At 39.7% G+C, this 72,089-nt stretch overlaps 1 protein-coding gene across 1 annotated transcript; it reads right to left on the bottom strand.

Annotated features, from left to right (window-relative positions):
• Positions 1-44,465: 44,465 nt before the first annotated feature.
• On the bottom strand, positions 44,466-45,188 carry LOC149208403 (uncharacterized). The gene has a single exon (XM_089398329.1). It carries the CDS (start codon positions 45,186-45,188, stop codon positions 44,466-44,468), a length of 723 nt encoding a protein of 240 aa, XP_089254455.1.
• Positions 45,189-72,089: the final 26,901 nt, after the last annotated feature.

Below are 72,089 nucleotides of genomic sequence, written 5' to 3'. Positions count from 1 at the left end.
GGAACAGAAGAAAAACCTAAGCTTATTAAATTATCCAAAGCATTACCTCCAGCTGAAAAGTTGAAATACATAAGTTTGTTTAAAGAATTTCAAGATGTCTTTTCCTGGAGTTATGAAGACCTCAAGTCTTATGACACCAACATTATTCAACATAAAATACCCATCAAAGAAGATCAGAAACCCTTCAAACAAAAGCTTAGGAGAATTAATTAAGTTCTTATGCCATTGATTGAAAAAGAAGTAAAAAGGTGTATGAAGCACAAATCATAGCACCTATTAGATATTCAGATTGGGTCTCTAATTTAGTCACCACTAAAATGAAAACAGGAGAAATTAGACTCTGTGTTGACTTTAGAAACTTGAACAAAGTATCACTAAAGGATAACTATCCCCTCCCTAAAATGGACCACATTCTCCAGAGGGTAGTAGGGTCATCCAGAATCTCATTACTTGATGGCTTTTCTGGATACAACCAAATCTTAGTTCAACCAAAGGATCAAGCAAAGACTGCATTTACCACTCCCTCGGGTACTTTCATGTATTTAAAGATGCCCTTTGGATTAATGAATGCTGGAGCAACATTCCAAAGAGCAATGGACATAGATTTTGCAAAAGAAATCCATGACTTTTTAGTTGTTTACCAAGATGATATCATAGTGTTTTCCAAATCAATAATGAACATCTAGATCATTTGAAAAGAGTTTTTATTAAATGTAGAAAATTTGGCATTTCTTTGAATCCCAAAAAGACACTCTTTGGACTAGAAGAAGGTAAACTCTTAGTACACATAATTTCAAAATAGGGCATTAGAATTGATCCAGTTATAATAGAGGCAATCCTAAACATCAGTCACCCTAGGAATATTAAAGAATTGCAATCATTCTTAGGTAAAATAAATTTTCTTAGAAGATTCATTTCTGACTTAGCATAACTAATCAAAGAATTGAATAACATGTTAAAGAAAGATTCAACACTTAAGTGGACAGTAGAGGCTAAGTAGTCTTTTGGGGCAATCAAAGAAGCCCTTACTAAAACACCTGTCCTCATAAGTCCTGATTTCAAAAAAGATTTCATAATTTTTTCTTTTTCTTTAGAACACACTATTGCAACAGTCTTGTTGCAAAGGAATGATCAGGTTTATGAGCAACCTATTGCATTTTTCAGAAAATCTTTAACAGATGCTACACTAAAGTATAATATAATGGAAAAACAAGCTCTTGCTTTAGTAAAAGCCATAAAGGATTTTAGAGTGTACATTTTATACTCACACATTATTGCATATGTTCCAAATTTAGTAGTAAAGGACATTCTAACACAGAATGGGCTTGATCAAAAGAGAGGAAAATGGATTGCAACTATTTTGGAATATGATATCGAAATAAAGCCCACAAAACTAATCAAAGGACAACGTTTAGCTAAACCCATGGCTGAATCGAACTGTCAGGCCTGAGATATAAATTTCATTGGTGCTCTAGATGATCAGGTAGAGATGGCAACTCCACAGATAAGTGAAGCTTTTTTAGATTCACCTTGGTATACAGATATCATATTTGTTTTATCAAATTTACAAGCTCCTCCTAGTTTATCTAGAACTAAAAGTAGATTCTTGAAAATGAAATCAATTAAATATTGTATCATAGACAATGCTTTATTTTGGAAAGATAATGGTGGCATTTTGTTAAATTGTTTATTAAAGTTGAAGCTGACAAAGCCATGCAAGAATTTCATGCAGGAGATTGTAGAGGACACCTATACTGGAAAACAATTGCTGATAAGATTTTAAGGGCAGGTTTTTACTGGCCCACCCTTTTTGCAGATGTCATAAAATATGTGACCTCCTATCACAATTGCCAAATATTTGTAGGCAAGAAGAAACTCTTACCATTACCCCTCAAACCCATCTCCACAGAAATTCCATTTCAGCAATGGGATCTAGACTTCATTGGTGAAATTCACCCATCCTCCTCAGCCCAACATAAATGGATTTTGGCAGCCACTGATTACTTTACTAAATGGATAGAAGCCATCCCTTCTAGACAAGCCACTGATTTTGTCATCATCTCATTCCTTGAAAACAATATCCTTTCAAGATTTGGATGCCCACAAAAGCTCATTACTGATAATGCAGTTGCTTTCAAATCTAAGAAGATGGTAGAATTTTGTAACAGATATCACATTACCCTTGGCCATTCCACTGCCTATTACCCTCAAGGCAATGGGCTTGCAGAATCCTCAAACAAAATCCTTGTTAATATCATCAAGAAACTGTTAGAAGACAATAAGAAGACCTGGAACAAAAAGTTGGTTAATGCCTTATGGGCAGACAGACTCACTACAAAAAAGTCCATTGGTACATCTCCTTATCAACTAGTATATGGAATGGATGTTGTTTTTCCATCCTCTTTAGGAGTACCAGTGATGAAAATGATTCAAGAACTGTAGGTAGAATCCAATGATATCCAAAGGAGGATAAATCAAACAATACATTTGCAGCAAACCAAGGAAGAAGTCTATGTCAAATCCCAAGTGATCCAAGATAAAATCAAAAAGATTTTTGACAAGAAAACCAAAGCTGATGATTTTTACATAGGTGACAAAGTACTCAAATGGGATTCCAGAAGAAATTAAAAGGGTAAACATGGTAAATTTGATTTCCTATGGCAAGGCCCTTATATCATTTATGGTTACAGAGGTAACAATGCATTTTTCTTGAAGCAATTAGATGGAACAGATCTACCAGGTGGACCAATCAATGGTAGAATGCTGAAGCATTACTTGTCCCCAGATTAAAATTAGTTCATTTATTTACTTTTCTCATTGTACATAACATTGCAAAGTTTAGATTGCATTGTATGATTATCTTTTGAGGTTGAAGCCCGAAGAGAAGGCCCTAAGATTTGAAAGGTGTAGCATCAAATGTATGAATAAAGAAGATCATAGAAAAGCAATTACAAGGCAAGCATAGTAAAAGTTTCAAAGGCTACTGATCTTAAAGTTCTTGACATTTCACCAGGAAATATCATCCCCATGTGGAGCCACTGTTACGGTCCTATAATAATAGGATTCATAATTTTGAATTGACTATGATTAAGTCTTGTAATATTGTACATACTTTTGCTTTCTGCAAAAAAATTTCCCATATTAGAAATAAAAAATGTAAAGAGGGTAAGTCCTAAAAGAAAAATCAAAGGACTAAAAGAAAATGATCAAAAAAAAAATAACATATGAACCCCACCAAAAAGAGATAAAAAAATAGATTCTGAAAGTGATGCAAATTCAAATGCCACTACTTTTTACTTTGCCTTGCAAAATAAGATTGTGTGCAGCTTGTAAAAAATGCCACAATCCATGATGGTCAAATAGTTTAATCTTGATTCATTAATGCTTTAAATTTCATGCTAATAGATAGAGAATAAAGATCTAGCCAAACCATTTAATCTTGGCAGATCAGTATTTAGGTAGAGAACAATAATTAGCTCATCAATTTAATCTAAGCCATTGGAAGTTATAAGATTAGAATTAGTTAGTTTGCTTATCAAAGAAAAAGAAATAAAGGGTCAGCAAGCTCAAATGCACCCAATAAATGAAGAGAAAATGTTAGGGAAAATAAAGGGTAGGTAAAAGAGGTTTTGGAATGCATAAGGTTGCTAGCTCAAATGCACCTTCATCATGTTTAATCCTATGTTTCATGTGCAAGAGGAATTATCAAAGAAAGAGGACATTCACAAAAGTTGTATATTACTTTGGGTATTTATCCTAAAAGTTTTATATAATTTTAGGCCTGAATACTAAAGCTCATTCACTAATTTCCTCTCATTTCACTAAACCCCTTTCATGTCTAAATTATTAATTTCCCTTCATTACCCCTTCATTACTTTTCATTCCCTAATATTTTTCCCCTTCTTGATTCCAAAGGACCCTTCCCTCTTCATTTCCCCTTGTAAAAATATCCCTTCCCATTCATTTTTCCTTTTCCCTTATTTCATCTCATTTTCCTTTGTAAAGCCACTAAAACCCCCTTATCCTAAGTTTAAAAAGTTAAAATGTATCGGGCCCCATTGCAAAACCCTCTCTGATACCCTTTTAACTCATCCCAAATGTTTTTCTAAACACCTGCTCTCGTATTCCCCAAACCCTATATATTATTCTAACCTATAGTCCCGCTTTATATATTTCACCTTCCCACTATATTATACCCCCAATCCCTAAAAACCTTAGCATATGGGTTATAACCCTCCACCGTATAACCCATGGTCCCCACTTCTATTTTAATACCCATTGCATCACTTATCCCTCGGCCCCGCCAATCAACACCCTCACTCATCCCTCGCAACTCCGCCACATGATAACCCTCTGATCACCCACCACGAGATCCAACAACCTGCATCCCATAGCACGTGCTCCGAAGAATGATCTTTAACATATCAAAAGCACGTGAGATTCACAGTTTTTCCTGCCCGCCTCTTTCTACGTGGTAGCCACACGTTATATTGCGTCCTCAAAAAAAATACCACCTACCACTCAAAAGCGATGCGATGAACCATAATACCACCTCCTCACATAAGATGAAACCGCCTGCTATTCAAACTTAACCCCACGCCGAAAAGTTAACCAGTGTTGCTTAAAAACCAAAAAGCCACATTCAAATGACATCAAGGCAATAGAAAAGCTCATAAAAAAGAAGAATGAAGACATTGCTGCATTGAAGAAGCAGCTAAAATTGCATCCGTCTGAACATCCACAAACCAAGAAAGTTCTAGAGAATCAAATCCAAAAAGATGAGATGATGGACCTCATTCTCCAGTTAAATTCTCAATTAAAATAAATGGAAAATGAGATGGATAAGTTAGTGCAGGAGAAACAGGCCAACATGGAAACAGTTACTGTCACTACTATTCCTATAGTTACTACAGTAGTTCCTTCTACTTTGGCAGCTTCAGTGGCCACAACAACTCCAGTAGCTACATCACTTCCCACTGCATCAACAACTACATCAGCAATAGGTTCAACAACAACAACAGCTCATCCTAGTGATGAAGCAAGTAAATTAATCAAATCTATGCAGGATATGTCCATCCAAACCAATGAAATAAATAGACTTAAGGAACAAATAAAAGGTCTAGAGGATGAAAATGAGTTGGCACAAATCATGCAAAAAAAATGAAACACAGAAGTCAAACAAATTGACTGAGAGAATACATAAGTTAGAGAAAGAGTTGACATTGAAAGAACCACTTGCCCAAGCAAAGCAATAGCTATGGGCCAATATCATTAACTCTGTTAATGATATTTGGCCTTCTATACAGGTGATATTTGAGCAAAATGATTTGGTCAAAGAGGTTGGTGAGGCAATTCAAAGGGTAAGAGCCAAACTTGGGAATAAGCCAGAAGAAGCCTCAAGAATTGAGACCATACTAGAGGTAAAGAAGGTAATCACCAAGAGGAACCTGATGACACAACTTGAGGAAAAATGCCAAACAATGGAGCTAGCAATAGCCAGGTTTATGGTGAAATTTGATGCTTTGAGGCAGAAAGGTCTGCCTAATCCATTGGTGATTAATGACAGGTTGATGGCACATGAAGACCATGATAAGAAAATTAGAGAAGTGGCAAAGGAACAAGCCAACAATTCCTCCATGAAAGGGATTCCTACAGTAAAATTGCTTTATTAGACTTTTGAGAACCTCTTTTACCTACAGCATGAGGTAAAACATCTCTTTATAAACAAACCTACTTTTGCAAAATACACAAAAACTGATGAAATCTATAGAAGAATGGTAAATATTAAATTACCAGATGCAGAGTCTTGGGAAAAGTTGAATGATTTACTATGAAGATGAAAGGTAAAACAGAGCAGTCAAGGCAGTAAAGAGTAAAAGAGTTTAAGGATGAAAGAGTATCAGTGAAAAGGCAGTATAAGAGACAGTCAGAGAAAAAGAAAACAACAAGAGAGAAAAAGCAGCATAATATCAAAGAAAACCCAACAGCAAATAATAAAAGAGGGATAGCTTGCGTCAATTACATATCTATCTCTATCTTCTTGCATGAAGATATTTATTTTTCCTTGAATAATGCCTAAAACAGCTTAGGATATCTTGTAATAGTTTTTTGTATAAATACTTCATAATTTGAAGTATTAGGTGTGGATTGCTGAACATTTCTATAGTTATATTGACCTAAAACCTGAGGGTTTATTGTAACATTTTCAAGTCAACGCACTGGACTGAGTGATAAAGGCACTGCATTACAGGATTCATGTGTTGGGGCACTTCAGTGATGTATCTTTCATTTGTTAAATTGTTATTTTATTAAGTATTTCACATACATACATGTTTTCCAATTTGAATGAAATAACTGGAATGTTACTACATAATTTGTGTAAGTACACTTTGTCTTGAACAATTATTCATTTTGATGTTTTATTCTAATATCCAGAGTAGGGAATTCTTCATTGCTCCCTAGTTTCAATTGACCTCTTTCATTTCTCTCATTATCCGGTTTGAGGAATCCTTAACTCCTCCTTGACCTCGATTGAAAAACCACTTCACCATCTAGCCTAAAAGATCTGAATTTACTCAACTACCTTGCACTGTGAACACTATATTTAAAACTTGATTCAGTCCTATTTTCTTGACATTTGGACTCCATGGCCCAATGGTAAAGAGACATTCATCTATCCATCTAAATAAGTGATTCCACCACCAAATCAAATCAAAACCCAACCAAGCTTAAATAACTAGCCTAAAATCAATTAATCCAACAAAGTTAAATCATTAAGAGAGAGCCCTCCCTGAGCATTAGGAAGGCTAGATCCTGATCTCAAAAGTAGGTTTGTGGTTACCTCTATTATTTCTTTAAACACAACATGACAACCCTAGGGAAATTTTAGTGATAACATTCCCCAAGGGGGAGCGTTCTATAACAGCCCTGGTGGAAAGTTTCATGTAATAAAAGTTAATAGAGGAAAAATAAGACCATGGGTAACGGACACTTATTCCAAGCTGAATGTTGGGCAAATATATCCTAGTGGGCATCATTGAATGTGTTTTTTGGCTAAGGAAAATTGGAAAAGGCTAAGGCAAAGGCATTAAAAGGCAAAAAGGCATTTTGGCACATTTATTTATGAAAATAAAGGAAATTAGGAGAAATGTAAGGTGAAAGGTCATAGGTTGCATCTGAGGAGGAAAATGAAGGAAAATAATGGAAAATGAAGAAAATAGAGGCCTCATGAATAAAAAGGCTTCTTAGGATCAGTTCATGGCTTTTGTCAATTCAAATTTGGAGCTCTCTCACTATTCTCTCTCTCTCACTCACTTTCTTGGTGACTTAGAGTTTTCTTGGAGCACTCTATATTGGAGCAAGGAAAGGAAAGGAAAATCAAGAAAGGATCAAGGAAAGGAAAGAAGGAACAAACATCTTCAATAGGAATACTTGCAGGTAACCTTTTTCATGTGTGATTTCCTAGCTAGTTTGGACATGCATGACTTTGCATGTTGGTGTATGGTTCTCTTACTGTCGGTGGCATGGTTTTACTCATTTATGATAGTGGATTTTAGTGTAGCCTAGAGTTTTTTCGGATGCCATGGTATGTTCGGATGTTTATTTTGGTTTTTGATCTTTGTTTTACCAGATGTATTTCATAATCCAAGGCGAAGGTGGTCTCAGGGTTCATTCCCAAAGGCCTAGGAATCCCTTGACTGGTTTTGACGGATACACGGTAAAGCCTGAGGGATAAGTCTTGTTTTAGGGCCTAGTGATTCGGGTTTGGATTGCGGTAAATCTTGAGAGACAAGGAGATGGAAAATTCCTCAAGGATAGTGATGGATTCTGGATGGCTTTCCAAATTTTGTTTAGTTGTGATCAGAGCACCCATTTTGGTGTGATCACGATTTGGTGAGGGTGGAGGTGGTTTAACCTCTAGATTTCCTTGGTTGTTCTTAGATTGGTATTTCTATGAGATCCCACATTCATGCTTGGAATATGGCACAGGGATGACTGGATGTGTTGGACACCTAATCCTCAATGGGTTAGTGTGGAAACAGAATAGACAAAAGGAAGTCCAAGAGACCTTGGGATGTGGAACCCAACGGTCAAATCATGTACTATAAATGTATATCTCTTGTTAATAAAAATGTATTCTCATGTTTTATCCTTTAGATTATGTTGCTACCCATGTGTGTTTAACATGGTATCAGAGCCATGATGTGTGGTCTGTGTAGTTTTCTTCCTCACAGTTTATGCCTTAGGTAGAAAAAGAAAAATAAAATAAAATTGGCATGTTGTTATTCCCTACGCAACTGGTCTGAGCTGCCTTGAATAGTTCTGGCCTAGTCTTCATTACCTGTAATTTTCCTGACTACCTAACGCGCCTGACAACCTAAAACATTGAAGGATGGTCGTTGCATCCATTTATGATTGAGCGTTTCACTTTCCTGATATATTTGTGGTTGTCATTAAATAATAGGACCATTTATTTTATTAGCTGAGTGCATCAGATCTACAACTAGGCAATGTATTCCTACCTGTGGCCTATCAAAGTTTGTGTACTGGTGTCACTGGTATAACAGTGTTGCGATTTACCATTATTCTCTAACATGGTATTATTTTCTTCAGAAGAATGTCAGTTTGTCATGGATTTTTTCTGCCAATTTTATAACTTCCCTCGCTTCTCTGACATATTCCTACTACGCTGCTCGAATTGTGCTAAGACTGTGAATTTGGACTATTGGACTTCCATATACGCCGTTGGCCTCCATACGCTACCCTCTCCACGCTGCTGGCCTCATAGACGTTTTAGATTCTCCTATAACTCCTATTTTCCTGCCACATACTCTGTCCTGAATCCTCTGGCCACATTACTTCTCTGTGCTGAATTAGAGACTGTGCATTCCAAAAACTTTCGAATATATTGGTCTTGTTTTAAATTAAGCATTGAAAGTTAATAAATTACAATGTCAACTTGAACGCACAAAGGCAGGACAAAGATCCAACCATTCTGGGTTTCCGCTATTGTTGAAGCTTCCTTGTAAGCATTGATGGTGACTACCCAACATTTAATAGTATTTTAGAGGCTTTAACGGTGTTTCCAGAGTGATACTGGTGCACGCGCAACATCTGGGCAATTGTTTGTCTTGTGGCTCCCATTGTGGCGATTTGTGTAAATTGTTTCATTTCAATTGACAGTTTTCATTTGAAGCATCAAACATGGATTTATGCAGCCCTCCTTTGTTAAGCATAGTACATTGAATCATCTATGCAAGATTCTTTGGAAGTCGTTGAACGAGTAGTTCGTTCATTAAGATGAGACTAGCCGAGTATGTAAACCATGCAGTTGAATGTGTGAGACTGTATTTTGAGCAAATGACTTGGATACAATGAGCTGTGAGTGTGTTGTTGGGAAAAGTATCCAATACGGAATGACCCTATCCCACTCTAAGGGTGATAGATCCTTAGCAACAATCAAAGCAAAGCTATCTAAGATTACTTCTTTATGAGATGCAAAAGGGGGAAGAAAGAGATCCACTCACTGATGTCTTTCGCCAATGGTTGATCCAATCTTCTCTCCTTGCTGCTTGTTCCCAGCTCCTTGTCCTCTCACGGGCCCAGCTACACCAAGATCCTGCAAACAAGACGAGAAAGAGAAACTACAAGAAGCATGCATTCATAATTGATTCAAGGATTAGAATAAATCAAATACGCAAGTACAACAATACATCATTGAAACACATGCGAATAGAAGAACCTCAAATGCTTTATTAATGGAAGAAAGTAAGGTTCAGGTGGTGATACAACCATAAGAGGCCCAATCCAGCATCACCTTCCCGATGGAAAGAAATCTCCTCTTCACCTCCTTCAAGCAATCACCCAATAGTTCCAACTGTAAACCAACAGCAATTCTTTGCACAAAATTCCGGCCTCCAGATCTCATGGGATGAGATCCTTATATAGAGTTTTGGAGAGAAGATGAGTCAGCTTGATGTGTGACTAGTGTCCTCTTCAACTCCAGTTCTTCTTTAGTTCTTGAGTCCACTTGGAGATCCTAGCTTCCACTTGGAGTTTTAGAACCTCTTACTCATCACTAGGCGAATCCTTTGATCCAAGTGTCATTTTGGAAGCTTCCTGGGCACTGACACATTGAGGAAAGATACCTCCACATGTCAAAACTCGCTTAGCGCAGGTAACCTTTGTTGAATTTGACATTCAGCGCAGGTAGACCATGGAGCAGTTGACATTTAGCGCAGATGCTCAGTGGAGCAGTTGACATGATCCAGAATTGACTTGTTTTTGAGTGTTTTTCAGTGGAGAACTGATTTGAATTGCTGTGGTTTTCTGACCTTGTTCCTCTAGGGGTAGGAACAACATGTTTAGGGACTTTGGATCCCTTAGGTTATGGACATTTCATGCTTCATGCTGTAAGGCACAAAAATGTCTATAACAGTTGCCCCCTAAAGTATGAGGTCGTTTATCAGGTGAAATGCTTTATCAGGAGGATCCGAAGTTCATTCAATCGCCGGGAGGTGACCTGTAATAAGATACAATACAATACATTATTTTTCATACTGCTTTCATGATCTAGCTGAGGCGGGCATTTCCCATGCTCAGCTTTATAAATACATTTTCTGTACATAGAACAGACGATCGTCTGATGGTAGACTGATAATTCTCTGCTGAAATTATCATCCTTTGAGTAGGATGATCATCTGCTGCACATGTCAATGTCTTTATTTCCTGAATATATATCGCAGCCCAGATGGATGAAACTAGATCCGGGGTCTTCAAACTCGTCCGATCTTCACTCTAAGTACAAATCCATCCATGTGAGAATTTCTTGGAGTTGAACATGGACAGACATCGCTTGATTACCAGTCAATAATGTAAACTGTTAACAAGCGCGAGAGGAATCACCGATAATGATGATGACCCTCAAGGTACTGCAGTACAATTCACGTGGTGTGAATAGAGGACTCAGCGTCGAACACCACGCAAAATCTCCCGGTCGAAGGTCATTGATGTATACCTGTCGCCGGAAGTGAGAAACTTGCCATTGAGGCATGCAAGCTTCAAAGTACTGGGGGGGGTGTTCCTAGATCAAATTCTTGGATAATGAGTTGATGTCGACAAGAAGCGATCCGTCAAAGGAGGGCCTTAATGAATCCCACATCAGTGACACAGAACGGAGCTAATGATTGTGATGAAGGTGAAAATGATCTGTGAAATATGATTCAGGGTGGCGGTCATGAAAAGGATAAAAGATGATGTATGGCAGTGGATGGGACATGGTTGACTTTTTCTGAACGACATCTCTTGAACATATAACGACACTGATGTGATGGATCGGTAGCATTACCCCAAATGTGGATGGTATGGCGAGACCATGGTGATGAGACCGGTGAATGAAACAACCCAACCCGATGTGGTTCGGAGGCAAAAGTGTCATGTTCAAGAGCGACTTGCTACCATTACAGCTTTGAGATTCTCCCAATTTTTCCCCAGTCATTTCTGACCAGTACCTCTTTATTTTTGTCAAGCTTGAGGAGGATAACATATGCTTGTTCTATAACCTGCCCTTCGGGCAAGCCCATCGCTATGTTTTAACGAGCCTAGCAATAGGGAAACTCGTTCTCGTCTAAAGACAAGTTTGTCGCTATTTAATGTTTTTAACGAGTCTAGCGACAAAGACAACTTGGTCCTTTTTATTTTTAGAGAGTCTAAAAAGGTACGTAAAGTCAACTCCAGAGGTCCTTTTTCGTCATCTAATCCCTTAAGTCTGAAAAAGTATAAAACAATACAGAAGGGATGAATGTTCGATAGTTTTATCGAGCCGAACTAGACAAGCGCTCGATCTTTTTGTGCAATAATCCCTCAGGTCCAAAAAGATTAAAATCTAGAGGAGGGATAGCTCTTCCGGTCCTTTTAACAAGCTGGAAGGCCAAAACTCGGCAAACTTTTCATATTTTACGAGTCAGTGAAAAGAGCTCAAAGAAGACTCGTATTTTGAGGAACGAGTGATAAACAGGGATAGCAGCAAATTCCAGGTACAGGTTGGAATTTTCCAATCACGGCAATGTCACAAGGATGGCTAGGTGAAATCACTCTTCGCAGCTGTTCCTCAAAATAGGTAAACAATCAAGTGGAGGTGAATGATCGGCCAAATGAAAAGTGGAGGTGACGGTGCAAACACGACCAAGGCTTCTATGGCTGATGAATTTACGGTCTCAAATGGTTATTTACCGGTTCATTTTTTCTGGATGAGCTTGAACTCTGGGGGAATCTTGCTCACATGCTTATGTTTATTTTTTAACGAGCATGAATTCCGCGTTAAAACTGCTCAGTTTTGCGTTTATTTTTTAACGAGCATGAACTTTGCCAAAACTGCTCGTTTTTGCGTTTATTTTTTAACGAGCATGAACTTTGCCAAAACTGCTCGTTTTATACCAGTCATAAGATAAGAAATGTCTCCTGGAGATTCTATTTTTTATGGAGCTTCATCTCATTTAAGCTTTGCTCCATATCCTTTCTTTATGCAAGTTTGGTTACGACTAATCCAAAAAGCAGATAAATAATCGCTCCTCGCTTGCACTCCAAAAGGTTTGCATGCCCCCAGGTATAAAGTACAATTTCAAGGTTATCCCTCCAGTTTCCACATCTGCTTTTCTTTGGGTGTTCACAGCTACTTGTCTCCTTGCTAGTCTAGTTTTACTGGGACTATACGAGATCACAAGAGAGCAGCTACTTGGTTTTTTCTCGATAGTCTAACTTTTATGGATCTTTGCAAGATCGCAAGAGAACAGCTACTTGCGACAAGAGAACAGCTACTTGCGACAAGAGAAGAACACTCCTCAAAGATAAAACATTTGTTTTACCACAGGCATACCTCTTTCAGGTCACCCGAAGATTGTTCTGTTAATCTTTCAAACGAAACATTTCTTCAGCATTGTCTACAAAAATAGACAAAGGTGAGTGGCGCTGCCTTAAACACATAACTTTGACAAAAGAATATTTTTCCAGAACAACCCCTCTTCCATCAACACCTTCTTATTCATGAGAGCTTGGCTTTTTGCCGGCTCTTCCTTACGAAGAGGAAGGAGGGGACGAGGTACGGACTAGTCCTATTCTCCCGCGGAAATTCTACCTTATACCCAGGGTTTTCTCTGCCCAAAGCAAACCAGGATGCATGCCCCCTGGGTTCCAGCCCTATTTTCCCGAATCACTCGCACTCATCAGGAAGAAGAACCGGGGGTGGAGACCTTTCTTGATTGAATAGACCATTCAGGGTTGGTATGTGACTATTTGCGATGCGTGATCCTGGAAATGAAAGTTGGTCTACGAGCTTGACCATTCTTCCTTCGTGTGGAAAACACATTACTCTAAGGAGTGAGGAGACTATTGCTCCCATGCAATATATATAGTCCCGTCCAAGGAGTAGGTTATAATCCAAGGGTCCTTGGACGACCATCACGTTCATTTGAACGGCCTTCCCTTTCAATGTAATGGGCACATTGGGGAGGATCCCTAATGGTCGACTGGTTTCTTTATCAAAACCCGAGAGATTTCTTATCTCAGGCAAAAGCGCCGGGGAACCCAGTGCTTTCCAAGCAATAGAGGAAAGGACACTCACATATGCCCCTTCATCAATGATAGTTCCAGCCATTACCATTCTGTATATTTGGACTATAATTCTGAATGGTATACTGGCTGGTAACCGGGGTCTGCCTAGTTGGTTCCAATCAAAGGACACAACCAGGTTGCTTGGTGGTGGGACCGAATACACGGCCGGATATGACCCTGACGATGTTCCTTCCTGCGATAAAGGAATGGGCGCATTGCCCTGATGCTCATCAGAGTCGGTGTTGATGAAAAGAACCTGGATGGTGTCATCCTTATTCTCTTCAGTGAAGGTGCCAGCTGAAGATGAATCTTCAGTGACGGTGTCATTTGAAGATGAAACTTTTGAAGGGAGAACCGGGTCAACTACCGTTTCGACCTTTGGACTCTCGTCCGGTCTGGATTCAGTAGGTTCGTTTTCAGTGACTGACGCTTCAGCTGACCACTTGGGCGGGCCAGCTGTATTTTCAACCAACGAAGGACTTGGCGCGAGTTTTTTGTATCCAGGAGGACGTCGTAACGATGAAACCGGTCGATCTTCCAAAACTCTCTTTGCTTCGTCTAAGAAGGGACAATGATGGATGGCGTGATCGCCTTCACACAGTCTGCAGGGGAATCTCGTTCCCCCTCTTTGTCTAGAACCTTCACTTTCGCTGGTTGACAGTAAGCATTCAACATGGCTATCAGAGGTTGATGCTTCTGAACTGTGCAAACGAGGGGACCAGTCCCTTAGTATCCGGGGAATACAGGGACAATCTCGGTGGAAGTGGTCTCCTCTACATATGACACATGGCGATTTAAGCCTGGTCCGTGCTGTGTGTGGATTTTTGTCAGATGTCTTTTGCTTGCCCCCAGTCGCCTTAGGCTCCTTCTTCTTCTTTTCTTTCTTCTTCTTCTCCTTCTTCTCCATGGGAGCTTGGCTTTTGCCGGCTCTACCTTGCGAAGAGGAAGGAATGGAGGAAGATTTATAAGAAGTAGATGGCTGGAGGGCAGCTCTAGACTGATCTAACTGTTGACTCAACTGTTCAGGAACTGTGGTGTTCTGAACTACACTGGTTGAGAATAGCCAAACTGGCAGGCCAATTGTCAGTCCTGGAAGCGACAATGTGGCCATGTGGGGCGCACCAACTTCTCCCCAAGAGGAGAAAGGACTAGGATTTCCATCATGGGGAATTCCTTGGTTGGTGTGTTCGATGTTCTCAACCCAAAGATCAACGCAGGAATGGGAGGTGATTATGTTCCATTTTAAAATAAATTTTATACAACGACGCTTTAGACACAACTTGCTTTTTCACTTTTAAAGAGTCGAGAAAAAGCTAAAGATGACTCTAGTCTCCTTCGATGTTTTAACGAGCCCGAAGTGACAAATGCTCGGATGGACTTTTTCAGTTATAGAGTTTGAAAAAGGCCAAAAGAAACTGCTCTGGAGTTCTAGGCAGAGGGTGTGCCAAACCTTTCGCAAAACCACAGAATACGTTTTACGGTACGAGTGGTCGATCTTCGTGAATGCTGTGTTCACTGCATTGCGATCAGTAGGGTGGCCGACACGGTTTCCTATGGATAAAGGCTTTATTCCTATAGGGGTCTCCCAATATATACGCGACGGTACGTGGGAGCACAAGTCCGTATTGATACTTATCGCTTCACCGTGGAGGAATCACCCAACCACTCGATGCTAAGATATCACGTTTAACGACGCCGGAACACGTCTCTAGCTTAGACCTCTATGTGTTTTCGTTATGTTTCAAAGTGTTGTTATGTAAATTCAATTCATTTTAGGTTGATATTGCTTAGCAGTTTGCCTTTATGGATCACCACGTGATGTATGGTACAACTCCTAAATGCAGTCTAAGAATGATAAGCAAGCTTTTTCAATTCTTTCAACTTATGAAAATCTTAACTACTGAGGGAAAAGAAAGACATCAACTTTTCACACAGATCATAGAGCACACACTGATGCACTTTTCCTAAATCGACATGCAAGCTGTCAAAATGCACATGCACAATGCAGGTATTTCTTTTCTTCTTTCTTAATGTTGATGTATTACAAAAAGAAAGCTGTTGTATAATTTCGAATTCAATTTCAAGTGAAAGCAAACAAGCTTTTGTCCAAAATCAAAAGAACACCTTAATATTTACTTGTTTCAACACTAGAAATACTTAAATTCGAACCATATGACGAAAGCAAAAGCTCAATCAGCTATGAACAACAAATAAACTAACTCTTAGGATCAAAACGACACTTTATCACAGGTCTAGATCTAAGAGGCCACAGCAAGACTAGTTCACTTTCGTTATGGGAAACTGTAAATGAAGTAAGAAATACAAAAAGAACAATCACAGTTTCTTTATACAACCGAGGCGGAATAACGGCAAAGAAAGGTAGTTTCAGATAGGTACAATGGTTGATAACAGGCTGCAAAAACAATACTGAAAACTGGGCAACAGAAAGCAGGGAACCCCAGTTGCACAAGGCAAAATTGGTTCAGCGCAGGCTCTGCACTGTCAGTTTGACATTTAGCGCAGGTAGCCCCTTCGGGACCTGCGTTGAAACGCAGACTGCCTTCACTGCAGTGGCGCTGAAGAGAAAACTCTCGTTTCTCTCAGGTTCTGGGTCACAGATTGCTCAAAAATCAACTGTTTTAGGCCAAATCAGAGGCTATCAATCAAGTACACACTAGAGGATGATTAAAGGAAGATGAAGACTATCACAAAGAGCTATTTAGAGTCCTTGTGGATCAGCTCTTCAAATCATAAACATGCCCAGAAACTGAGCTAGAGTAGCTGCCCTCTACTTTGCATCTGAAAGATTCAAATGCAGTTCGATTCGGTACTCCCTTTGTTTAGGAAATGAATAGCAAGAAACACAAGCTACCAACAAGATACGATCCCCAGCGGAGTTGCCAGTTTGTTGTTGGGAAAAGTATCCAATACGGAATGACCCTATCCCACTCTAAGGGTGATAGATCCTTAGCAACAATCAAAGCAAAGCTATCTAAGATTACTTCTTTATGAGATGCAAAAGGGGAAGAAAGAGATCCACTCACTGATGTCTTTCGCCAATGGTTGATCCAATCTTCTCTCCTTGCTGCTTGCTCCCAGCTTCTTGTCCTCTCACGGGCCCAGCTACACCAAGATCCTGCAAACAAGACGAGAAAGAGAAACTACAAGAAGCATGCATTCATAATTGATTCAAGGATTAGAATAAATCAAATACGCAAGTACAACAATACATCATTGAAACACATGCGAATAGAAGAACCTCAAATGCTTTATTAATGGAAGAAAGTAAGGTTCAGGTGGTGATACAACAATAAGAGGACCAATCCAGCATCACCTTCCCGAAGGAAAGAAATCTCCTCTTCACCTCCTTCAAGCAATCACATAGTTCCAACTGTAAACCAACAGCAATTCTTTGCACAAAATTCCGGCCTCCAGATCTCATGGGATGAGATCCTTATATAGAGTTTTGGAGAGAAGATGAGTCAGCTTGATGTGTGACTAGTGTCCTCTTCAACTCCAGTTCTTCTTTAGTTCTTGAGTCCACTTGGAGATCCTCGCTTCCACTTGGAGTTTTAGAACCTCTTACTCATCACTAGGCGAATCCTTTGATCCAAGTGTCATTTTGGAAGCTTCCTAGGCACTGACACATTGAGGAAAGATACCTCCACATGTCAAAACTCGCTCAGCGTAGGTAGCCTTTGTTGAAGTTGACATTCAGCGTAGGTAGACCATGGAGCAATTGACATTCAGCGCAGATGCTCAGTGGAGCAGTTGACATGATCCAGAATTGACTTGTTTTTGAGTGTTTTTCAGTGGAGAACTGATTTGAATTGCTGTGGTTTGCTGACCTTGTTCCTCTAGGGGTAGGAACAACATGTTTAGGGACTTTGGATCCCTTAGATTATGGACATTTCATGCTTCATGCTGTAAGGCACAAAAATGTCTATAACAGAGTGTTCTGTTGTGCGATGGTGAATGCTGCATGACATTAAAGACTGCGTAGGTTGGTGTGTGCGCTCTTGCAAATGGGTATATATATCATATGTGTTGAATTTGAAACCTGAAGTGTGTTGAATTTGAAACTTGTGGTGCGGTGAATTTGAATGTGTTGAATGTGTTTGAGCACCCATACATTTAAGCGTTGTCCTTGCTTTTGAATGTCTTTGCATTATTATGTATGTGATGTCCATTTACATTGAATATATGCGTTGTATTACATTTAACACTTAAACGCAACTCCATACAGCTGAAAGGAATGAGTTCTTGTGATATTTCAAGGGGTTCAAGCCATATAATTATCAACTAGACATACTTATTGTTGGCTCGAGTTTATGAGCAGAAAGGAATCGAGCTGCCTCCATCTGATGACTGAGCGAAGTAACATCTGCTGAGACAAATTTCTGTCAATAGAAATCAAGTTTTGGGCTCAAGAAGTCATGCTTCCTACTAATAGTTGAGGCCATTTGTCATTTCTAATTGTTGGGCTTGCATTTCCTCTACAAAAAGCCGCATTCTAGTTTCTGCCCCTCTCAATTTCGTGTGACTTGGATGTGGAGCCGATGAAGAAGGAAACTTAGAAGGATACCATTGTTGGGGAGACGTATTACTTGCCTGAAGGTTCTCGTCACCTCAGCTTGTACATGAATGTCAATTAAACCTTGGTGAGTCTGTGTGTTGCTACTATATGTGATGGGGACCCACCTTTGTGCATAGAAAGATAACGTGGGGACTATGAATTGTTAGTTGTTTGCCTAATGGTTACTACGAGGGTCCACACTATTCTTCCTTTTACTGCTGCACGTGCTTAGTGAAACTTTATACGGCACCTGGACATATTTAATCCCTTCTAGAAGGTGTATCAACTGTTGGTGTAATTCTTTAATTGGAGCTGGAACGAGCTGGGTATGTGTGCATCTTTCAGAACTGAGTACACATGGGAGCTGAGTTAATTCCTCCTCTTAGCTGGAAAATATCTTCAAAGAAGTTACTGCTGAAATTAATTTCATGAAAGTCTTATATTCTGGGTAGTGCCCACTATGAAGATTGTAATCTTGAGCCTCATTAACAACACTACAGTACTAGGTTCCATCTATCTTTATTTTTCTGTATAAACTTATGTCTAATCGAAAAAATGACTGTTCATTTTCAAAAAAAATCAACATTGGGCATGAGTGATTCTGAACATCATTGTGTAAATTCTGAACATGTATTTCAGTGAAAAGTGAAGAAGTTTGTGGTTGCTACACTTGTTATTAGTATTATTTATGCTTGTTGGGTCTAAAGTTGAGCCAACAACAAGGAATGCACCTACAGCATTTGATACACAAACTATTTGATAAAATACTACAGTGGACCAAATCATACAAACTCAGGACTCTTTGTGGTTTTCTCTTAGTTATTCCGGTTGGGTTTCTTACAGCAAACTATTTTTTTCTTTGAAGAAAGTGGCAATATCAGAGAATATTGAATTGTACCCTAGTCAAAGTATTTATATATGAGCATTCAAGTCCTGTCCATGACATGGTGTTATAATTGTTGAAGTTTTGATAGCCATCATTTCTGCTTTGAAAGTGAAGGAGTATTTGAAGGATCCAAGCAAGTTTGCAGTTGCTACTGCCCCAATTGTGGCATTGTATTTAAAACTCATTATAGTTTCTGTCTACATATATATGCATTGATTCCTTGATTCATTTTCTGCACATTTATAAAGGATATTGCTGTGTACTGCGAGTGGGTATTACTTTTCTGCATTAAGTAGTAGTTGTGATCAGTTTTTAAGGTGTAAATCAGACATTGAAGAAAAAATGGCCAGAATCAGTGAAGTATTAGAGTTCCTTAAAACTCTAATATTGTCTACTAATCATGATACATTAAAAGTCAGAAAAGTTTCTCTCACAGACATTCAGGTCTATCTACAAAATGCACATGAGAAAATTGATTTTTGCAGCTCGAAACTCAGCTACAACAAGAAGAATTAAAACAGAGGAGTCATTATGAACCTGTTTCTGTTCAGAAGATTGAAATAGACTCCCATAAATCAGTAGTTGTACATGCAGATGCGGAAGTTCAGCTTGCACTTCCCAAGCCCATCATCAGCCCTTGGGAAGAGCTTGTCCATAACAAGCACAGAACCAGTCTTGGATATGACAAGGACTTGTCCTTTCATATTCTAGACTACTCCAAATCAATCCAATTTCAAAGTGCTGGATTCATTCATGACAAGTTCACCTACTCCTCATGACAGTTTACCGTTAGCTGTTCCAGATTATGCCCCTCTTCCACAGCAGTAACAACAACAGCAGATTGTGAAATGCCAACACTGTGATGGAGTTGGCCATTTGAAAGATCATTGTTTTGATCTTCATCCATGTAAGCACTGCCATAAAACCACTCATTCTTCAAACGAATGCTTCAGAAACAAACGTCCTGCAAGAACAAAGATTCATCTTGGATGGATCGCTTCTTGGCAATGGGCATCAACAGCCAAGAAGATATTCCAATCACATGTCAAAACTTGTTCCAGAGTATTGAACAGTCTTGCAGTTGAGTTTTCTCCATCATCTCACCTTGTATCTGACAGGGGGGGAAATAATGGTCATCTACAAGCTTCAAAGCCACATCAAGCGAGCCTGAGCCATAACTTGCCACACCAGATTCAGAGTTGTAGCCAGAGACAAAGATTCCCCTAAGCATGCCTTCAGTTGGTAATCTGGGACACTTCCTCTAGCATAAGACTTCAACTTCTCGCTAGTTTTGGAAGAGTTCCAGGAATTGCATTAAGCATTCCAGAGTTGTTGGTCATCCTTAAACCATCACAGGTTGAGACTTCCCTTTTGAGGTTAACGTTCTCCCTTTTATGCAGGGTGAGACCTCCCTTTCATGGTTAAAGGTTTCCCTCTTCAAAACAATAGGAGCACTTCCTCTAGCAGAAGACTTCAGCTTCTTGCCAGTTTTGGAAGAGTTCTGGGAACTACACTAAGAATTCTAGTGTTGGTGGTCATCCTTAAACCACCACCCTTTATACCAACATTTCAAAGAGCACATTCAGCCTAGTGCTGCCATGCATTTTTTCACATTTGTATTAAATCTCTCTTCTTGGACTCATACATAACCCTTCGGATTAAGGGGGGTAATGTTGGACACCTAATCCTCAATGGGTTAGTGTGGAAGCGGAATAGACAAAAGGAAGTCCAAGAGACCTTGGGATGTGGAACCCAACGGTCAAATCATGTACTATAAATGTATATCTCTTGTTAATAAAAATGTATTCTCATGTTTTATCCTTCATATTATGTTGCTACCCATGTGTGTTTAACAGGATGAAAGAGAGATTTGGTTCAGCCATGTCTATGGTCGAGTGGTACGTGGAAGTCCAGAACCTTGCCAGAGTTTCCTATGAGTAATAAAAGCTAAGTTCTCTTAATTTTTCACTGATTTATATGTGTATTTAATGGATGTCATATCTCTTATATTTATATGGTTTTATGTTGGTTATAAGCATGGTTGAATGATTAGTTCATGTCATGGTTATTTCATATATTTACTTGTAACTATTAAATGGATGGATGCAAGACCTCATTGATGATGTAGTAGTTCAATGGAGAAGGAGGTCATCTTTATGGTTATGTTTCATAAGTTGTTTCAATCATTTATTCTTTGTCTTGTATCCTAGACTTGTAGGTTGCATTGATGCCAAGTTCTTGACATAATGTTAGTCATGGTTGGGGATGCTCAGGCCTAGTCTTGAGGGTGATTTTTGATTAATCAGCATTGTTATTATGTTTTTAATGAATTATGGAAGTTACAACAAGTTCTGGGCAGAGGCTAGGATTCTGGGCTAGAAAGGTGGCTTAAATCCCGGGGTCGTTGGCACATAACTGATAATTCTGGTCCACAGTCACTAGTAGGCAGGCCTGTGAGACTGACTTTAGGTTCTTGGTCACTCCCTTGCCTATAGCGTGAGAGTGACTATGGCCTAAGAGCTACAGAAGAGCAGTGGGACCTAGGGACAAGTTGTCTGAGTGGCTGACTTGTCTCCTTAGGGTTTTGTTGATGATGTTGGATGATTGTATGTGATGTTCTATTGATTCCACTTCTTTAAGGTTACATAGGAGGTCGAATCTAATTGTAGTAGCATCTCTCCTCATGTTTACCCTAGTTGGAATGGTTACTTCGGGTAGACCTAGGAGGGGGTGTTACATTCCTTTTCAAAAGAGGTTAGCCTCACAACCATTATCCGTGTGCTTATTAATACTTATCTCTCAATAGTGATTCTCTTGTGCATGCAATTCACATTTATTTTCCTAGAAATTTAACACAACAACCGTTACCTCTATGCATATAAACACATTTTATTTTTCCAAGAACACTAACACAATAGATTAGCTTCTTATGTACCTAAATACATATTCTCTTCAAGAAAACTAACATCACGGCTATTTCTTTGTGCAACTCAACAAATATTATTTTCTAAAAGAAATCATAATAGTTATTATTTATGAGCACAAATTCATTTCCAATAAACTAATACAATAGTTATTATTTATGTGCACATGTTATTTTCCAAGAAACTATATAATATTTATTATCTATGTGCACATATTCTTTTCCAAGAAAACTATTAGTCTCTACAATCTTTTCAAGGAATTACTTTCAAGAACTAACTTTTATGTAAAAGATACAGATGCATTCTTTTCCAAAATATTAGCACATTAATTTAGATTTTATCATGTAATATTTCCAAGAGAATGAAATGGATAATATTTTACGCACATAATTCATATGAAATTGCTTTCAAAAAATTAATAACGTGATTCCTTTATCTTTTTTATGCAAAGTTCACATGCATTCTTTTTTTCAAAAAAACAAAAAACTAACTTATCTCTTACGCACAAATTTGTATGCAATTTTTTTCCAAATAACAAACTAACTTAACTTGCACAAAATGTGTATGCAATTTATTTCAAAGGAAATCATGGTTACTTATATTTTATAGTTGTATGGCCGATGAGCCCCATCAAAACTGACTCTTATTTTCTAAGGAGCATTATCCAAAAGATGCGTTGGGGATGTCATGTCTATCACTTTCATTCCCAACTTAACTCTAACAAATGTTCCTCCTAAGATTTTCATAATAGATCTAATCCTTCTATTCCCAACCCAATATCAATAGCACAAACTTAAAAAAAAACATAATCACCATATATTTAGTTCCTCAATAAAGGCGGAGCACACCATCACTCCTTTCCACACTAATTTTCTTATCATCGCATCACAGGGTAGATGAATACAATACAAAATGGTAGCATTAAAATAATATTAAGTGAGTGGTCACATGCTTCAGTTCATTCCCTATTGTAACTATTTGGGAAATGAAAAACCTGACATTAAATGTAGTTAAATCAATGGTTTATGAGAATTGGATACCCTCACATGGAAGAGGAAATTTAGCGGAACAATATAAATCATTCTTTGGAAGTGGTTCTGGTTACAACCATTTGTAATTGTTTCTTAATATCATTTATTTAATTTAATTTAACTCCCTCCCAAATAATTTAGCTTCAAACAAATCATAGGTAGTTTTAATCTATTTTCAAAACCCTAACATGTTCTTAATGGTTAATTTTTGTTAACATGTAATTTAATAATATTCGACAATGAGTTTTATAGAAGCTTTTAGGGTGGGGATATTGAAAAATCCTCCCCTTAAAGATAACATTGTCCTCGATGCTCATCATTAACTTTTAATCATAACATCCATCTCCAAACAATCCAAAAAGGTGATCCTTCCCCTTCAAAATGAAGGATTTTAGTTCCAGGAAATATCAATAAGCAGAAACAATAACATTTTATCAATGGTAATAAGCATTTAGAATTGCAAAAATATGCAATTTATAATTTACATTACTTAGCCATCATTCAATTTTATAGAAACAAAACAAAGTCTCTATACCAACTTATTGTTACTTTCCATTTATTTTTGGAAATCATGGTCACTTTATGCAAAAACTTTAACTATAAGTGGTTTCTCAGCTGTAGAAAGCACTCTAAGAGTGGTTTGAAATCCCATCAGACAACACATAGGGTGGTTTCAAAGCCTCCATGAAAATCACCCTATAACTTATGATCAACAAATCCAATATGATCACATTAATCACAATCACATTACATTTATTCACAACATTTTCAATCAAATGAAATAATTTTAACTATCAATCATTCATGTAATATCAGGTGATGTTAATTTGGAATATTAGTGACAAATTCCAATTGCTGGACTAGATTCCTCTTTCCAAGAGGACCAAAATTGGCCTTTGAAGAACTGAATTTGGATAGGGGAAAGTGTCTTTTTGAAGTCAAGCCCATAGGTACTCAAATGTTCAAGATCGGCCTAAGGACTAATTTCCCCTCCTCCAATGCATATAAATTCTAGTGGCATCAAGCTCATTTGGACATCGCATCACAACCTCTCTTCTTCTCTCTAAAATTTGATTGGTTCGTACAGGTCTAAGGCAATGTTCTTTTCACACGTGCTTAAGTCCAAGGAGGCATTTTTCTGCATTAACTTTTTGTTGGGAAGTTTAACTTCAGTTTGATTGGGTTCGACTTCATCATTTGACTTTCTTTGACTGGGAAAATTATGATTTCTTGAGCGCGAGTTGACTGGCACAAAAACTAAGGTGATCTGGGTTGTTTAACTAGTGTTGACTTCAAGGTTGACCACAGGTTTGACTATAGAGAAAATTATAGACTTTGACTGAGTTTGACTGGGTGTTTTTGGATTGTTTTGGACTAAATTTGACTATCACTTTAAGTTGAATTTATTGTTGATTTGATTGAGTTATTTGGAATGGTTGACCATTGACTTTTTGGATTGATTAGGGCACACTTTGACTATTGTTGACTTGGACAGAAATGTAGATTATTATAGTTGACCAAATTTGACTTTTTCATCATTAGCACATTGAAACTTGGTTGGTTGATTAGTTGATAAGTCAAATATTTGGCTTTGACCCTTGTTTATGGGTTTAGGCTCATTTTACTCTGTGTTAAACATTTTAGACAATCTAATAGAAGAAAATTTTTCAAAGGGTTTTCCCCCTTGTGGGGTTTTTCCCTCGTCTTTGACCAAATTGGTGTTTCTTGTCAATGTTCTTTGTTGTCTCCTATTGTCATTGAATTTATTATTCTATCTTCAATTATTGTTTTTACTGAAAGAATGATTTATTGTTGAAACGATTTCTTAGCGAAGGATTGAATTGGTCTAAAGTAATTGGGATAACATAGAGCAGTGGAAAATTAACATGCTATGAAAGCAGTGGTGAAGGATAAGTCCAAAGGAGACAAGAGGTAGAGCAATCATCTTTGGAAAAGTTGGAGTCTATCTAATCAAGTCAATATGTCTACCTCATTCTTCAAGGAAGTTGAGAAGTTGAGAGACTCATCAAATTTCGTTGCTTGGAAGATTAGATTGGAAATCATAGTAGATGACAATGAGGTTTGAGAATACATACAAGGAAAAGTTCTTGAGCCTCCAAAAATTGCTCCCATTTCTTCCAAGGATAAATACAAGAAAGGTTAGTTAAAATCAAATAAAATTATTGTTGATGGTTTACAAGATCACTTACTTGCCTATATTGGAAATTTGAAGAAGTCTAAGGATATGTATGATAAGTTGGTGGGAATGTATGAAGTCAAAAATTTGAATGAAAGAATCTCCTTGAAATATCAACTCAAATATATGAAAATTAATAAAGGATAATGCGTGCAATCTTATATCATGACGATATCTCATCTTAAATACCAATTGTAGAGAGTTGGCGAAATTGTACCTGACAGGAAGTTGGTGTTGGTAACCCTTAGAGGTATCCCACCTATTTGGGAAAGCTTCATTAACACTATAATAAATAACAAAAATTCCCCATAATTTTAGGAACTTGATGGAAAACTCACTCAAGAAGAATCCATGATGGTTTCAAGAGGCGAGATACAAAAACATGAAGGAGATCCCACTTCTTTCATTACTCATAACAAGAAAAAGAAAGGAAAAGGAGGTTCATAAAGTTTAAGGAACCCTTATCTCCAGAATTATAATAGAAGGAATGGAAGAGAAAAGGAATCGTTGCACATTGAATTCTACAATCATCACAAGAAAGGTCACTATGCTTGAGATTTCCCTGAGAATAACAAAGCTCCAAGATACAACACTAGAAGAAAAAATAGCAAGTTCAATAATCAAAGAGGAAGAGATGATTGAAGGAATGGTTGTAGTGAAAGAGATGGAAGAAGAAGAAGAGATGATTTGAATGATTGTGAATAAGACCACCGTCCTCAAAAGAAGTTAATAAATTCTAGGTATGGAAGTAATGTTGCTACTAGTCAATCTCAATGTATACTTATTTATGCTCTTTCTAGTTCCTCTCCCATGGATACTTGGGATAGTTGGTTGGTTTATAGTAGGGAGTCTCATCATTTCTCTAGATATAAGGAGTTTCTCTCTACTTTGGTAGAGAGGGAGTCCAATTTAAAGATTATTCTTGGAGACAACTCCATGCATCCTGTTAAGGTTTTTGGTTTTGTTAAATTTCATTTGGACTCTAGGGAATCTGTTTTTCTTCATGATGTTATGTATGTGTTGGAGTTAAAGAAGAATTTAGTATCTATATCTTCCTTGGAGGAAAAAGGAATGGTGGTTTCCTTCATCAAAGGAAAAGTACTTACCTGGCCTATGGGATCCCTTATGAGAGATGTTTTCACATTAGGATCTAGATTTGAAGGACTCTAGAGATTCCTTGGAAGACCCCTTATAACATCGGTCCATGACACTAATAATTAAATAAAACTGTAGCATCGAAGATTGGCACACCTACACTATGAAGCTCTTCCAAAATTGAAGAAGTTGGTCTCTAGGATCCATGATTTTCAAGCTCAACATGTTGGAGTATGTCCAAGATGTGTCAGTGGAAGGATGATAAGGGGACCATTCCCCTGTAGCATGAATAAGACTAATCACGTCCTCACAATAATTCATTCTGACATATGTGGACAAATTCCCTCACATTCCCTTGGTGGCCATATCTGCTACATAACCTTCATTAATGATTTATCAAGGAATACATGGATATATTACATGAAACATAAGGATAAGACATTTGATATGTTTAAGGACTTCAAGGATTTTATTAAAACCAAACAGGTGAGAAAATTAATATCTTCATGTGTGATAATGGTGGAGAGTACATTTCAAATGGATTCATATATTTTTGCAAGAAGGAACGTATCAAGAAGGATACTATTATGCCTTATAATCTCAGACAAAATGGAGTGTCTGAAAGAAATAACATGTCCACTATAGAAGTTTCCTAAGCCACTCTCCATGATAAAAACTAACGAAGTTCCTTTGGGGTGAAGCAACAAATACAATGGTATATGTTCAAAATAGGGTGACTCACCAAGCATTGGACAACAAGACTCTCATAGAAGTATTCATAGGTGTCAAGGCTGATATTTTTCATCTCACGATATTTGGCTTTCCCCTAAATTTTCATGTGCTGAAAAAAGAAAACAAGATGGAAGAAACTAGAAGAAAAGGTACATTTGTTGGATTTTGTTAAGATTCCAAAGCATTTAGAATATATAATCTTGATCAAACAAAGGTTGTAATTAACATGTATGTGATATTTGATGAAGATGCTTCCCTTGGAAAAGCAAAGGACCTTCCTCCACCTCCTCTTCTTGAGAAGGAAAGTGATGATATGGATACTCCAGAAGGTCCTTCCATACTAGAATATAAGAGACACATTGTTGATGATCCCATGGATCCAATGAACCCCTTGGATCCTCCTCCATGTGATCCGCTTGCTAGGAAGAGACCATCTTGGCTTTGTGACACACTACAAGATGCAGAAAGACATGTTATTTCTCGTGGAACCTTTAGAGAAAGCAAGAATCCATGCAGGTATCAGGGATATGTTGTAGCGATGAGCAATATGATTCAAGTTGAGCCTCACACCTTTGAAGAAGTCATGAAATAACAAGTATGGAAGGATGCTATGGCTAAATAATATGAATCAATTATGAAGAATGATGTATGGGATGTCATTCTAAGACTAAAGGGGAAATCCATGGTGACTTCAAAATGGATATTCAAGATCAAGCATGGACCTTATGGAAGTATGGTCATCATATAGTTTTTTAATAATATTGCATAACTTCTCATCTTGCTTGCATTTTATCCTTTCTTCTTCCACCTAATATGATTGTGGAATGGAAATAACACATAATGAACCCTCTATATCTTCCTCTTTCTTTGAGAGTGCATTTGCCACAATCTTTTCCCCATTTTCTATAGATAATCTCAAAGTCATAGCCTAGCATCTTTTTATACCATTTTTGGTTCTCTTCTAAAGATATTGTTTTTTCCAAGACGTATTTCAAACTAGCATGATCTATTTTTACTTTGAAGTGCTTCACATTAGGTAAGGAAACCATTTCTTAATTGCATGTAGTATGGCCAACAATTATTTTTTAGATGGGTATAAGTAAGTTCTTTCCTTTAGGTTGGCTACCTTCAAAGGAAAGGGGCATTCCTTCTTGCATTAAAACTAGACCAAAGCCATGGCCTAAACATGATTTGTACACATAGCCTCTTTATTTTTTTCAAAATATTTGGTTTCTCCTTACATCTAAGAAATTTCTTCCTTCTTCAATAATATTATTAGAGGTGATACTATTCGACCATAATTATTAACAAAAAATTTGTAGTATCCTATCAATCCTAGGAGTCCTCTGAGTTTCTTTAATGTATTTGATATTGGTCATTCCATCATAGCTTCAATTTTCTTAGAGTCCAGTTTGACACCTTCATGAGATACAGTATGACCAAAATATTCCGCTTCTTGAACCTCAAAGGTACACTTGGAAGACTTTGCATATGGTTGTTCTTATAATAGTGTTACAGACTCTATAAACATGTTGTACGCTATTTTCCCAAGATATTTTGTACATTAGTATGTCACCAAAAAATACTAACACAACAACAGTAGTGAAGAGAAATCACTTTGTCTAAGTTGAATTATGCCAACCTCTAACATTTCTTGAACCATACACTTAATCTCACACTTTTATGCATATATGGATACTTGTAAGGCCTAATTCTAGGTGGTACATTTCTTGGTTGCAAATGAATATGGCATGATCTTGAACATGTAAAATACCCTTAGGCATCTCTCCAAATACCCTAAAATTATCGTTGATAATTTTTTGGACATCCATTAGAGTAGAGAATTTTTTCATGTTGAGACCTATAACACCTGATTCTAGGTGGTGCATTTCCTAGTTGCAAGTGAATAGAATTATGATGATCTCGAGCAAGTAGAAGACCCTTAGGCATCCCTCCAAATGCCTTGGAATGATTTTTGATAACTTTTTAGAGATCCAATGGAGTAGACGATATGGATGTTTGAACATGTAGTGACAATAATTGTGTAATTACACCATCATATCCTTTTTCGAGTATTTTTATCATGTTGTTAGAACTTATCACTTATGAATGTTTCCCTTGGATACCTCTAAGCTCAATTTCCTTGCATTCTTAGGTAAATCTCATGAAAACATATTGAAAATTAAGGCCCACTATTTCCAATTATGTTAATCATTGGACCCATAATAAAACATCAAAATTACCCATTTGGATTGCAATCATGGGAATATCCCTTAAAATCCCTTGTATTAAACTTAATATTATGGTACTTCCCTAAACAATATATGATACTTTCATCTTTAATCATTACTTGAAAGTCTAGTGCTATAAATAGAAAGCAATTGTGATTTTTTGTTAATTCTTAATTTTAAATTTATGGGTATATCCTAAATCAATGAACATTGATACCTTTTACTTTTTATGTATCCTTCTATCTTGAGGGTTTCTGGAGAACTGATGTTAGTCATTGCATGAAAAGATATTACTCGGGTACTCCCTTTTGTCTCTACATCTTGTGAAGGTTCCAATTCTTGATCTTCTTCGTCTTCACAATATATAAAGGATAATGTTTCCTCAATATACTTGTTTTTGCAATTAAAACATAGTATAATTGCTCCTTTTTCATTCATTTGTTGAGGCATCGACCTTGTTAGTTGGGTGATTTCATGACAGAAAGCACCATGTTTGTTATATTTTTTAGCGACCATTATTATTGTAGCCATATTTTTATTTTCAACTTTGCTTGCCAAAATAAAAGCATGTGGTATGGATTTAGGTTCAAAGAGATGTACCTCATGTTGGATGACTTCCTGTAAATTTCCCATAAAGAGGTCTAAAACATTATCTTCTAAAATACCTTTTACCCTAAAAAAAGTTTTGGAATTGTTGAATACATTGTGTAACTAGACCTCTTTACCAATGATTTACTAGTTCACTAAAGGATATATTTCTCTTAATCTCCCCATAATGTGTTATCAATTCAACCATAAAATTGGCCAAGATATAATAAAATACTTTTTCCTTTTCCAAAGCCATTAGTACAATACAAATTGATCTTGTCTTAAATGCAAATATGTAGTAGTTACCTTTTGTAAGGATAACACTTGATGTAAATTAAAATATTGCTCCATATAGAATATCCATCTTATAGGATCTTTACCATAAAACTTCCTCATATGGATCTTCGAAATGAAGTAGTTTTTGGTTCTAACTCAAAGCCTTGATGATGTGGATATTGTAGTGAAAAATCATGGATATTGTAGTGAAAAATCATGCTTATGGTTCTATGATTTAATATTTGTGCTCTCTAATTGTGATAAAATACTCCTCATATGTGATTACTTCCCAAAACAGTTGTTCTCCTTATTTTCATGATTTCCCTAGGCCTTCATATCCGTTTTAGGAAGTTTATCTTTGATAGAATATTTTCCCTAGAAGTGATTGACTTTTGTATTTATTCCTTTATGTATTTATTTGTTATTTTAATTCATCTTATTTTTTTATGGTCGAAATACATAGAAAAATATAAGTATACACCATGTACAAAATTGTGAGTATGGAGCACAACTCTAATATATATAAGAGAGCTAAGTTACACAACAACTCCTTAAAAAATAGGAGAACCTCCTACACACATACACACACACACACTTATTCACACATTGTACATGTGGCCCCTTCATCCCTAGGTCAATCCTATTACATTTACATTTACACATTCCTAATATACATTCGACCCGATATATGCACTCCCTCTGTTGAAATAAGGAATTGCTGAGAGGGGAGGTTGAATTAGTAATTAAGAAACTCTTTTATTTTTCTTATTATAATTTTAGTCCCTTCTTATATTCTTTTAACTTATGAGATAATTCATGCACAAATATAGTTAGCCAACAATATTTCAGACACACATGTTCAAACAACAATCACATGAACAACACACATTTGACACAGTGTTTTTCATGTGGAAACCTAGAGGGAAAAAACCACCAATTTGTTGTTTATTTATCATGTAAATTAAGAACACACTTAATTACATCTGTTTGTTTGTGAGAACCCACTCATAGGAGGCACCAACCCCTTTTCGTTAGAAGGCACCAACTTTCCTAGAGGCGCCAACCTCTTTAGTATGCAGGAACCAACCTGCCCTTGCCATTGATATACTATTTCATACAATTGTCAAACTAAAAATAGAGGCATACAATAATACAATTAAAATACCAACAATGGCTTCTTGCAGATCCAAGTTCTACACTCTACCTTTTGTTCTCACTTGCAACAGATCTCTTCTTGTTTCTCGCAACAACACATCGTCCGTGCTCTGCCTTCACTGTCAAGGGATCTTCACTAACTACTCCTCAGCACTACCCTCGCAAATCTCAACACAGTCCTCATGTTGCTTTTGTTGTTGTATTACACAGTCTCTTATCAGGTGCTTCATCCTCTCTTCTTCGATGCCCACTCACACAGATCTACACACACACACACATATGCTCACATCCCCATCTTTTCCATTGTTGGTGATGGTTTTTTTCCACTAAGGCACACTACACATGGGAGTCTCTCTGCACTGTCCTGTAGCTTCCAATATGTACATAGGCATCGCTTCACTTGATCCTCTTGTGTCCCCTTATATTTTCTTGTCACAACACCCAAAACAAAGATGGCACTCTTAGTTTTTCATAGTATGCCTGAATAGAGCTCCTATACTGAGAAATAAATTCTGAGATGACTTGCACACTCCTCCAAGAGTCCCATGCTTATTTATCGTTTCACAAGTCATGAAATTCCATGGGGGTGATCATTCTGTTTTTATTTACCGCAACCATTCGTGCATGCAAAGCATTCAATTGCTTCCTTCAAGCACTCAAATTCACTTCTGCAGCCAATGTTGTCCTTAGTTTCTTGTTACAGAGGTTTCCACAGGATTAGTCTTTTTTTCCACTACCAACTCCTTTGTGCCTTCATTCAATATTACAGCTATCAGCCCATACATTCTTTAAATCTATGTACTTCCTTATCAGAGTGATTCCATATCGTAGTAATCATAGTGGTGCAGTGTTCTGATATTCTAATCCTCTGATTTCTGAGTTCCTTCTGCTTAGCCCTCACAGTGCTTCTCATCATAGGACCGCTAGTTGTGACCTGTCACTTAGCTTTAAGGTGCTATGTCTTCACACTCTTGTTGGGGGCTATTCTCCATTTGTTAACTGCTCTACACCCTTGGTTCGTTGAGCTCTTGTGACTGTGTGACAGCCCCATATCAGAAGCCCACTATATTAGAACTTTTAAAACCTTCAACTGCACTAGAGTTACGATATTTCAATCCTCTGATTTCCGAGCTCTTATATCATTTCATCTCCTCCATGTGGTGAATTATTAAAGGTGACATGTTTCACATAGTTTTGGCCCACTAGCCTACCCAATACGGTTAAAAATGCTTGCCGCGTGTCGTACTACACTGTCACGTCATGCTAACATCAGCTGCCACGGTAGCTTATTAGAGCCAATCATGTGCTCCGCTGTGTCCTTATCAATGCCACTCAGATGTTTCCATGTAGTCAGCTAGAGGAGAGGGGACAGGACCCATCAACCTTGGTTTCTCACTAAAATCATTTCTTATTCTTCTTCCGATATTTCTCGACGCTCCTAAAGGCTTATCAGCACTAACCTATATTTTATATGTAGCACTTACTTGAAGAAGTTCTAATTCTCCGATCTCCGGGGTTCCGATTTCTTCCAACCTCCGATACAGTCGATCTTTCGATCTCTGATCGTCAATACGCTAATTTTCCGATCTATTGATCACTGATATGTCGATATTACGATCTTTCGATCGTTGATATGCCGATATGCTGGTCTTTCCTAAGGATTCAAATCCCTGAAATTCAACAAGCCATAACTTTTGATCCCAGAGTTAATTTTTGGACTTTTCATATCATTGGAAAGCTTGTTCATAGCACTTTCTAATGGGGAGGGTCTGATATAGGCTTTGATTCATTTTGCTACCTATAAAATGGTAACAAAATCTCTACCACTATTTTCTCCTTAACACTTTGCCTCGTGTCTGAAATCCTAAACTTCCAATCACAATAGTCATCATTTTATGGCTTCTCCAATATGCCTTATACTATGATGATTCTCTACATGAAGCCTGTAGCGACCATGGGATTCGATCTTGATCAACATGGTAGTCATCATTTTATGGATTTTTTAATAAGCTTGATAATGTGGCGATTCTCTACAAACCATTTTAGCAACCATGGGATTTGTCCCAAACACCCAATCATCATGTTGACCCTTGTTTGACATCAATGCCAACACTTACACAGCCACCCATACACCATCAAATGTCTAACAATCTCCCCCTTTGGCATTGATGGAAACACCATAAGCTCCCCCTCAAGCTAGGCATGGTCTACTCTGATGCCAATCTTATCCCCCTTTGACATCAATGGCAAAGGAAACTTCTTGAGCACTTCCCCTCAACCATAGCAGTCTACTCCCCGATGAGTTCCACATGTTGAGTAGCTACCACCACCTTCCAAAATGAAGTCATTTGGAGGGAGGAGTCACAAATCTTATCTGCTACCCAATATATTCAAATGGTTCCCTTGCTAGTGGCTTGCTAAAGATATATGCCATTTGCTACTTTGATAGTAATATGCTTAGTATTTGAATACATGAATGGATTTTTGGAGATGTTGATGGAACTTGTGTTGTCACAAGTTATTTGAATAGGATCATTCAGATCTACCTGTATATCTTTCAAGGTTTGCTTCATCCATAGAATTTTCGTATAACAAGTAGTAGTAATGATATATACTCTTCTTCAGTAGTAGACAAAGAGATAGAGACATGTTTCTTGCTGACCCATGACACCAAGCATTTATGCAAGAAGAAAGTTGCACCAGATGTACTCTTCATGTCATCAAGACTTTGAGCCCAAGCTGCATCTGTGTAGGCTTTTAGCTTGAAATATTCACTCTTAGCATATCATTGTCCATATTCTGTTGTACCTTGAAGATATTTGAATATCCTCTTGACAACAACAACATCACTTTCTCATGGAAACACCTGAAATTTGGCCACAATCCCCACTGCTTGCATGATATATGGCCTTGAGGTTGTCAAATACAGTAAGCTTCTTATCATTGACATGTATTCAGTCTGATTTACCGGCGGTGTTCCATCTTCTTTGCATTATTTGCAGCCTGTAGTCATGGGCATGCTGATGGGTTTGCAATCTTCCATTCCAAATTTCTTCAAAGTTTCCTTGAGATATTTGGATTGGGAAATAAAAACTCCCTGTGGAGACTAAGTAATTCACAGAAAGAAGGACAACTTTCCAATCATAGACATTTCAAACTCTGTTTGCATGCATTTTTCAAATCGATGCCCCAACTATTCCATATTTCTTCCAAATTATATATCATCCACATACACAACTACTATAAGCAAATGGTCACCTTCATATTTTACATAAAGGTTACTGTCAATTGTGCCTTTCTTAAAACCTAGTTTCTAAAGATACCTATCCAACCTTTCATACCAATTTCTGGGGGCCTGTTTTAATACATATAGGGCCTTGTTTAGTTTTCATACAAGCCCTTCATCAGAGGAGAGTAGAAATCCTTATGGTTGCTCAATGTAAACCTCCTCTTCTAAATCTCCATTTATAAAGGAAAACTTCACATCCATCTGATATACCTTGATATTCTTATGGATGGAAAGAGAAAGAAAGATTCTTATAGCTTCCAATCGAGCTACTGGTGCAAAGGTTTCTTCGAAATATACCCGTTCTATTTTGGCATACCCTTTGCAGACCAATCGACCTTTGTTCTTGATTACTTGGCCCTCTTCATTCAGTGTTTTCTTTAAAACCCGCTTGGTTCCAATAACATTTTTCTCTCCTAGCCTTGGAACAAGCTCCCATGTATCATTCTTTTCAATATCGCCCAGTTCTTCATTCATGGCTTTCACCTAAAACTTATCTTCACTTGCTTGAAAGAGGTTCTTGGGTTCTATCTGCGACAATAGAGACAAATTTGCATAAATATTACAACCCACAAGTTTCCTTCTAGTCTGGACACCCTGTCTTTGATCTCCAAGAATATGACTCTCAGGATGTTCCTTTTGTACATGCCTAGAGGGTGTCTTTGGCCTTGAAGAGGTTCCTGTTTTCTCACCTTCACATTCTGAATCTATTTCATTTAGATTAGCAAACCTCAATTCTGAACTTTGTTCATCATCTAAGTTCATATTACTTTTAGATGATTCAGGTTGTGAACCTACTTCATCTACTAGTATGTCGATGCAATCCTCAATCTTTCTTATCCGCTTGTTGTAACACTTGTATCCTTTGCTTCGAATACAATATCCGAGCAATATTCATTGTCAACACGTGAGTGAAACTTCCCAGGGTTCTTTTCATTCCTTTTAATGAAGCACTTTCTCCCAAACACCTTGAGGTGTTTAACTGGTGCAGGTCTTTCCTTCCATAACTCATAGCTAGCTTTATCATTATTAGGCCCGACTTGATTTTTGTTTGATAGATATACTGTCATCTGGGATGCTTCTCCCCAGAAGTTGTGAGACACTCTTGCTTCATCTAACATCGCTCGGGCCATATCCTAGATTATTTTTTTCTTCTTCTCAACTACTCCATTTTGCTGAAGAATTATAGCCACTGAGTATTTCCTCCTAATTTCGTGCTCTTCACAAAATTCCTCAAAATCTCTTGAGGTTTACTCTCCCCCTCTATCTGATCATAATCATTTTATCTTTAAATCTTTCTCATTTTCTACTAGAGATTTAAACTTCTTGCAATGCTTCAATGCTTATGATTTTTCTTTTAAGAGAACAATCCAAGTAGCACTGGTGAAATCATCAATGAGAAACAAGAAATACCTTTATCCTTTTGAGGTTTTTTCTCTAGTTGGGCCACAAATATCTATTTGAATGATCTCCTAGTCTTCTTGCCAAAATGACATGACTTCCAGATTGTGTTATCAGGCTTTTATAGTCTTGGTAATCCTCTCACTACTCCCATCTTGCTTATCTTGATCAAAATGTCAAAATTCATGTGCCCGAGCCTCTTGTGCCACAGTCGTGCTTCACTTGTTTTTATCAAATAGCAGTTGACCCCAGAATCGTCAAACACATATAAATTATTGTGGGTTCTGATTGCTTTTCCCAATAGTTTTTCATCCTTTATGTTGTGGATCTCACAATATTTAGATCGAAAGGTCACATCATAGCCATTGTCACACATTTGGCTAACACTGAGAAAATTGTGCTTGAGACCTTCTACATACAGCACATTTTGTGCTTCTGTTTTTTTTCAAGACTAACTACTCCTTTTCCCTTGATTCTTGTTGGAGAGTTGTTTCCACAAGTGACATTTCTTCCTCTGTCCTTTTCCTTAAGTAGCATAAATTTTCTCTTGTCCCCAGTCATATGATTGGAACAACCACTATCCACATACCATTTGTTTTCTTGATTATGAGCTCATAAGGCAAGTCCACATTTTATGCTCTTTTTTTTCTTTAGTTTCCAGCTTCCTTTATCCTTTTGGATAGGTGTATGTTTGAAATTTTGGGACTTGGACAAGTATTCAAACTTACTTCTACACTCACTGGCTTTGTGCCCAAAATTATTACATTTGAAGAATTTTACTTCACTTAGCGAGGGAGAGAAGACATTCTGATTTCGGAGAGAAATGTTTTAAGACTTAGAAATATATTACGTATTATATCTAGGCTTTTCAATTATTTATACTTTGATCCTTCTATAATCAATGGCTTTATTTCCAAATATATGACACTTATAGCAGTGACTATAAAACAAATAGGCATTCCTATTGTTGGAAGCATTATGAGATTATGCAGGAAAATACCTTGGTCGTATGATTGATTGGTTCTTTCTCCGTTGACGATTTCCTCTTTGCACAACTGCTCTTTTTTCATCATTAGTTATTTCATGATGCTTCTTCTCCTAGATCTGTGATTCTTTGGATCTTGCGGAGCTAAATTTTATATTCCCAATAGAATATTCTTGTGTCTTAGAGTATCCTATACTGGTTCTAATTCTTGAGGGCCTTTGACTATTCAAGATCTGATCTAGTCTACTTGTCGCTTCAGAAAAATTTTCATTTAGACCCTTCTTGGTCTTTTCTTTCTCAAGATCGGTTCTCAGAGAGACAGCCTCTGCTTCAAGACTCTAACATTTTTTTCCCATTCTTGAATCATGTCTTGAAAAACCTCTTGTTTTCATTTGGCCTCCTCTAGCTCAACTTTCAAAGACAGAATATCATATTTCCATATATATGAGATCATTTCCCTTTTGAACTTGAGCAACTCCTATTTCAACTTCTTGTGCTCATCTTCCAGTCTCTCATAGTTACCTTCTTTTTCTTTCAGTAGAAGGGCTAGACTGTCCTTGCTCTTGATATCTTCTTCAAGATTTTCATTTTGATAAGCAGACTTCTCATTATCAGAGTTATACATACCTTTCTCTGCATGCTATAACTTTTCCTTCAGCTGCGTATTTTTCCTCCTTACTTTCTTCAACTCGTCAAGGGCACTAATGAGTTCCCCTTCAAGGTCTACTACTCCTTCTTCTTCTTCCTCTTTAGAGTCCATAATACCCTATTTTTTGGAGTTTGTCTCAAAGGCCATAAGAAGATACTTATCTGACTCATTTTACAATGAGTTTTCACAGCCTGACTCTAGTGTTATGTTATCCTCTTTGGAGTAGAACACCTTCTTCTTATAGGGATTTTTCTTCTAATGTGTCTGGGACTTTTTTTCCATATTTCAGATCCTCTTCCCTTTCAACGCTTTTTTTATGAGGGAATTTGAAAGCAAAATGTGCAACTCTTCCACAGTCAAAAAAATTAAAGGTCAACTTCCCTTTATATTTTCCTGAGCCACGCTTCATTTTTCTGGCTAGTTGAGCCAACTCCTGATCAGATTCACAACTAGAGTTGTATTGATGATCTTTGTGCTCCTTTCCCTTTTTGGATACTTTTAACAACGCTTCCTTTGGTTCAAATTTCTCTATTCCTACTCTCATCTCATAGGTTGTGAGAGTACCATGCAGTTGATCCATGTTGAGATCCTTTAAGTTAGCCATTTCCTCAATAGCTAATATTTTGGCATTAAATCTCATGGGTAGAGATCTTAATATTTTATGAACAATCATCTCTTCCTCAACTTCTTCATCGAGTCCTCTAATCATATTAGTCACTTCATCAAATCTGAGGAAGTATTCTTCTATGCTTTCATTCTCATTCATTCTCAGGCTTTCAAACCTCATCCTGAAAGTCTAAAGTTTTTCTTGCTTGACTTTGTCATCTCCCTCGTGACTCTGGTTAAACTTTACCCACACTTCCTTCACAAACTTACAATGCATAAATTTTACAAGTTCTAATTGACTTAGACAAAAAATAATGGAATTAGTGGCTTTAGCATTATTCCCATATAATTTTTCACCATCTGCATCAGTGGGGGGAATATTAGGGACATTGTAGTCTACTAGTACTGAAGTCCAAACATCTACTCCCAGGGACATAAGGTATGCTTCCATTCTCACTTTCCAAAACGCATAGTTGGTACCATTAAAGACTGGTATTCTACTTGAGTAAATCCATCTTGACTCTCTTGCCTAGACATAATTCCTTATAGATATACCTTCCAGTGTTTAAACTGTTGCTGAAGGAAACCTTACTCTGATACTAATTGTTGAAATAAGGAACTATTGAGAAGGTGGGCTGAATCAGTAATTAAGAAACTCTTTTCTTTTTCTTATTATGCTTTTAGTCCCTTCTTATATTCTTTTAACTTGTGAGAGCATTCATGCACAAATACGGTGAGCCAACAAGATTTCAGACACACATGTTCAAACAAAAATCACATGAGTAGAAAACATTTGACAAAATGTTTTTCGCGTGGAAACCCAAAGGGAAAAAAACACCAATTTGTTGTTTGTTTATGATCTAAATTAAGCACCCACTTAATTTCAAATGTTTGTTTTGTGAGCACCCACTCACAGGAGGCACCGACCCCCTTTAGTTAGAAAGCACTAACTTGCCTAGAGGAACCAACCACTTTAGTGTGCAAGCACCAACCTGCCCTTGCCATTGTTTTACTATTTCATAGAATTTTCAAACTGAAAATAGAGGCATACACTAATAAAAGTAAAATACCAACGATGGATACTTGCACATTGAATTTTGAACTCTTCCTTCTATGCTCACTTGCAGTAGATCTCCTCTTTTTGTTCACAGAAACACATCCTCTACGCTCTACCTTCATGCTATATTGGCTACAACCACCCTCCAAAATTTTTCCTTAGCTTCGTTTTGGGGCCTCCCTACTAACCTTTCACAACACCTTGTCTTGCTTCGTCAAGTACACAAGCTTAAGTGATTTTCTTGCAGAAAGACAGCCTGTTGATCAAGCTTGATACATTCCCCTCATAGGTTGTTCATCCAAACTTGGTCCAGCTGCAGGCTGAGCATCTCCCAAAGAAATTGCATAATTCTCGAGGGAAACCAACCTTACCTCTAGAAATTGCACAATTTTGTCTACAACCTGTTGGGCTCCAGAATTTCACAATCCTTCTAGTTAGGCTTCACCCAGAAAACTGCGCAATCCTTCCCAGCAGGCCTACTCAGCCCAGGAATTGTGCAATCTTGAGCAGAAGTCAGCTGCTCTGCCCAGAAATTACGCAAATATCCTGGGCAGCCAGCCCATCTCCCATCCAAAAATGGATATTTTCTCCAAGCAATTGAGCAGCCTTATGCATGAGCAGTTGGGTTGACCAATTCCACTCGGGACCAAGGAAACTTGACTTGCATGCATGGCTTGCTTTTTCTGGAATAGAAAAAGGCAACGTGCAAAAAGAATCCCTTAATTCAAGGAGCTATTTTTAGCAGCTGGAGTTTACATGCAAAATCATTTTAGAAAGTTGCCTCCAAGTGTCGCTTTTTCCTAGATTTGTGGCATGCGCATCATGAACTCAAACTTATTTATTCAACGCATCAGAGCTCATTCATTCACATCAATCTTGGAGCTTTGACATCCCACAGCACATCCATGACTCTTTGACACATCCGACTCAGCTATTCACCGTAAGTGGTCTCAACTTGTATTTTTCAGCATTTATGTTGCTTTTTGTGTTTCCGCTTGTGTGAGTGTTGCTTGCTTGATTTCTTTGAATGCTTGCTACCATTTACATGCATACTAGCTTGTACTAGCACCGTTTTAGTTTTCATTGTTATCTCACTTCTGTCGCATGCATGAAACTGTTTTGCATGAACAGTCGTCGATTCGGTGACTTGCTTCACCCACATGCATGTTGATTTGTTTTCTGAATCTTTCATAAAAATTTTGCATGCACGATCAATCACTTCTGCTTTCACTTAGTGTCACCATGCATCCACTTTCACATTTTCTTTTAGTTGCTCGTCGTCTGATCCAAGATGTTTTCGCTTATAGATGTATAGAAAAGAATTGCATATAAAATTGCAGCTTAACACATAAATGTGCACATATGGAAAGAAGACGGAAACACATAAAATGCACAAAATAAGACACCAAGGCTTAATAACAGAGTTCGTCCAATTTGGGCTACGTCTCTGGGCCCAGCTTAACAATGGCGAGGCCTTTCTATTAAATGGCATGAATAAATAGAATTACATTCATCAATCTGTCCATAAAGAGGCTTATACCTCCAATTTGCCTGATGGCTATGAAATGAATGTCGGAGATGGAGTGGTATGCAGCACCAAAACTTCCCACAGCTGTAGAAGAGGGCTAGAGTGTGTAACTATTCAAAACAGATCAATAATTGCTCTCAGCCTCTGTGAAATAGCGTGACGCAACTATAAAAATGCATCTTCCCGTGCTCTTCCATTGAACCTCTTTTATAAAGGATTTTCGGACAAGATCCCATTTAAAACAGGGCATGCCTGGTTAATAAGAGAGGTTGGTAGAATGGAAGGATTGGTGGGCGCAACTGTTCCTGAAAATGGCCTATTTATTGTTGCTTTGATAAGACTACAAAACCTCGGAAAACACTACAAATCTGCCCAAAAACCATATGCTCGAACCTAAAATATTATTAAATCGGCTTATAGTCTGTATCGGGTCCACGTTGAGGTCGCGGATCGGCGTTTCGCTGGTCCATAGGTCCTATTCACGGGGAACGATTGACCACCGATTGCCGATCGCCGATATCAGTGTTGGCCGATCACGTCGATCCCACTCATATATCGCCCCGATAATGGTTCCGCCAATCGGTGCATCGCCGATCCGACTGCCCGATTGCCGATATAAGCATATATATATATATATATATATATATATATATATATATATATATATATATATATATATATATATATATATATATAACCGCCGATTGTGATTGCCTCCGATCCGCCAATCCGATCTAGTTGGGGATCAGTGATTGGGGGTTCCATGGCCCAATGCTTAAGTCCACCCTCATGCGACCTCCAATTTTGATTTGCCTTTAAGGCTTTAAGACCCATTTTTCAAAGGAAATTCCTCATTTTCTTAAGGATTGAAGATCCCTTCTTTTTGCAATAACTTCATCATCCGTACTCGGATTGAAGTACCGTTTGCACCATTGGAATCAGAAAGATGACATCTACATTATGGTCTTGAGTTGACTTTATTCTCATCACTTTTATTTCTGAGTTTCCATGCCATTGTATCTGAAGATCCACCTGGATCAATCCTCCCCATTGAGGAGCTTTTGGACTGCCAAAAGATTTTCATTAGTCAATTGGTAAGTGAGGGTACTGTGCCCTCATTTTTTCTTTCTCTAGCCATCTGGCCTTACTGGGATGCATTCCCTTGAATCCAACTCGAAGGTATCCCACATCTCCTCACCGTGAAGTCCTGGTTCTTCTATCGAGGATGATGTCTTTGGGCAACTCATTGAGATATTCAGGTGAAAAAACATCGATGGTAATAACTATGCCCACCTCATTAGTTTCCATGATCAAAGGTGGTTCATACAGCTTCAGGTTCTCCACATTCACTACTGAGTACATTTGCATATATAATGGCAAGTCAAGACGAAAGGCATTGTTCCCAATCTTCTCCAATATGGTGAATGATCCATACCGGATTGGCCGCAACTTCTTTCCTTCTCCCTTCATCCTGTCTTTGCTAATGTGGAACCACACCTTATCGCCCACTTGGAATTAATGGTCAACTCGGTGTTTGTCATGTTGAGCCTTGTAACGGGCTTGGCTCTTTTCCAACTGCTCTTGCACTCCTTGGTGAATCATTTGGATTCGCTGAATGAACTGTTGAGCTTTGTCTTTATCATTTCGTCCACTGGAGCCATCCTCCCTTCCAAAGACCATGTCTAAAGGGTCCTTTGGTAGGTAACCAAATCATATCTCGAATGGTGAACATTGTGTCGATGAATGCACTGCTCGGTTGTAGGAATGTTGTATATAGGGGAGATTTTCATCCCACAACTTGGGATGTTTCCCACAATAGCCTCGTAATAAGTGTACCATGGTACGGTTAACAACCTCTGCCTGCCCGTCGATCTGCGGGTGAAATGTTATTCTTCTTTTCAGTTTGGTATCCATCATCCTCCACAAGCTGGTCCAGAACTCTCCAAGGAAGCGAGAGTCTCGATCTGACACAATTGATGTGGGTAATCCAAAGTGGACCCAAACATACTGAAAGAAAAGAGAAGCAGTCTGCTCTGCAGTAATCTACATTTTACAAGGCATAAAAATACACATTTTGCTAAAACGGTCAATGATGATATACAAATAGTCGTGACCCTTCCTAGACAAAGGTAAACCTCCTACAAAGTCCATTGACACACTTTCCCATGGGCGACTCGGAATAGGGAGTGGTGTGTAGAGCCCAAGTTTTCTATTAGAGGGCTATGAAACAGAACACATCACACAACCCTTTACATAGTGAGTCACAATGTTTTTCATATGAGGCCAAAAGAAAAATCTTTGTACATGACTTAAAGTCTTCTCGACACCAAAGTGTCCAGACACAAGAGAGGTGTGGTCCTCTCGAATTACATGCACTCTTTCTCCTGTGGGAATACACAATTTACCAAGGTGATACAACAATTTCCCCTACAAGTGATAGTTGTCCACCTGTGAACCATAGGTTAGTGTTGCATAAGCCTCCTTAAAGTCATCATCATTAGCATATTGTTCAGCATAACTTTCAAAATACAACGAAGCATTATGAAAAATAATAGAAGCAGAAATAGGAGGGCTAGATAGCATATCGGCCACTTTATTGCTAGTGTCCTTCTTATACTTTATTACCAGATGAAACTGTTGAAGAAAGCCCATCCACTTGAAATGACGAGTTTGCTACAACTTGGTTTGTGACTGAAGTTACTGCAAGGGCTGATGATCTGTATGGATGATCGTTTCCTTGCCGATCAGGTAGTGTTTCCACTTTTTCACACTCTGCACCAAGGCATAAAGCTCCTTGTCATAGGTGGGATAGTTTATCACAGCTTGCGAAAACTTCTCAGAATGGTAACAAATCAGCTTCTTTTGCTGCATTAGTACAGCTCCCATGGCATAACTACTGGCATCAGTTTCGATCTCAAACCGCTGTTGGAGATTGGATAAGGCTAAGACTGGCGCAGTGCTAATTGTCTCCTTCAATGTTTTGAAGGACTTCTGCTGTCGTCCTCCCCATTGGAAGACTTGTTTCACACTTGTCAATGTGTGCAAAGGTGCTGCAATAATAGAGAAATTAGCAATAAATCTCCTCCAATACTGGACTGCACCTAGAAAGCTACAGACCTCAGTTACACTAGTAGGCTTAGGCCAATTTACAATTGCTTCAACTTTAGCAGGATCAGTTTTTAACTGACCATGACCAACAATATGACCTAGGTAACCCAAAGAGGTTTTCCCGAACTCACACTTTGACAATTTTACAAAGAATTTTTCTTTCTTCAGTACATCAAGCACTTTCTTTACATGACTCATATGTTCAAACCAACTCTTGCTGAAAACAAGTATATCATCTAAATATACAAGAACAAACTCATCAATGAAAGGCTGAAATATATGATTCATAACCCGCATAAAGGTGGTTGGAGAGTTGCAAAGCCCGAATAGCATTACCATCCATTCAAACATCCCCTACTTGATTTTGAAAGTGGTTTTCCACACATCCTGCTCCGCAATTCAGACCTGGCGATAGCCACTGCGCAGATCCATTTTTGTGAAATATACATCATTTTTTAATTGATCCAATAAATCATCTATGCGTGGGAGGGGATAGCGATTTTTTTCTGATATTTTGTTGAGCGCACGGTAGTCCATGCACATCCTCTAGCTACTGTCCTTCTTTGGCACTAGAACAATCGGTGACCCGCATGGAGAGGAGCTCGTCCTGATTACGCCTTGGTCCAGCAATTCCTGCAGTTGCCGCTTAATCTCCTCCATTTCAACTGCCGACATCCTATACATGTCGATATTCGGTAGAGGGGCGTCATGCAACAGGTGGATTTCGTGTTGGACTTCCCTCTTTGGAGGTAATCCCCACGGCTCCTGAAACATTTCATTATAATCAGCAATTAAATCCATCAATTCTTGTTTATGCTTACTATCGCAGCCTTGGAATGCATCTGCAAATTCGGCCTCCTTTTCCCTGACGACCATAAGCATGCATGCCTTGCTGGAGTTCACCAGTTGTTTCATCTGCCCAGCACTTATGAGGCTGGCATTAATTTTGTTCTGATGAGCCCACACTATATATTCTACCCCATCCTTCGCGATGTGGTATTTATTCTCATGGCGGAAAAAGATAGCTTTTATGTCATATAGGTAGGGGCTCCCCAATACCATGCCATAGATGTCCAGTGGTATAACATCCATCTCTACTTCATCTACCAGCTTAGAAGCAATCACAAATTTTAGCTTGCACTGTTGGGTTACATTCAATTTAGCTTTATCATGTATCCATCCCAGTGGATAAGGCTTTCGGTGCGGTTTTGTTTCTAAGCCAAGCTTCTTTACCAAGGATTCTGCAATCAAATTTGCTTGGGACCCCATATCAAACAGAGTTTCTACTTTGGTATGATTTACTACAACTCTGATATGAAATAATTCAATCCTTTTTCTATCATTTGAAATGGACTCATCTACAGAACTGGTGCTTCCTTGTGATTTAGAATCAACAAGAGGTGTAAAGGTACCTTTTGTTCCCGCTGTTGTGACCAGCGCTTCATCTCCTAAATCTGATCCAAGGTATTGCTGTGATGCTGCCACTGTTTTCTGCTTCCCTTTTCCTCCATACTTATTTGGGCATTTTTCTGGGTGCTACTTCCAGCAGTGGTCATCATCGTGCCCTTCTCTCTTGCAATGATTGCAATAAGGTCGTTCTCCCTCTTTGGTTGCTGCTATTTTATTCTCCTTCCCTTTCCATTTCGCTTTGGACTTGCCATTGGAAGGTTTGAACGGTGGCTTTCTAGATTGGTCCTCTCTTTCATTCTTGCCTCTGTTTTCAATATGAATTGCTTTCACACTAGCTGTGTCAATAGTGGTTGGTTCAAACAACAATAATGAATTCTGAATATAACTATGCAGTGAGCCAATATACTTAGTTACAACTTCAGGTGTATCTAGTGCAATACCCAAATTCAGTGCTTGCTTCCTAAATTCTTTTGTAAAACTCTGAACATCCTGCCCTTTGCCTTGCCTTAAATATTTCCAATTCATCAAAGCTTTCTGTTTGTATCCTAAGGGATAAAATTGTTCCTTTAACGCAAAAGTAAAATCGAACCATGAGGAAAAGAGCTTACCCACATTTTTACTGCTCTGCAATTTACTCTCCCACCAAACGAGAGCTGTGTTGCCCAGCTGTAGAGAGGCCAGCTAGATTTTTGCCTCATCCTCTACAATTTGTTGAATCCTGCAATAAACCTCAATCTGCCTGATCCAATTGTTAAGCTTTTTTGCGTTACTTTCACCATTAAACACAGGAAGATCAAATTTAACATCTAATTTAAAAAAAGGTTTCTTAGATGCATCCTTTGGATTTCTCTGATTATGGTGGTGTGGGGAAGAAGAACCTTCACCACTAGAAGGAGAAGGAGGGGGTTCTTCTCCATCATTCCCATGTGCTGAACCTTGTCCTTCTGGATTCCTCTCTTCATATTTTTCCAGTCTTATAACCAGCTTTCTGATATTATCTGCCATTGAATAGATAGTCTTTCTGAAATTGCGCTCCTCTTCAATACGAGCTTCCTCTTCAGCCATGTTTCTTCTTCGAGGTGCACGCCCTGCCTCTGGATCGAAAGGTTCTAGATTCCCTTCACCTCTTTGAAGCCTACCTCTTGTTAGCATACAAACATGCAACTCACATCTAAAAAGCCCTGCTTTGATACCACTTGATCCAGGATGTTTTCACTTATAGATGTATAAAAAAGAATTACATATAAAATTGCAGCTTAACACATAAATGTGCACATATGAAAAGAAGAAGGAAACACATAAAAGGCACAAAAGAAGACACCAAGGCTTGATAACAGAGTTCATCCAGTTTGGACTACGTCTTTGGGCCCAACTCAACAATGGGGAGGCCTTTCTTATTAAATGGCATGAATAAACAGAATTACATTCATCAATCTGTCCATAAAGAGGCTTATACCTCCAATCTGCCTTATGGCTATGAAATGAATGCTAGAGATGGAGTGGTATGCAGCGCCAAAGCTTCTCGCAGTTGTAGAAGAGGGCTGGAGTGTGTAACTGTTCAAAAAAGATCAATAATTGCTCTCAACCTCTACGAAATAGTGTGCCACAACCATAAAAACGCCTCTTCCCATGCTCTTACATTGATCCTCTTTTATAAAAGATTTTCGGACAAGATCCCATTTAAAACGGGGCATGCCTGGTTAATAAGAGAGGTTGGTAGAGTGGAAGGATCGGCGGGTGCAACCGTTCCTGAAAATGGCTTGTTTATCATTGCTTTGATAAGACTTCAAATCCTCAAAAAACACTGCAAATCTGCCCAAAAACCATATGTCGGACCTCAAATATTATTAAATCGGCTTATAGTCTGTATCGGGTTCATGCTGAGGTTGTGGATCGGCATTTCGCTGGTCCATAGGTCCTGTTCACGGGGAAGGGTCGACTGCCGATCATCGATCACCGACATCGGCATCGGCCGATCGCGTCGGTCCTGCTCATACATCGCCCCGATAATGGTTCCGTCGATCGGTGTATCGCCGATCCGATTGCACCGATGATATATATATATATATATATATATATATATATATATATATATATATATATATATATATATATATATATATGACCGCCGATTGTTATTGCCTCCTATCTGCTGATCCGATCTAATCAGAGATCGGTGATTGGGGGTTCCATGGCCCAATGCTTAAGTCCGCCCTCATGCAACCTTCGATTGCGATTTTCCTTTAAGGCTTTAAGACCCATTTTTCAAAGGAAATTCCTCATTTTCTTAAGGATTGAAGAGCCCTTCTTTTTGCAATAACTTCGTCATTCGGACTTGGATTGAAGTACCGTTGGAATCAGAAAGACGAGATCCACATTCTGGTCTTGAGTTGGCTTTATTCTGATCACTTTGATTTTTGAGTTTCCATGCCATTGTATCTGAAGATCCACCTGGATCATCGGCGAGTCTGGTTAGCCTTGACCTAGACTCTCCCTCACCAAGACAACATTGCGCAATACGGGGAAGGAAGGCTTTGTATTCCTCTCCAGAAATGTGCATTTCTGCCCAAACATTGTCCTCCAGGACTGATTTTCACATTTCTAAGGGACAGTGACTACTGGCCCAGAAAATTGCGTAATGCAGTCCCTAAGCATGTAGTCATTGCCAGCTGGAATTGTGCATTGTGCAACCCTAGCAGTCAGTAGTCAGTCTGGATTGCACATTGCACAAATACAACAGCCAGTCTTGCCTCCTAGACAGCCCAGACTGCCTCTTAAGCAGTTCTAGTAGCCAGCCACCCAGCATCCCAAAAGAAATTGTGAAATCTTTGTCTATCATTCCCGTGTATGTATTATGTCATTCCCCGAATTTGCCTTGGTTTTCACTGGCAGATTGCTTTGCATGCATGTTGCTTTCTCTCTAGATCTTTCAGGTGTTCATCTGCCTCTTAGCAGTACAGGATCAATGGCCTCCAAGAGAGCAGGATTGAAGGACACTAACGGAAGTGCAACTGGAGCAACAGTTGAGTAGGTGTCTGCATGTCTACCGATCTATGAAGATACCAAGTTGTTTCTAGACAAGGACATCAACATGAAATGGAAAGAAGTCAATGAAGAATTTGCAAGCACTTTTAGGGAAGACCTTGAAGATATCCAGGTGTATGTGAACATTAACAAGTCCAGCTTGTACCGGATTGCATGCAAATACCTCGCGTTCCCATGCGCGGACATGATACACTGGATCGTCTCGCACACTGATCCCAAGATGATGACTTTGAGAAGTGTCAGTGAGATGAAGATTGCAACCTTTTGGGCATAGGATTATGATGTGACGTATCAGATGTTGAAGCCTGTGACTATCATGGAGACTCCCTTCAGCATATCCAGTAGCAATGCAAACTCTAGAGAAATCTTGAAGACCTGGGTAAAGGAGCCAGCTAGATTCAGGTTGACACCCAACGAGATCTACAAGATGAAGATACTGCGGAAGGTGTATCAAAACTTGGTCATATTTTCATGTTGAATGTATGTTCAAGAAAGCACAGAAAACTTCCCACAGAGTTGGGTGATCGCACTGGACCAACTGGCCAGAGAAGGAAAACCATGTAACTGGTCCGGCATGTTGGCCCATTAGTTGAAGGAACATGTAACGAGGGCTTGACACTCACCCGAAGGTATGCAAGCAGAGATCTACATGTCCACCTATATCTTAGATGCAATCTATGCCCGAAAGGAGTTCCCAAGCTTAGAGTGGGCTTGGTCATCGACGAAGACTGCTGTGAACACATATTGTAAGTTGTTGTCTGAATGCAGCTTTAGAAGAGTTATCACATGACTGTCTGATCATTTTGTCACCCTAGTTTACAAAATGATATTCGAACAAGATCCACCCTTCATGTCGAGGGCAGCAATGGAGGCACTAATAGACATTGCTGATTGGTATGCCTCACCATCTGACACCATCATACGGATGTTCAGCACGGCGAAGCCTCTGCATGTTCTACCGAAGTTTTCCTTGGACATACTCGTCATGCAGGAAGTATAATATCACATCTCAGTAGGATTTACAGCTAGTCTGCATCGGAAGAAGAAGGCACCTTGGCCTCCTCTTCCATTGCAGATTAGGTTATATGAGATCCGGAGTTTCAAGCAAGCGGAAGTCGAAGTTGAACAGATGAAGAAGTATCCATTTGACCTCCGAAGTTACAATCTGTATGACCCAAATTGTATTGTGAAAGATCACTACACGAGAGTATAGTTCAACTGGATCCATGGGGCATGCCATTGGGTGGAGGAGGACCCATGGAGATATTTCTACAGTTTCTCCAGACCCAATGAATAGGTCGGCTTCGTTGTGGAGTGGTTAGAAAAGAAACATGAAGCAACATCGTGGAGAGCACCAGCACCAGCAGAGATAGTAGCAGAGGCAAGCATACCAATGCGCTACATGAGAAAGAGGAATATTTTCGACTGCATGGAGGAGGAGAAAAGATGCAATTTCCGATCAGATCAACTTGTGGAAAAACAAGCTATGGCTATAGAGGCAAAGAGGCAACAATGCAACAAGATTCTCGCACAAAGGCAGAGGGAGAAATGAAGGATGGAAGAGACAGAGAAGGAGTTGCATGAGTTGAAGGAGCAATTCTGAAAGGAATAAGAGATGCACAAAAAGGAGAGGGAAGTGCAGCAACAACAAGTACAGTAGAGGACGCAACATGTGCAAACAAATGAAACAATGCCCATACAGGTAGTGGATTCATGAGAATAGCTGGCATCAGGCAGACAAGGTGAACCATTGTAGGAGAAGGAATTTTCTCACAAGATAGAGAAAGCACTTGAACAGTTGGATACAGATATGGAGCAACGAGAATTGGAACAGAATATCGACCTCATGCCTCACCACCAAGAGGTTGACTTACCTGCTTCACCGCATCCAGATGATGAGCAAGTCTCAAGTGACCAAGGAGGCACTGACATCCTTGGAGATTAGTCGGAAGGAGAGATGCACAACATCTCATTCAATGAGTCTCAACATAGAGTTATGCAGTCGCGTAGAGTGTCGACTCCGGATGATCATACATCTCCTATGCAAATTGAGGAACGAGTGATTGTGTCTGACGTGCACAAACATCTAGCAGCCTTGGCCGATGCTACCAGAGTGTATGTCGAAGCTACTAGCTCAAGTGTTCACTTTTTTATAGTTGAGAATGAGCGAATGGTTAAGGAACTACAGACGGCCAAGCAAGGAGGAAAGTTGGTGACAACATCTACCCAAGATGAACTGAAGAAGGAAATACTAGATGAATTATCTTCCCTTGACATAGTTATGCGAGCGTTGTACTCCAAGTTTGGTACCATGCATAAGGTAGTCGTCCATCTCAATGGATGGCAGCAGCGATGTGCTAGAAGAGCATGTATCTTGGCAAACTTGCATGGTGTTTTTGATCACATGAAAACATGGACGATGAGATACAAGGGAGCTTCGCTTGACTTGCCTAAGATGATGAAGGTTAGTGCAATCGAGCTGAAGGCATGCATCCGGAGTCAAATCTAGAACTATGAAGAGCTCCCGTAGCTCATCACTTGTATACAAGCTTCCCATGCATGTGTATTCAAGATTATGGATGTTTTGGTGCACGCACATGCGATCCCATCCCTTGGGACTCTCACCAAGGCGAAGACAAAGGCATAGGTCTGACTAGAGCTTGACTCGAGGCGAAGACAAAGGCATGGGTCTGACTAGAGCTTGACTCGTACTTTGATGAGTTTATGTGCATTATCATTAGCCCAGACTTTCCCATCAGTGTAGACACCGTGCACAAGTATGTTGTTGGTCCGACTGCATTGAAGACAATGATGCGTATGCTTTCAGACGAGTTGGACAAAGGAGCCCGAGCAGTGTACCTGGATTCTATGGAAGCAAGAGTCAAGTTCCAGAAAGATGTCACCTTGGAGCACACAGACACCATCAAGGACTATCAATATTGGCATCAGTATGTTATTGTTGATCATCATGAGGATGTTGAGGAGTTGGACTTCCATGGTTGCCTAAGTTAGAGTGATGTCTAGCATGGCTTGCTCAAGCCATTTTGTCTCACAAAGGTACATGTGCATTGTAATGTAACGTCATGTCAAGCGTAAGTCAAGTGTCGATAGTTGGATGTAACAGTCATAGAGTAGATGAAGAGTCATGAGGGTAGTTGAACTGTCACAAAAGGAAATGTCAAGGGTCACCCCACCCTTTGCTATAAATAGTCCCTCATAACTCATTGTACAGGCTTTTGGTCATCCAAGCTTGCGATAAGACTATCTTGGAGAGATCTTGGACACTATTGTAACGAGCCTTGGCTTCTCCACTACACAGAGCTAGTACATCTCTTTGGAGGAGCAAGCGGTTGTTGTTGTAACGTTCTGCTAATAGAACTAGTGGTTGGACATGGATGTATTGTATGACTCGAACTTACAATTATTAATATAAAAAGAGCCAACACGTTTCATGCATATGTTATATTGTATACTATGCTATTTGGTTTACTATAAATAATATATGTATTGGTTTTCTTACGCATGCATGTATAGCTATTTGTGTATGTATGTATGAATCTTTCTGAAATGTATTGTTGGTTTAACCATCACTTTGGATTGCTTGCTAACTTTCCTTCCATGTTGTGATGTATCTTTTCTCGTGTGTTCCCTTCTTAACTTGCGTGTTATCATAGGTTTCCAAGGGGCACACTCATCTCAACCCCCGTGTGTTAGAAGCTCTCATGCACCTTCATTGGCTCATTGCAGTTGTTACACCCTTCCTACCAACAAAGTTATCTTACTTGCCTCTGTGCAAAATCGCGGTCAAGGCATTACCATATGACCCACTGCTGGGACTCCTACACCAAACAGTCTGAGGTCTAATTGGGACTTCTTACCAGGGAGATCCCCTGACATGTTGGCGGGTCCAGCACCGTCAACACTTCACTATCAAGGACTCTTCACTGATAACTCCTCAGCACTACCCTTACAACTCTCCACATAGTCCTTATGCTGCTTTTTCCACTATATTACACTATGCCTTCTCATGTTCTTCAACCTTTCTACTTCAATGCCAACTCACACAACTCTGCACACACACACATATGCTCACATACCCATCTTTTCCATTGGTGGTGATGGTTTTGTTCCACTGAGGCACACTACACACGGGAGTCTCTCTGTACTATTTTGAAGCTACCAATTTGTACTTATGGATGGCTTCAATTGCTCATCTTGCATCCCCTGATAGTTTCTTGTCACATCACCCAAAACATAGATGGTCCTCTTAGTTCTTTGTAGTCTACCTGCATAGAGATCCTGTACTGATCACTCACAAGACACACCAGATGTCAGTCCATCATCCGAAAATGGAGAGGATAAGTTATTCATTGAAAATCCACTTGATCTTTCATCTTCCTTCTCCAGAAACACAGAGGATAAATTTGTCTGCTTTTCATCTACCCCTTTGTTTGATTCATCATATCATGAGGATGTCGATGAAATCATTGATTTTTTTGATCGTGGATTTCGTGATCCATTTACTCCCATATTCGATCACGATCATGATTCTATCACAACCATTTTTTCGAAGCCACTGGTCTATGATGATCTATCTAACGATGAAGTTGAAACACTCCAGACTGTCGAGGCACTTTAGCCTGAGCTGATGATTATGTCAGACCCTCACTATCCGTAGGTTTGTTTCACTTCTGATCAGGAAATTTTTCAATCACTTGAGGCTCCTCATCTGTCATCTATATGCATTGAATATCAATCTCACACACAAATCCTACTTCCTCCACTTGAACTACACGATCCTATCACTCATGCATTGGAGGAATCTTACATTGAAAGCACACGCGCACAACACAAGTTGTCTTTGTTTCTTTCATTTGCTTGCATGTCACAGTCAAGAGTGTGCATATGCTTCAAAGTTGCACGTGGTGTCAAACAACACCATGATAAGTCCATAGACTGTTGGTCATACACTTCCACTCACTTACGTCCTGTGGGCACTTTGAAACACGAAGTGTGGTTGTATTCATTGTTATATCTTTCTTGTTTGCTAGTTCACACAACCAGGTTGCTCACGAACCAAGCCTTCACCAACATGGGTCAACCAATGCGCCAGTGGCTGCATTGGAAATATCACTTCGCGTGATCAGGCCAGTGCACCGTTAGCTTAGGAGTAGGAGTAGTGTTTTCTTTTAGTTTGTTTGCTTGCTTGTTTGCTTACTCGCTTTGCTTTCACTTTTTCTTCTGCTTCTGCTTTGCTTTGTTGTTTGTTTGTTTTCTTGTTTCGTTCGTAGGTTAGTTTCGCATGAAACCATGTATGACTCTTGAAACAAGTTGGGTGAAGTAAGAGAGGCCTGGTGTAGCTATCAGTACTTGGTTATCTATCATCTTGCCTCTATATGAAGAGCTTGTTACTTTTAGTCCATGATACGTCGAAGGAAAATACGTACTGTTTGAAGAGAACCTTGGTGAAAACACAATGCTTGCGCGCTAACTAGTGTCACCTACTCTAGTTGGTTGTTTTTTGGGTTAACCCTTGTCAGCTCAGTCAAGTAGAGTAAGGTGAGGGGGAGAACCTTAATAGGCACATCAGAGGTATAATAAACTACTTCTATGCTGAAAAAACCTCTTCTTCTCTCAATAATTCATGATCTCTCTTCTACCTCTGAAATGAATAAGTGCTATGCACAGTTGAAAATATGAAAAATAAAAAAATGAAAAGTGAAAAAATACAAAATGAAAAATGAATAAGACGAAAGAAGAGAAAGTATTCCTGCGCAGAGAGTTGATGCAAGCAACTCCGTCAAGGTACTGACCAGGCTCGCTGGCAGCAGAGCCATGCTTGTGTTCCGATGTGAATTCATTTGGGTATTATCCAGGCCTGCTAGCAGCGGAGCAACACCAGAGATGAAACTAAGACTCTAATGACTATACTGCTTGTGCACCAATATACCCCTCAACCCCAATCGAAACAATTGTGTTTCCTTGGCTTGGAATGTGTCTCAATCGACCAAGAGCTTGGCAGATGCTACATCTTACAATCAAGCTAATGTGAAACCAAGATGAACTGAGAACTGAACAATGCTTCCGGAGGTATTAGACTTGCTTTTCACAAACAAGGTCCATTCAGAGAGATGGAGTTCTACCAGTGTGTCGCCAAGTTTTGTAGCGGCTACAACCACCCTCCAAAATTTTGCCTTAGCTTCGTTTTGGAGCCTCCCTGCTAACCTTTCACAACACCTTGTCTTGCTTCATCAAGTACACAAGATTCAGTGATTTTCTTGCACAAAGATAGCCTGTCGATCAAAGCTTGATGCATTCCCCTCACAAGTTGTTCATCTGGAATTGGTCTAGCTACAGGCTGAGAAACTCCCCAAATAAATTGCGCAATTCTGGAGGGCAACCAGCCTTCCCTATAGAAATTGTGCAATTATGTCTAACAACCTGCTGGGATCCAGAATTGCGCAATCCTACCAGTTAGGCTTCACCCAGAAAACTACGCAATCCATCCCAGCAGGCCTGCTCAACCCAGGAATTGCGTAATCCTTAGCATCAGTCAACTGCTCAGCCCAGAAATTGCATAAATATCCTAGGCATCCAGCCCAGCTCCCATCCAGAAATGCATGTTTCCTCCCAATAGTTGAGCAGCCTCATGCATGAGAAGTTGGGTTGACCAGTTCCACTCGTGAACAAGCAAACTTGACTTGCATGCATGGCTTTCTTTTCCTGAAATAGCAAAAGGAAACATTCAAAAAGCATCCCTTGATTCAGGGAGCTATTTTTAGCATCTGAAGTTTACATGCAAAGTCAATTTAGAAACTTTCCTCCAAGTATCACTTTTTCCTAGATTTGTTGCATGTGTGTCATGAGCTCCAACTTATTTATTCGATGCATCAAATCTCATTCATTCACATCGATCTTGGAGCTCTGACATCCCACAACACATCCAGGGCTCTTCGACACATCCGACTCAGCTATTCACGGGTAAGTGGTCTCAACTTGTCTTTTTCATCATTTATGTCGCCTTTTGTGTTTTTGCTTGTGTGAGTGTTGTTTGCTTGATTTGTTTGAACGCTTGTTATCATTTACATGCATACTAGCTTGTACTAGCACCATTTTAGTTTTTGTTGTTATCTCACTGTTGTCGCATGCATGAAACTGTTTTGCTTGAACGGTCGCCGATTCGGCGACTCGCTTCTCCCACATGCATGTCTCTATGTTTATTGAATATTTCATTCAATGTTTGCATGCATGATCAATCACTTATGCTTTCACTTAGTTTCGCTATGCATTCACTTTCACATTTTCTTTAAGTTGCCCGTCGGTGAGTCTGGCCAGCCTTGGCCCAGACTCTGCCTCACCAAGACAGCATTGCACAATCCAGGGAAGGAAGGCTATGTCTTCCTCCCCATAAATGTGCATTTCTACCTAGGCACTATCTTCAGGACTACTTTGCACATTTCTGAGGGATAGTGACTTCTGGCCCAGAAAATTATGTAATGTAGTCCTTGAGCCTATAGCCATTGCCAACTAGAATTACGCATTATGCAATCCCAACAATCAACAGTCAGTATGGATTGTGCATTGTGCAAATCCAATAGCCAGTCTTTCCTTCCAGATAGCCCAAACTGCCTTTTGTGCAGTTCTAGCAACTAGTCACCCAACCTCCCAGAAGAAATTGTGCAATCTTTGTCTATCATTCCCCAGGTATGTGTTATGGCATTCCCCGAATTTGCTTTGGTTTTCGCTGACATTTTTCTTGCCATGCATGTCGCTTTGTCTCCATATCTTTTAGGTGTCCATCTGCCTCTTAGCAATGTAGGATCAATGGCCTCCAAGAGAGCAGGATCGAAGGACACTCATGGAAGTGCAACTGGAGCACCAGTTGAGTAGGTGTCTGCATGTCTACCGATCGATGAAGATACCAAGTTGTTTCTAGACAAGGACATCAAGCTGAAATGGCAAGAAGTCAATGAAGCATTTGTAGGAACTTTTAGGGAAGACCTCGAAGGCCGCCATGTGTATGTGAAGATTCACAAGTCCAGCTTGTATCGTATTTCATGCAGATAAACTGCGTTCCCATGTGCAGACATGATACGCTGGATCATCTCACACACTGATCCTAAGACAACGACTTTGAACAATGTCAGTGGGATGAATATTGCAACCTCCTGGGCACCATATTATGATGAGATGTATCAGATGTCGAAGCCCGTGACTATCATGGAGACTCCCTTCAACATACCCAACAACAATGCAAACTCCAGAGAAATCTTGAAGACTTGGGTAAAGGAGCCAGCTAGATTTAGGTTGACACCCAACCAGATCTACAAGACAAAGATATTGTGGAAGGCGTCTCAATACTTGGTCATATTTTCATATTGATTGTGTGGCCAAGAAAGCACGGAAACCTTCCCTGAGAGTTGGGTGCTCGCGCCGGACCAACCGGCAAGATAAGGAAAAACATGTAACTAATCTAGCATGTTGGCCCATCAGCTGAAGGAACAGGTAACAAGGGCTCAACAGTCACCCGAAGGTATACAAGCAGAGATCTACATGTCCATCTATATCTTAGATGCAATCTGTGCCCAACAGGAGTTCCCGGGCTTGGAGTGGGCTTGGTCACCAATGGAGACTCCTGTGAACACATATTGTAAGTTGTTGTCCGAATGCAGCTTCAGAGGAGTTATCACACGGTTTTCTAATCATTTTTTCACCCTAGTTTACAGGATGATATTCAAACAGGATCCACCCTGCATGTAGAGCGCAGCAATAGAGGCACTAATAGACATTGCTAATTGGTATGCCTCATTGTCCGGCACCTTCATACAAATGTTCAGTGCAGAGAAGCCTCCGCATGTTCTACCGAAGTTTTCCTTGGACATACTCATCATTCAGGAAGTAGCATATCACATCTTGGCAGGATTGACAACTAGACTACACCGAAAGAAGAAGGCATCTTGGCCCACTCTTCCGTTGCAGATTAGGTTATATGAGATGAGGAATTTCAAGCAAGAAGATTTCGAAGCAAAACAAATAAATAAGTATCCTTTCGACCTCCGAAGTTACAATCTATATGACCCACATTGTATTTTGAAAGATCACTACACGAGAGTACAGTTCAATTGGATCCATGGGGCATGTCATTGGGCGGAGGAGGACCCATGGAGATATTGCTACAATTTCTCCAAACCCAATGAACATGTCGGCTTCGCTATGGAGTGGTTAGCAAAGCAAAATTAATTAGCATCCCAGAGAGCACCAAAACCAACAACAGTAGTAACAAAGGCAAGCATACCAGTGCGCGACAAGGGAAAGAGGATGAGTGTCGACCACATGGAGGAAGAGAAAAGATGCAAGTTCCGAGAAGATCCACTTGTGGAAAAAGCAGCTATGGCTTAGAGGCAAAGAGACAACAACGCGTCAAGAGAATCGCGCAAAGGCAAAGGGAGAAACAATGTATGGAAGAGACAGAAAAGGAGTTGCATGAGTTGAAGGAGCAACTTCGGAAGGAAGAAGAGTTGTGGAAATAGGAGAGGGAAGTACAGAAAAAATAGGTACAGTAGGGGGCACAACATGTGCAAACGAATGAAACAACACCCATATAGGTTGTGGATTCATCAGAATAGCTGGCATTAGGCAGACAAGGTGAACCATCGTAGGAGCAAGACTTCACTCACGAGATAGAGCAAGCACTTCAACAGTTGGATACGGATATGGAGCAACGAGAATTGGAACAGGACATTGACCTCATGCCTCACCACCAAGAGGTCGACTTACCTGCTTCACCACATCCACATGATGATAAAGTCTCAAGTGACCAAGGAGGCACCGAGATCCTTGGAGATCAGCCGAAAGGAGAGATGCACAACATCTCATTCGATGAGTCTCAACATAGAGTTTTGTAGTCTCATAGAGTGTCGACTCCGGATGATCATACATCTCCTGCGGAAGTTAAGGAATGAGTGATCGTGTCTGACATGCGCAAACATCTATTAGCCTTGGCCGATTCTACCAAAGTGTATGCCGAAGCCACTAGCTCAAGTGTTCACTTTTTGATATCTAAGAATGAGTGAATGGCTAAGGAACTACAGACGACCAAGGAAGGAGGAGAGTTGGTGACAACATCCGCCCGAGTTGAGCTCAAGAAGGAAATACTAGATGAAGTATTGTCCATTAACACAGTTATGTGAGCATTGTACTCTAAGTTTGGTACCGTGCATAAGGAAGTTTTCCATCTCAACAGAGCCCATCTTCACTTGCCTAAGATGATGAATGTCAATGTGGTCGATCTGAAGGCACGTATCATGAATCAAATCCGAAACTATGAAGAGCTCCCGCAGCTCATCACTAGTATACAAGATTCCCATGCACGTATATTCAAGAGTATGGATGTTGTGGTGCATTCACATGTGATCCCATCTATTGGGACTCTCACCCAGGTGAAGACAAAGGCACAGGTCTGACTAGAGCTTGACTCTTACTTCAACGAGTTGATGCGCATTCCCACTAGCCCAGACTTTCCCATTAGTGCAGACATCATGCACAAGTATGTTGTTGCTCCGGCCACATTGAAGACAATGATGCGCATGATTTCAAACGAGTTGGACAAAGGAGCCCTAGCAGTGTACCCGGATGCTATGGAGGCAAGAGTTAGGTTCTAGAAAGATGTCACCTTGGAGCACACAAACACCATCAAGGACTATCGAACTTGGCTTCAGTATGCTACTGTTGATCATTGTGAGGATGTTTAGGAGTTGGACTTCCATGGTTGTCTAAGTCAGAGTGATGTCTAGCATAGCTTTCTCAAGCCATTTTGTCTCACATGGGTACATGTACATTGTAATGTAACATCATGTCAAGTGTAAGTCAAGTGTCGATAGTTCGATGTAACAGCCATAGAGTAGATGAAGAGTCATGAGGGTAGTTGAACTGTCACAAAGGGGAATGTCAAGGGTCACCCCACCCTTTGCTATAAATAGTCCCTCATAACTCACTATCACTATCAAGGGCTCTTCACTGACAACTCCTCAGCACTGCCCTTGCAACTCTCCACATAGTCCTCATGCTTCTTTTTCCACTATATTACACTATGTCTTCTCAGGTTCTTCAATCTCTCGGCTTCAATGCCCACTCCCCATATTTTCCATTGGTAGTGATGGTTTTTTTCCACTAAGGCACACTGCACACGGGAGTCTCTCTGTACTTTTCTGAAGCTACCAATTTTTACTTATGGATGGCTTCAATTTCTGATCTTACGTCCCCTAATAGTTTCTTGTCACATCACCCAAAACATAAATGGTCCTCTTAGTTCTTCGTGGTCTACCTGCATAGAGATCCTGTACTGAGAAATAAATTCTCAGATGACCTACACACTCCTCCAAGAGTCTTATGCTTATTTATCATTTCAGAGGTCTTGAGAGCCCATAGGGGTGACCATTCTGGTTTTATTTACCTCAACCATTCATGGACGTGAAGCAATTGATTTCTTCCTTCGAGCACTCAAATTCATTTATGTTGTCAATGTTGTCCTCAGTTTCTTGTTACATATTCTTCCACAGGATTAGTCTTTTTTCAATGACCAACTCCTTTGTGCCTTCATTCAATATTGCAGCTACTATCCCATACATTATTTATAGCTCTGTACATCCTTATCAAAGTGATTCCATATCGCAGTAATCATAGTTTTGCAGTGTTCTGATATTCTAATCCTTTGATTGTTGAGCTCCTTCTGCTTAACCCTCATAGTGCTTCTCATCATAGGACCGCAAGCTATGACCTATCACTTAGCTTTAAGGTGTTAATTATTCACACTCCTGTCAGTGGCCATTCTCCCTTTGTTACCTGCTTTGTGCCCTTGGTTCATTGAGATCTTGTGACCATGTGCTAGCCCCATATCAGAATCCCTCTATATCAGAACTTTTCAAAACTTCAACTGCACTAGAGTTCTAATATCTCAATCCTTCAATTTCCGATGTGGTGTAGGTAAGTTCTAAGTGTGGACAGAAACAATTCCTCTAGCCCGAGAGAATGGGTCTAGCGACAAACAAACAATCTATGGAAAATCTCCTTAAGCTAGAATCAAATAAGAGGGCCTACCTCTTAGTATGCTATTCCGCTTGGTGATGATCCTGCTTCCTTACTCTAGTTATCTTTCTTTTTCTTCCTTCGAATACCTGAAACAAGTAAACAACAGCAAACAACAAATGTGATAACATACAAAGTGCATTCAACCTACTTAATAGGTCAAGGAACATTAAGCCATAAAGATGTTAGATAACACTTCATGTATGAAATCAATCAATAGTTGTATTCATATAAGTTCAGAAAGAGATTACAACCAATGCCTTGAAGTTGTTGTTCTCCTCCGACATATCCGAGTTCCCACACACTTATGCTTGCATCTCATGGATAGCCCCAACAATGGAAGTTTTAAGGTTATTCCCTTTAGTATTCAAACCAAACCAAACACACAATTCTCCCTCAAACATAAACTAGAGAGTTACAAGCTATAGATGTCTTGTTAAAACTTTACACTCCAAAAACTCCAAAATAGAAACTCAAAACTAGCTTGTGCTTGGGAAAAAGAGAGGTTTATATAGCTTGTATGGAGGGGAGATGGTTCCTCTTATCATGGTATAAGGCCTTATCTCTTGGGTTAGTTCCATCCTAATAGGGAAAAGGAGCCCCAACTGACTTCCTCGGCTCTATTCGGCCTAACCATTTACCAGACTTCTGTTACGAAACTTCTAGACCTGGAAGCTTTGAATCCATATTGAAAAAACTTGCCAAAAGAGGATCGGCACGAATGAAAAAGGGCTCAGTCGCTCTGATCAGATCTAGTGATAGTTTTAATCTCTGCATATCAGTGTGAGGAGGACATAGATCATTAGTGCCAGTCTTGTAAACTGGGGTAAAAGGAAGATTTTTGGGAAATGATGCAAAAGGGAATTGTTCTACTCATGAAGAGGGACATGATGGGAGTTTCTTCATGATGGGAAAGCATGTAGGGTTCATTGTAGAGGTCCTCCAGGATCATGGAATGGGTAGTACAGGGACAGTGAAAAAATGTTGTGTAACAGATGCCCCCTAAAGCGTGAAGGTCGAACTAGAGTGAGGGGTGAAATTATTTACGAATAAGTGCAGGGAACCGGAGTCCATCGTCGGAGAACTTGCAAGCAAGTACATATAAATATACATTACTGAAAACTCTGTCAAATGATACATGAATCACGGCATGGACACAGCCATCCAGAGAATGATCATGTAAATGGATCCAGGCATGGACGCAGCCATCCAATAAAGAGGATCATATCGAAACCAAGGTATGGTTGCAACCATCCAATAATGAGAAGGATCACATATAACAACTCATGGTATGGTCACAGCCATCCATCTGAAAGAGACATGTATATCATCATAATCATGTCACATCACCTTGCAACCTAGACTTTTGTAACATGAGCCCAAGGTCTTGCACTCCAACACGACCCGATCAAAGTACAAATTCTAACATGTGAATAGATGTGTTGACGTCAAACATGCTAGAAAATCGCTTGATTACCAGTCGATGATGTGAATTGTTAACAAGCGCAAGAGAAACCACCAATAATGGCAATGGTTCTCAAGCTACTATCAACACAATCCACGAAATGTGAATAAAGGAATTGAAGTCGAACACCCGCGAAATCACCTAATCGAAAACCAATGATGTGAAGTTGTCATGGAGTGCGAAGAACTTGCCATTAGGGCATGCAAGCTATAAGTTACTGGAAGGGAGTCTCACGACCAGCTTCCTAGATAATGAGCTAAGTCGACAGGAAGTGACCATGTCGAAGGAGGGCCATGATGTATCCCACACCATCGACACGAGACAAAGGGAGGCAAATGATTTCGGATGATGCAGAGAATCGAGAATGAGGGTAACTGTAGAAGGACAACTCTTGAACATATCGGCGACACGACTCCGGAGTTTGGCAGATTTTGGATCCATAGGATCAGTGGTTATGATGACGTGGTAGAGATAAAATGGAAGGCAAAAATAAATGGCCCAACCTAGGAAGGTCAATGAAGAAATGAGGATATCCCAACCCGACACAAAGCAGAAAGTGTCATGTTCAAGAGTGAGCTGCCAACACAACTGATAAAATTTCCCATTTTTCCCCCACCATTTTGGTAGGTACCCCAATTATTTTTTAAATCACAAGCTTGAAGGGGATAGCATATGATTGCACTGTAAGTTCATCCTTCGGATGAATCTAACCTAGTAAGTTTAATGAGCGCTAGGAAGGAGAAGCTCATGTTTATCATGGTGACGAATCCGATGTCATTTAATGTTTAACGAGTCTGAAAAAGGTGTAACTCAATATCTTTTTCATGTTTAGATAGTTTGAAAAAGACATGGAATAGAAAAATCCACATGGTCCCTTTTCATACATTTGTGTCTCTCGAGCCCGAAAAGGTAGAAAACGATACTTGAGAGTACCGCTTGACCATTTCAATCAAGGAGTACCTTTTTCGTAAATAGTTTATCCTAGCCCAAAAAAGGGGTAAATGTATACTAGGTAAACAATGTTTCACAGCCTTTAATGAGTTCAAAATGACAAGAGCTCGGCAATATTTTCGTGTTTAAAGAGTTGAAAAAGAGCTTGAAAGAGGACCCCCCATTTTATCCTCTTTAACGAGTCAAAAAGGGAAAAATACTCGGCAATATTTTCATTTGAGTTTTACTAGTCAAGAAAAGAGCTGAAACGTGACTCCAGTACCATCATCAAGAATCTGTCACCTGTTGTTGCACAAAAAGGTAAATGCATTATCCAGTTTCTGAGGCAAAATAGGTCAAAAATACTTAAAAACCCTAATATTTCATGAAAAAATGAATAAAAGGAGGAAAAAGTAATTATTTTTTACCATTTACCATTTTACCTTTGTGTGAAGAGCTTTTTACCCACTTGTGCCCTAATTTTTCTAGAGCAAGTTGCGGGAGATCCAGGAGGCCATTCCTCGAGCCGTCAGTTGCAGGTAAGAGCCAATTAGGGGCTATGAAGACTGCCAAGTGCGCCTTCGGAGCTACCACTTTTAAAATAGTTGCACTAGCACATGAACAAAATTTTTCATGTTTTTTTCTCAATTTGTCCATTTGAATCCAAATTTATCTGGCCAAAGATGTTTGTTGACTTGATTATATGGTTCTTACAGGGAAAAAATCGTGAAAAATGGTGGATTGGAAGGAACGCGAGCATGAGGATATTGACACACAAGCAATGGTTGATCCAAATTTCTTGGATGATTTGAGGAACTATGGGATCGTCAAGTTCTTCCTCACACCAGGGATGTGGGCTCAACTCGAATTTCTACGGTATCTTATCAGTCTCTGGGATATCAATCAGGAAGTGTTTATCATCCAGGACCAAGAATTAGAGTTGGAAACTTCTGACATTTATTTCATCACAGGACTGTCTCAACGAGGAGAGATAGTCAATCTATATGGGTCCAGACCTATTGGGGAAAGTGTGAGCATGCTACTTGCAAAACATTTCACAGAAGCACTAAAATCAAAAAGCGGCAAGATAGAGATCATGACTGTTTGGGATCTTGTGCTGAGAGTGTTGTTTCTGACCATAAACAGAGTGGCCAGATCTCAAGCGCAGCATGAAACTAACAAATCCAAGTTTCAATATGCTATCGACTATACGATGCTGACGATCTCCAATTGGGCGGAAGCCATGAAGATAAACATGAAGCACCAGCTACCAAAAGTGAAGGTGGGAGACCTAAATTAGTTCTGCTTTGATTCCGTTCTAGTGACCTTATTTCTGTAGCGGGTGCTTCTATTTCACTACCAGCTTGCTGAGGTGGAACCACCATTGCCACGAGACCCACGGATGGTCCATTGGAGTGCATTAATGCCTAGTGTTAGCACCTAAATCTACCCTAGGCTGAAGGAAGGCAAAAATTAGGGTAACCACAAACCACACTCAGTCTGGTAGCTAGCCCCACCAGAACAGGAGAGGGCTCTCTCTGTGTCACGCTCAGTCAATGGATAAGAAAAAAACGGTCTAAGATGACTTACAATGAAATATTTACCTTAGGCTAGTAAGTGAATAGGGATTCTGGAAACAATTTTCATGAATGACTGAGCTTCTGGGATGTTATGGGACCAGCGCTCAGCAAAGAACAGAGAATTTAATACAAAGGCACAGATTATTCTGTGAGGCAAGGTAGGCGGAAAATATAACAGTTTAGTTTGAGGTACCACGACATGAAGAGATTGCTGAAGAAAGTGAAAAGGGCATAGTGACATGAATCCTTTTCAACAGAAGAATAACACTGAACATGAAATTTTCCCACAGGCAGAGCAATAAAATTGAATTCTACCTAATCTCACTCAAAAAATTTCACTGGAAATGAACATGAATCGAATTATGAAACATAACAGAATACATATGAAAACATAAGAGACACATTTTCTACACTCACAACCATAAGAATCTCATGAAACAGAGCCACTGCCTTTCATTAATTCTCTGTCAAAAATACATAGTGAAGAAACAAAGTTTCTTTCCCACAGTCTCCCAGAAGTTACAAGCCAACCAACCTTTTGCAAATAGCTTACATACGATATATAGAATGTTCCATGAAGAGATAGAATGCCCAAGGGTTGGGGAGTTACTCGAATCATTAGAAAATGGAGATGAAGAGCCAACCATCAGCTACAGGTGCAGCGCTACAAACATGACATTTGGCTTGGGTGACCGTTTGCCTTCCTTCGCCACTTGGATAGAAGCTAATATGGAGAAAAAACTCTTTAAATGCTGCCTTTGGTGCCAAAAAACTGAATTGTAGATGAGCGGGCCCACTTGGAGAAGTCGCGAACCGAAATTTCGCGAAACGGAAGCAAATTGGGCAATTTTTCCTCTGTGCATCGTGCCATTTTCTCTATCTGCTGCGCTACTTTGGGGCCTGTTTTGGGGCACTTGAAGGTGTCCAAAATGTGCCCAAGTGGGCTTGCTAGAAATCCTGTCCTGTCTACTTCCTAACCCAACTAGAATTTTCAAATTTGGTGCTCATTTGCCCCTCCAAATCTCCATTCTCCCAAGACTACTTTCTGTGTGTCAAAAAAGTGGCAGAGAGTGGGTGTTTTTGACCTCTAGGAGGCTCAGATATTGCCCAAATTTCTTGCCCGGACACCAGTAGTCATGATTTTCCATTCTGAATCCAAATCTGCAAGCCATTCCTCATTTGGAGCCCTAGAATTTTAGCGTCGTGCCAGTGGCGCAGCGCACAGGGAGAAAATCCCTGTTTTTTACCCAAAAAATTTCCATGTGACAAAAAAATCACCAAATTTCTTGAAATTTGAGCTGGAGATTCTCTATGGGGTGCCATGCTGAGCCAAGGAAGCCTCAGCCAACATTCTAAGCCTATCTTGCTCTTTTTCCCTTTTTTCCCTTCTTATTGCTTTCCTCAATTTTGCCTTCAAGTTCCTTATCCGGGCCTGTGCACTCATGTTTCGTACCCTGTAACGGAAAGTCATGTGTCTCAGTAGAGCAAGGTTCTGATCAGCTTTGTCCAGCATCCTCTCCAACTACATGTTCCTGATCTCGAGATAGGCCTCCTGATCCTCATTGATCGCTTGCTCCAGTGATGTGGGTTGAACTCTTCTCCTTTGAGTAGCTTGGCAATGTTCACAAATGTTTTGAAGCTCCATAATCGTTTTTTGGTCCTCAAGCTGCTTGTTTCTCTACTCCAGGTACTTCATGTTCCACTTGGCCCTTTCTAAATCAATGGACAAGTCTTCAATCTCTGATTGCTGCTCCCGGATGATCTCTATAAGCTCTGCATTTGTTGGTTCTGCATCTGTCTCATCATCCTGGAGGAGAACAAACTCGGTCTCTCGCTCACCTAATGGCCCTTCCTCCTGCACTGGCTCCTTACCCTTGACCTGCTCCTGTGATGCTAATGTCGGAAGTGAGGCCCCTTCCACCCCGAGTGGAGATAACACTCGCTTTGCTGCTGCAAATAAGGGTCTACTACCTTTCTGATAGGTGATGTATACTGGCATAGTGGCAGTCTCATGTAGCTCATACTGATGAGATGGGCCCCCTACCTCATGCTCTGCCTCTGAAACCACCTGTGGAGCGCTGAAGAAGTCACGGGAGATGAAGTCCTCCCAAGCGATACCCTGCAATCCCAACTGATGGTCCACCAAAATCCGGATAAGGGCAAAGTGATACACACTGTTGAGCTGCTGTCAAGGGGTCTTGTGCTGCATGAAATTTCTCATCCTTTCTATGTTCCCGCAGTTGAAAAATGGGAGGTTCATCATCCGAACCCTAGTAAAGTGCATGAGCAACATGATGTGGTATGCATAAAGGCGAGAAAACCTCCCCTCGCAACTGAAGTATTTCATGAGCGGGGCATACTCATCTTTCAGAAATCTGAATGGAAAAACTCTCGTGAGGTGGCTCAAACAGCTGTCTTTGATGTAAGACTCATAATGATGCCTCTCTACCTTCTTTTTCTTATGCCACTGCTCTCCAATGTTTGATATGCCTGTTGCCACTGATATGGTCTCGGGTGTCAATGTGAAAGTGACCCCAGCCAAGATAAACTGTCCTCCATGTAGGTGAAGTGCAAAAAGATGGGCCAACTCATGATGAACTCTGACATTTGCCACCCTCTGACAGAATTCAAAACATGCTAAGTGCTGGAAACAAGACATAGCAAGAGGGCATGCCTGCAACTCGGTGAGGGTGTTTGGCTCATATCTAAGATGTCTGCCACTTCGGTGATGTCTCCTTTGGGCCCTTTCTCCCGAAGCTGTGTCACTGTGGGTCTCCTCCTCATATTCTGATGAAAATTCGGATGCCATTACTGCTGTTTGTACCCTGAGTTTTATGCTGCCCTTGAATTCCAATGAAGCTGGTAGTTGCTCTGAAAATCTGCCACCAAGGTGACAATAAAATAGGGAGTATTAGGAGGGGAATGATGAAATGGGAATATGGGTTTAAAGGGAGAGATTTATCAGGGATTTGGGAGTAGTTTGGGTATAGTGTTGATGGGATAGGGTTTGAAACATATTGGCAGCACTGTCACTGTAGCATAAACCCTAGGATTATGTCTTCTTTGTGTCTTCCTTTGTTGGCTTTATAAAAATGTTTGCATTAGATTTATACCCCTACAACCATGGTTATTCCTTTCAAGTTTGATGCAAGAATGGAGGTAGGTTGCCTACCTTTCAAATTTGGTGAGCATCCAACAATTTTTAGGCAGATTGAATAGTTTCTGGGCTTTATATCTCTATGCGCCATGCGCAATTCCCAGTGTGCCACGCGTTGGGTATGCGCCGCACTAGTGTCGGATTTACGCAGTGGACGGGCCCTATGTGCGCCGCGCCCAATGAGTGTGCTGCGCTACTTGGTGTGTGCACTGCGCGCTATGAAAACACCCAAATTTTCTCCTAATCGTTTGACTCTTTAACCCTTCGACCATGCACCCCTCTTCCACAGCTTTGCTTGCCCAATAAGTTGGTCCTATGGTGATTTTGCGTTAACCAAATAGTGGAGGAATAGGGAGAGGGTTTGGTAGTGACTTAGGGTAGGGGTTTAGGAAAAATGATAAGGGAGGATGGGGAAAAATGATAGGTGAGGGGAATAGGTGGGTGGAGTGAAACCTTGGCACTAACAACACAATGTTACAACCCCAGCCATTGTTTTCTTGGTGATTTTCTCATGTTTGACCTTATGTATTTTTGGGTGGCATTCAAACCTCTTCACAAACACCATATCATTGATAAAAGTTGATGATCATGTGATGTCGTGAGGCTTACCTCTTGATTTGGTAGCCTTCACCAAAATTTTGGGTGGTTTGGCAACGTTTCTCGGCCCCTAGTCTGTATGCGTCGCGCGAAATTCCCAGTGCGCTGCGCGCTTTGTATGCGCTGCGCCTGTGTAATCCTTCAACGGCGGGCTGGCTGCGTGTGCGCCGCGCCCCTGGGTATGTGCGTCGCGCCCTCCAAAACCTGCTTCCACTCACTCAAACTCTCCAACCTCACACTCACACCTTTGCAATGCATTCTCCAAGTCTTGCAAGAGCATAATGCCTTTGATTTGGGCAAAAACAAGTATATATAGGCTTGGAAGAGATGGGTTTAATTTTTTCTTCCTTAAAAACCCATTTTTCTAATGTTGTGTTTTGCACTTTTTCATTGACTTTAGGACATACTGATTTTCACTTTCCCTTTGACATTTTGGCTCAAATGATGAAATTTTCGGCACATCTTTGCAGGGACTGTATGACAGAGCATTTGGCCACGGAAGCCATGACTACATCTAAAAAGTCGACTGGCTATTTTTTGGAAAATTTTGTCATAAATGACCTTGTTTGACTTTTCTTCAAAACAAAGTTTTGAAGAAGAGTCGAAGTCTATCCATGTGACGATGAAGCTCTCTGAACCATAGCTATGTAAGGGCCTCCCTCTGGCCTGCATGGCTTTACTGGACATGTTTCAAAGACCAAATTGATGAATTCCTAGACCCAAACATAGAAAATGACTTTGTCCTGTAAAGGACCAGACTTTGACTGTCATGGACTTTGGTGATTGTTAACAAAAGACCTAAGCCAGCAGGAGCCAGACATGAGGGGAAATGATTAGCATGACTTTCTCCGTCAGACCATGGCATGCCCCTAGCGAAATGTAGCTGAGTGAATGGAGCGGGACACCTAAAATTGAAATGCACAAAGAGTTTTGATCTCTGACGGAGGGCTGACCAGACTGACTCTAACACCTAGGATTACTTGGGGCCAAAAAATCATGAAAAATGGTGGATTGGAAGGAACACGAGAATTAGGATATTGACACGCAAGCAATGGCTGATCCAAATTGCTTGGATGATTTGAGGAATTGTGGGCTCCTCAATTTCTTCCTTACACCAAGGAGGTGGGCTCAACCCGAATTTCTGCGGTATCTGATCAGTCTCTGGGATATCAATCGGGAAGTGTTTATCATCCGGGACCAAGAACTGGAGTTGGAAACTTCTAACATTTATTTCATCATAGGACTGTCTCGACAAGGAGATCTAGTCAATCTGTATGGGTCTAGATCTATTGGGGCAAGTGTGAGCACGCTACTTGCAGAACATTGCCTGAAAGCACTAAAATCAAAAAGCGACAAGATAGAGATCATGATTGTTTGGGATCTTGTGTTGAGAGTGATGTTACTGACCATAAACAGAGTGTTTGGATCTCAAATGCAACATGAAACTAACAAATCCAAGTTTCAGTATGCTATCGACTGTACGGCGCCGACGATCTTCAATTGGACGGAAGCCATGAAGATAAACATGAAGTGCCAGTTATCAAAAGCCAAGGCGGGAGACCTAAAGCAATTCTACTTTGGTCCTGTTCTAGTGACCTTATTTCTAGAGCGGGTGCCACTATTTCACTACCAGCTTTTTGAGGTGGAACCACCATTGCCACGAGACCCACGAATGGTCCGTTGGAGTGCATTGATGCCTAGGATTAGTGGGGGCCAACATATGTCATATAAGCCTACCTTCTTCTCGTGGTTACAGCGACAGTTGATTGTAGTGGAGGATTGGCCGTATTGCAGTACCAACTTTCGTGACAACCTAGATATGCCGCTCCCAGAGGGGGGGGATTATAATGATGGAGGTAACAACCAAACAATTTTTTTTTTATTTTTTTTTATTTTTTTTGAAATATATGCATTCATGACATCTCTATTTTATCAATGCAGATGTTGGACCAGAGCATCCTGTCAGGATATCCTTGATTGCCAGGCGTGTTGCTCGTCAGTTTGAGGTTGCTCCTTATCAGGAAGGAAGCGACAGCGAGGAGGAGATCGCACGGAACCTCGAGGGATTGACCCATGGTATCCCAGAGTATGCCCAGGTGGGATACATCCCATGCTAATATTAAAGGCACACAGTGGAGGTATCTGATCGGATTTGCCGATTGCTGACTCATGTAGTATGAGCAGTCACATGCTACCATGAGCATCATGTTAATTAGTTTACAGCTCTAGCATTCCACATTTTTTAGGCCTGCAAGCCATGACTATATGAGGCCTACAAGCCACAAATGTTACTTGAACACATATATTATTTTTTGGGGTTTTTATGTATCAAACATTATATATATATATATATATATATATATATATATATATATATATATATATATATATATATATATCCTTGCCTACTATGGTACAAATGATTTGTTTTTGTTTTTCACGTGTTTCTTAAATGTCTATCCAGCACATAGTTAGCTAATGCATCTGTCAATGTATTCATATGTCTAGGAATATGATGATATGTAATGTAGTCAAAATTTCTCTCCAGTAGAAAAATACATAGATACATTCTCAATATCTGAGGGTTTCTGACGGAATATTGCGCATTGAGTTGAAAAACAACAAGTTTTTAATCAAGGTTGACAACCAATTCTCGAATGTCAAGAGCAATAGCTTCTCACAACAATTTGATAACTACGCTATACTCAGCAATGTTATTAGTTTTTCGACCTAAACAAATACCTTGAAGATCCATCAACTCACCATGAGGGTCATAAATGGCCCATGCCGCGGAGGATAGATTCCGAGTACTACAGCAAGCACCATCAGCGAAACCAATGTGAGGAGTTACAGACATCTGCAAAGCAGGTAAAAATATAGTAAGAAGGAAAGCTGCTTGAAAAACAACACACCAAACCACACTATACAAAAAATGAATGACACACTGTTGTACAAAAGTAGCCATTCAAGATGACCTAAGCATAGTACTTTTTGAGAGAATCCATTGTCGGACTCGGGTAATCAATCAACTGAAATAAAAACAGAGTTTTACCGTCGCCATGACGAGTGAGCGTCGACTCGGCCAAATAATAGAGTAGAACTCATATAAGGTTGTGGCCCTATTCCCCCTGGGCGAGGGAGGATCACGAGTCAGATAACAACCCCATTGCAATAATGGGAAATCGGTAAAAACTTGGGGAGGGAAAGCAACCTGAACCTATGAGGAGGTAAAGGTACCTCCAATTGAAAGATCTTGACAATATCAGGATCAACTAACATGTCAATAGGCAGTGCAAAAGAGAACCTCTCAAGACAAGACATGTTGAGATGTACTTGAAATAAGATGATCAGAGGACACCGAAGGTGAAGCCGAAACAATTTCCATGTAATGGATTTCGGCAGGACTTAGAGGCATAACCTCGCCCCATGTATCGACAAGATCCGGTGAAGGAATGACCCAAGGATCATATTTGACCGAGATCATGTTGACAGAGGCAACATGAGGAGGTGGGAGTGGAAAAATTCCCATCAAAGCAGGATCTTAAAAAAATCCCTGCCCCCACACTCTCATAAGGGGCAGTAGTGTGCTTCACATATGAAACATTGCCATCCGAGGAGGAAGAGGCAAAAAAGGACAGTTGGTTGACTGTGACTATCTTCCCTTGAAGGAAAAAACGAATCACGCGAACAGGGAAAATTTTAAGAACCACCCTAAATTTATATGTATAATAAATGGGCTAATCCCCATGATACATAGGAAAAATGGGAGGTAATTTTATCAATAATATAATATGTATATATAATTTTTTTGGCAAATCTCTCACCAGATTATATTATCTTGTACAGTGATGGAGAATCTTTCACTAAATTATAAAATCTTGTAAGATCTTGGCAAATATTTT

This window comes from Pinus tabuliformis, chromosome 1_2 (genome assembly GCF_031772625.1).
Source record: "Pinus tabuliformis cultivar Carrire ecotype Pingquan chromosome 1_2, CPIR1, whole genome shotgun sequence".
Lineage (NCBI taxonomy): Eukaryota > Viridiplantae > Streptophyta > Pinopsida > Pinales > Pinaceae > Pinus > Pinus tabuliformis.
This window is presented reverse-complemented; position numbering and strand designations above follow the sequence as displayed.

Bases quoted from the DNA above. Each gene is read 5' to 3' on its own strand.
- LOC149208403 (XM_089398329.1), bottom strand. From the start codon at position 45,188: ATGGGGTCCCAAGCAAATTTGATTGCAGAATCCTTGGTAAAGAAGCTT.